Below are 72,089 nucleotides of genomic sequence, written 5' to 3' on the forward strand. Positions count from 1 at the left end.
TCTGTGGGGTGTCTTCTTGAATTTAAACATAATTGAGGCCATGGATGGGCTGGGATTGTGCTTATTTTATTGTTTTTTGTCGTTTTTGGGGGGCTGCTGGTGTGGCCTTTTGCTTGCCCAGGGGTGGTGGTGGTGCATGGACTGAGTGTGCCTGTGGTGTTGTCTCACTCTCTTTGATGTAAACATCATGGATGGCATTGGATTGTGGTGATTTCTGGCTGTTTTTCTGTTTTTTGGGGGTGTACTGTTGATGTGGTCTGGCCATGTGGGTGGTGGTGGTGGCCATCTTGAGTGCTGGCTGGTACAGGCAACATGTGCTTGGGGTGTAAGGGGGCCATTTTGAGGAGAGGCAGTGTCTGAGGCCTGCACTTATTTTGCCTACTTTTCATCCCTTATGCCCAGGGGTAGTGAGTGTTGCATGGGCCTAGTGTTTCTGAGGGGTGTCTTCTTGAATTTAAACACCATTGAGGCCATGGATGGGCTGGGATTGTGCAGATTTTATTGTTTTTTGTCGTTTTTTTGGGCCTGCTGGTGTGGCCCTTTGCCCAGGGGTGGTGAGTGTTGCATGGGCCTAGTCTTTCTGTGGGGTGTCTTCTTGAATTTAAACACCATTGAGGCCATGGATGGGCTGGGATTGTGCAGATTTTATTGTTTTTTGTCGTTTTTTTGGGCCTGCTGGTGTGGCCCTTTGCCCAGGGGTGGTGAGTGTTGCATGGGCCTAGTCTTTCTGTGGGGTGTCTTCTTGAATTTAAACATAATTGAGGCCATGGATGGGCTGGGATTGTGCTTATTTTATTGTTTTTTGTCGTTTTTGGGGGGCTGCTGGTGTGGCCTTTTGCTTGCCCAGGGGTGGTGGTGGTGCATGGACTGAGTGTGCCTGTGGTGTTGTCTCACTCTCTTTGATGTAAACATCATGGATGGCATTGGATTGTGGTGATTTCTGGCTGTTTTTCTGTTTTTTGGGGGTGTACTGTTGATGTGGACTGGCCATGTGGGTGGTGGTGGTGGCCATCTTGAGTGCTGGCTGGTACAGGCAACATGTGCTTGGGGTGTAAGGGGGCCATTTTGAGGAGAGGCAGTGTCTGAGGCCTGCACTTATTTTGCCTACTTTTCATCCCTTATGCCCAGGGGTAGTGAGTGTTGCATGGGCCTAGTGTTTCTGAGGGGTGTCTTCTTGAATTTAAACACCATTGAGGCCATGGATGGGCTGGGATTGTGCAGATTTTATTGTTTTTTGTCGTTTTTTTGGGCCTGCTGGTGTGGCCCTTTGCCCAGGGGTGGTGAGTGTTGCATGGGCCTAGTCTTTCTGTGGGGTGTCTTCTTGAATTTAAACACCATTGAGGCCATGGATGGGCTGGGATTGTGCAGATTTTATTGTTTTTTGTCGTTTTTTTGGGCCTGCTGGTGTGGCCCTTTGCCCAGGGGTGGTGAGTGTTGCATGGGCCTAGTCTTTCTGTGGGGTGTCTTCTTGAATTTAAACATAATTGAGGCCATGGATGGGCTGGGATTGTGCTTATTTTATTGTTTTTTGTCGTTTTTGGGGGGCTGCTGGTGTGGCCTTTTGCTTGCCCAGGGGTGGTGGTGGTGCATGGACTGAGTGTGCCTGTGGTGTTGTCTCACTCTCTTTGATGTAAACATCATGGATGGCATTGGATTGTGGTGATTTCTGGCTGTTTTTCTGTTTTTTGGGGGTGTACTGTTGATGTGGACTGGCCATGTGGGTGGTGGTGGTGGCCATCTTGAGTGCTGGCTGGTACAGGCAGCAACATGTGCTTGGGGTGTAAGGGGGCCATTTTGAGGAGAGGCAGTGTCTGAGGCCTGCACTTATTTTGCCTACTTTTCATCCCTTATGCCCAGGGGTAGTGAGTGTTGCATACTTGCATGTCCCTAGTCTTTCTGTGGGGTGTCTTCAATGTAAACATCATGGATGGCATGGGATTGTGCTCATTTTTCTGTGTTTTGTCGATTTTTTGGGGTGTATAACTGAACTGATGTTCCTCTGTCTTCCATTGCTTTTAGGTGCACAAGAAGACTCAATAGAACCACCAGTGCCAGGAAGAAGTCCTGCAGCGGTGTGTGCAGCATAACGTCACGCGACGTCACGTCTGGACACAGAACCCTCTGCAACTCGTGCAACTGCTGCCTGCTGACCTGCTCTGAAGAAGATGGCCCCAAAAAAAGTAACCCGTAGCTCCTCTAGCAAGAAAGGTGCCAGTAAGGAGCAGAAGAAGCAAGTTACCAAGGACACTGGTGTGCCGCCCGCCCCTTTTTTTGTGAGTAAAAAAAAAAGTATGCCTGCAGCAGCTGCAGCGGGATCTGCTGGGGACCAAGCTGGCAGCAGCACCCCCGCTCCATTGGGCTCAGTGCCACCACCACCACCACGCCAACTTAAGTCCAAGCCCTTGAGTGCTGCAGAGGCAGCCAGTATACTTCTTCAATCACCATCGACCAGTGATGTTGGCTCATCGCAAGAAAGCAGCAGCAATGTCCCTCAATCAACACAGGTTGTTGTAGCTCATCTGACGAGTGTTGAACAACCACAGCGGCAACAACAATCACATGTGCAAGTACAAGCCCAAGTACATGTGGAAGGAGAGGCAGCGCAAGGAGATGCGCATGCAGAGGTGCATGGAGGGTCACAACAAGTGCCCACAATAGTTGTTCCTCCCGAAGTAGGGGCACATCAGGAAATCGACAATCAAGGCGAGGTATCATTTGAGGAAGCCACTCCTCCTGATGATCCTTCATTGTCTTCCACAACCCTAGCAAGGAAGAGATCAAGGGTGGTGTCTACATCCTCTTCAAGCACACCTCCTTCTGATGATACAGATCAAACTTGGGAACCAGCACCACAGCCGTCTGAGAGTGAGGCACACCATGATCCAACAAAGGTACTTAAGCGTAAAAGGAAGCTCGTCCAAAGTCTCAGACTTATGGAGTGTGATGAGGCTCAACAAGAAGTGGCGGATACTGCTGCTGATGAAGACTCTGCCAACGACGACCCAGTCATCATAAAGGTCACTGCAGCCCCAGCGGGCATGCAGCAAACAGACATTTTGACCCTAGCCCGAAGAGCTGCTGCGCGTGATGATGATGATGATGATGTTGTCGATGAGGAGGCAGTGGAAACACCACAATCATTGGAGTTAAGTAGTACACCAACTCGTCCCGCTTCCATATTTCTTTCTGGCAAGAAGAGACCTGCGTCAACCTCGACCTTAATTAGTGGCGGTGAAAGTGGAAAACGTACAAAAGTTGGCCAATCCAGATCCTCCACTTCATCTGGCATTAGCTTCATGACCACCACCACCACCAGTATCGCCGCCTCCTCCAGGTCCCACAGACACTTCAAGTCCCCAGTTTGGGACTTCTTTACTGTTTGTCCCAAAAATCCAAGGTTTGCCATTTGTACCCTTTGTAAGCTTGCAGTTAGTCGTGGTAAGCCAGGTAGCAACTATGGTACCGGCGGCCAGAGTGGTCATCTTGACAGAAAGCACGGTGTCCAATGGTTTGCGCACCTAGCTGCGATCAAGAAAGGCCAAAATCAAGGAAACGTTGATGTTTCATCTGATGTTGACGAGCAGGAAGAAGACGTGTCAAACACTTCCCTTACACCCAGTACCCCTCTCAGCAGCACACCCAATGTGAGGCACACTAAGAGTGTTGGAGCGAGTGAGACACCAACGCACAAAAGTTCACCAGCGAGCAAAATTGGGTCAACGAAGTCATTATCAGCCCGTAAATGCTTGGTCCAGGCCAACATTAGAACAATGCTTACTTCAGACGTGCCATATGAACGCAACCACCCACTGACGCGTCTGTATAACACTAAGCTGGCTAAAATGCTAGCTGTGGACCTTCTACCTTTTTCTTTTGTAGAAGCGGTAGGTTTTCTTGAATTAGTTGCAACGCTCTGCCCTAAATGGAAGGTTCCGAGCCGGTTCTATTTTGCCAGAGTTGCGGTTCCAGCACTACATGAAGATGTGCTGCAGGCGATTGGGGCAGCTTTGCAGAAGAGTGCTGTTCACACAATACATCTGACAACAGACATGTGGACCAGTGGCCCAGGCGATGATTACATGTGCATCACTGCACACTGGGTCTCTTTTTCAGGTGTTATAGCAAAGCTAAACGCAGGTGTTGACCCGGACCAAGTTTTCAAAGCTGCTCGGAAACATGCAACACTAGCCATGTTTGCCTTGGAGAAAAGTCACACAGCAGAAAACCTTTTGGAAGAGTTTGACAAAAAGGTGTTGTCAATGCTATCCCCCCTAAAACGCAAGATTGGTTATGTTTCCACGGATAATGGCGCCAATGTAGTTAAGGCCATGTCACAGGGTCACCATGTTAGAGTGCCGTGTTTGGCGCACTGTATCAACCTGGTAGTTCAAAAATTCTTGAGTGATAAAGAGAGTCCAGCGTTCGAGGTAATGGCCACCTGCCGCAAAATGTGCAACCATTTCAGCCATTCTTTTAAGGCCCGGAAGCATCTGCGGAGACTGCTACTTCAACGTGGAATGCCAGTGAAAGCACTCATCCAGGAGGTGGCAACACGTTGGAACTCAACCTTCTACATGCTTGAGCGTCTGCATGAGCAGTATACGGTACTCGATCACTATTTCTTGACAGAGGCTACATCTCAGAAGGAGGACCTGCGGATGAGTAAGGCGCAATGGGCCATAGTTAAAAGCCTGACAGACATGCTTCGTCCTTTTGAGTTCTTCACGCGTGCAGTCAGCCAGGAGGACTGTAATTTGGGAAAAGCTATCCCATTGTTGTGCATACTGGAGCACCAACTGATGGCGGTTTCTTCTGAGTTTGAAAAAGATGAAAAAAAAAAAAACCATTTCATTTTGTCTGAGAAATTATTACATCGCCTACGTGGTGATGAACGTCTTAAAAACATCAACTCAGATCAGCATTACATTTGTGCTACTATTCTGGATCCACGCTACAAAAAGGCGCTGGCAGACAACGCATTCTTTCCTTTCGCTGATGCAGATGTTCAAAAGTACAAACATTGGTTAGCCTGGTCAGCCAAGAGGTTTGAAAAAGAACGGCAGGTTATTGAAGGAGAAGCCAGTACATCAGCATCAGCATCAGCAGGCCATCCGCAGTCACAAGAATCCACTTCTGCACCTGTGGCTGGGGCACAAGTGACCTCTCAGCCGTTAAAGACACCGGCAACTGGATCATCTGCACCACACACAATGACAACACTAACAGTGGCTGGGGAGGAGGATTGGCTAAGTTTGATGGGGTATGGTTCTCTAAAAAATGTCACAGGCACAGCAAAAAGTAAGCAAAGTGGAGGAACAGTTGATGACCTTGAGTCGATGGTGCAGGACTATCTGAATGACTCAACAGTGGTCTTTCTTAATGAGGAGCCATTGCAGTATTGGCATGGCAAAAAACAATTGTGGCCACAGCTCTACAACCTGGCTATAAACTATTTGTCTTGCCCACTCGCAAGTGTGTCTTCTGAACGTGTTTTCAGTGCTGCTGGTGGCATTGTAACTGCCAAACGGAGCCGCCTATCGCCCAAAAATGTGGAGCGGCTGACAATGATCAAGATGAATCAGCACCTCATACCACCAGATTACAAAGTGCGAGAAAGCACGCCACATGAAGACGATGAGGACAGCAACGTAGATGAGGGGATTTTTTCTCTGTTCGGTGCCACTGACCTCATCCAGCCTGAATTCGCAGAGTATGATGACGAAATCTTGTTCTTATTCCCTGACACCGAGCCCTGAAAATGAGACAATCAATCAAGAACTTTCTTTTTCGTCCTTATTCACTTTTATTCCTGTGTGCTTTGTGTCTCTCTTTCTTTGTTTTGCACAGTTAATTTAATTCAAACTTTAATCACCTAATCCCAAAAAGAAGACCATCATCAGAACTGTCTTCACTTGTTTGCTTATTGATTTGAAGGTGCCGCAGTCTACATTCCTCAGGTTCACAAGTTCTGAAGAACATGCTCCTCTATCCTCCTCCTCCAGACTGCGATTTCCCTCCAAGCAGAGTGCTGGATTACGCACAATGAAGAAAGACTCAGCACTTGTGGGGGTGTTGTACTTCTTTGCGGGTGAGTTGACGGTTTTGGGCCCATTGCTGTGAAGCTCTAATAATGGACAAAAGTGTTTTGGACCAAATATGAGGTGGAAATTTCTTGCCGTTTTTGCTGACTTGCTTGCCTTTGAGGTGCTCTTTGGCGGGGTTCCGGGGGTTTGTGTGTAATTTTTGGTGTCTGTCGAAGCACTGCTGCGACAGTCTAATCTTGATTGCATTTGCTTTTCAGGAAATCCGTGGTGGAAAACAGGAGTTATGATGATTGATGATGACCTAGCTGCACAGCGCGTTACTTTGGACCGAAGGCCGAGAGATATTGTAAGTATGAGATTTAGCTTTTTCGCTGTTTGGGGGTGTTGTCGGGTGTTTTTTTGCGGGTGGGTTGGCGCCGGCGGGTCTTGCCTGGGGCATTCCTGTGAAGGTCTAATACCGGATACAAGTGTTTTGGACAAAATCCATAAGGAACAGCCTTTTTTTGCCATTTCTTCAGACATCTTGCTCAATGTAGCGTTTTGGGGGGCTTCCTGCTGTTCGTGGGTGGGTTGCGGCCGGGGTCTCTGTCGAAGCACTGCTGCGACAGTCTAATCTTGATTGCATTTGCTTTTCAGGAAATCCGTGGTGGAAAACAGGAGTTATGATGATTGATGATGATGATGACGACCTAGCTGCACAGCGCCGCGTTTGGACCGAAGGCCGAGAGACATTGTAAGTATGAGATTTAGCTTTTTCGCTGTTTGGTGGTGTTGTGTCGCGTGTTTTTTTGCGGGTGGGTTGGCGCCGGCGGGTCTTGCCTGGGGCATTCCTGTGAAGGTCTAATACCGGATACAAGTGTTTTGGACAAAATCCATAAGGAACAGCCTTTTTTTTTGCCATTTCTTCAGACATCTTGCTCAATGTAGCGTTTTGGGGGGCTTCCTGCTGTTCGTGGGTGGGTTGCGGCCGGGGTCTCTGTCGAAGCACTGCTGCGACAGTCTAATCTTGATTGCATTTGCTTTTCAGGAAATCCGTGGTGGAAAACAGGAGTTATGATGATTGATGATGATGATGACGACCTAGCTGCACAGCGCCGCGTTTGGACCGAAGGCCGAGAGACATTGTAAGTATGAGATTTAGCTTTTTCGCTGTTTGGTGGTGTTGTGTCGGGTGTTTTTTTGCGGGTGGGTTGGCGGGTCTTGCCTGGGGCATTCCTGGGAAGGTCTAATACCGGCTAGAAGTTAGTTGGACAAAATCCATAAGGAAACACCAGTTTTGGCACTTTGTAAGTTAGGGTTCGTTAGGGTTAGCCCTAGCAGCAGGATTGCATGTGTTTAGGGGGGTTCTATTGCAACGCGGTTCTGTTGTTGTAGAGCACTGTTGGAGCGATGCTGGCTATGGATACTTTTGCTTGCAGGCAAGTGGTTTGAATACAATCCACGGTCTGTATTTGGGTCTACTGTTACTTTCAAAGTACGTTTTGTAACCATTTTTCTGCTAGGCATCATCAAAGTGTGACTTTTTGAACCACACAGCGTACATACCTTTTATTTATTTATCAGTGGTATTGTAATAGCACTTCCTGTTTTCCGTTCAATAATTACAGGCCGGGTTTCAGTCAACATCCGCCAGGCAGGCAGTGGACAGGGTGTCTCTTCTGTCAGTGGTCACCACCACATTGATGGACGAAGCGTCAGCTGGAATGGAGGAGTGCCGCCAATAAGAGGAATTGTTTGCTGCATGCAACTTACTTACCAATTTCAACAGGACAACTCCAACAACATACGCAATACAGATACAGTATCCATTGTTGTCTTTTATTCTATGAGTGTGACTGCATGTGCTTACCTTTACTTTGTAACCAAAGATTGTCTGTAAACTCTGTATCTTCAATTATTGTTTGTCCATGCTCTGCTTTTTTTTTCTTCTCTCAACAAAACCTACCCAAAAAGAAACCCCCATTCCCATCCATTTTACAAACCCTAACCCTCTTCCCCCGGGCTGTGTTGTTTTGCTTGATGTCTGACTAAAATGACATCAATAATTCCACACACTTGCTGGGGAGGATAAGGTGATAGCAGCAACAGGCTGGTGAAGGAATACGAGGATATCTTCTAGACTTACTCAGCTTCAGTACTATATCTTCTAGTAGTAGTAGCCAATGTCAAATAAATTCAACGCAAGTACTAGTTATACTTGCAATACTTTACCATTTGTTAGGCTACATTATGGCACTGTTCTAGTGTACTGTCACCTGCTATTTTCTCGATCGTACCGTAACCGTTGTAATGCTACAGTAAGGAGTACAAACAAGGTTTCGTTTTCTTTTTTTCCATAGGCATGCAACTGCCACTGTGTCACACCACTAGTAACACCGCAATGAGGAAATGTCACCCGCCCAGGAATGACAACGTTAATCCCCATTTCACCTGGAGCCAACCCTGGGCCTAGCCCTAATTTCTAACACAAATTACAGGTAAGATAAGCGTTTGGTGGGAGGTAGTATAATGGAGTATTATTTCGGAGTAGACAAGAGTTTGACGGTTGTACTACTAAAGTCCTACGACTGTTCAGGAAAACAAAGTTACTGTTACACCCCCGCCCCCCACCCACCAGACTGAAAAGCAGTAAAAAACAGGTATGGTCAGATAAAGTAGTTGAAAAATATATTTATTTATCCCTAACAAAATAATCTCCCTCACCCACCCTAACCCCAACGATTGTCTCTGAAACGTCCCAAAACGATCCCAACTCCCAAATCCCACCCCCCAAAAGTCTATAAAAAAAGGGCAAGGGACACTCCACTACTGGAGGGTGCTGGTGCTGGTGCATGATGCGGCATGGGCATCATACTCCTTGCGGAGGGTGGCAAGCTCGGAGCGGAGGCCCTTAACCAAGGTCTTATACCTCAGGACCTCCTGCTCCAGGTTGGACATGCGGACTCGTAGGCGGTGTTGGCGTTCCTTGCAGCTCCTGTGGGGGGCAGCTGGTGTTTCGGGTGCTTGGCGGTGGCGGTCGGCTTTCTTAGCCCGGCTCGGTCCCGCTGGTTTAGTCACGGAGGAGGATGCAGTCGAAGATGTTGCCCCGCTCGACTGCGTGTCCTCCTCCTCCTCCAGGGCCACCAGCCGCCGATACTCGGCGACTGTGGCCTCCAGCCTCCGTTGCCGGGCCAATCTAGCCTGCTCCCTCCTTGTTGTTGATTTGGAAGAAGGAGCAACTATATGAAGAAAGAAAGACATAGTCTGTAACCAATGCTCCTTATTAATAACACAAAGTGATTGAGCCGAAAGTTGGGTCACAGAGTACAAGTAGCAAATTGAAAGCACAGTACATAACTATTGAGGACAGTATCTATGTAACCCTCCCACTTCTGCATCCTTGCTCTAACAGTAGTGGTAGTTTAATGAACTAATTCTACGACCACTATGGACTTCCATTACAGTCGACTATGACAGTACACCAGTCTTATTCTTCTTCTTCTCTCTTGTTTAGGGAAATGGGTACGTTATCTTATGCAAGCCGGCAGAATGACATGGACACAGCACAGTGAAGTTGCACCCGAGAAAAAAAGTTGCACACCATGATGATGGAGACAGACTTGCGTTACTGTACCGGTCCAGTACATGCAGGTGGTGAAGCTATTACTTTTCTATTACGGGTGGCACTGAGAATACTCTGTTACAAGGGCTACTGCTTAATTAATTTACCTTTCACCCTACAGTGCAAATGAGTACTAGAAAAGGAAACTGAAGAAGCTAACTAATTTGATTATCTATCACTTCACATGGGACGTATTTAATGACAGATGAGATGACTTTAGGTGCTTTGCTTAATATTGAGTGAACACAGTGATACACCCACACATGAATGACGTACTACAAGTAAACTAAAGTTATTAAGAGAGGTACGGAGTGTCCACCGTAATAACCAGATATATGCTGTGAATGCAAACGCAATACAAAGTACTGCTACTATTCATGGTAGTATTGGACACATTTACAATTTCTTTTCCTTGCCTTCCCTGCACTGGGACGGACGTGCGGGTGCGGTGGTACATGCTCTTCAAGGTAACACTTACTTCACCTGGCGACCATCTACTCTCTCTAGATACACATTTGCTATGTAAGAGTCAGAGAATACCATGCTCCAGGCATCCATTCATTCAAAGTATACGCACACATACAGTTTCTGTTTCACCCACCCAGGCTGCTGTCCTTCCACCCATCCTTGCTTCATCATTGACCCAGCCATGCACCATACCATATTCTTTCCTTCCCAGCCACCTCTGGGTCCAAGCAAACACATATCGTTCTTCTTTGCCAGCCATCATACAAGTTCGCGTCCCACTTACTTACACCCTTCTTTCGCTTTTCGTTCATCCCATCCATCACGTTCGTCTAAGAACTTATTGGGATTCTTCTCACCAAAAACTTCACAGCTAAGTCGAAGTACATTTCGAGGAGGCTACTACCTGGTTGATTTGTAATTGTAATACACCCGTGCAGAAAGCACACTATGCAGTCTTCAATCTCAATAAGTAAGGAATATATAGCTTACCTGTTTCCGCCACCACCGTTTGATCCCCCACAGGAACGGCCACCAGCTCTTCTACCGCCGCATCCTCCCCAGAGGCCTCCGAGTCCAAGTCCAACACATCAGCCACCTCCGCGCTGGCCCCGTCACCAGATGTTACACCTACAAAGTACATTTAAGAAAGTTAGAATACACCACTCACTACTATATAATATTTGGTCTAGGAGAAATGTTAAAAAAACAGAATACAATGTAATAATTTGTGACTGTCTACTCCATAGTAAAAATGTCCCATTTTCCAGGGAAGGCTGTTGTCTTGCTGCACTTTTATGCACAACTGATGAATGCTTGCTTTTGATTTTTAACACGCACCACTTTTTCTCCTAACAGACAGAAGCTTGACTCCTGAGTCCTAAGAACACGACCAGGATCAAGTTCAAAGTAGGTGAGAGTTCGGCTCGACCACAAGAAATGTGTCCAATTAATCGTCAGCACTAACCACTTTTCCGTTTACAGTTAAATAGTTTTATGACAAAGTAGATTTCAATAAATGTGTTTACTTTTAATAAAGCTTTTACACTTAAATAGACTCTGTGGTTTTTGTTCCTCTAGACTAGAGTGGATGAGCTAAAGGTTTTGGAATTTTTGCAAGCATGAGTGCCTCTGACACTTCTTGACTGTGCTGTGACTCCGTACTACTCTCTTGTCCTGCGTACGATAATCTAGAGATCATTGGGGATCTATAATCGGTGACTTCGGGAGCTGAATGACTCTGCCACACTATCTAGTCAGTAAGGAGACAGTGCATAGAGGTATTGCTGAATATAATGGGAGTCCAATGGAATTGCCAAATGTCCAATCTTAGTTAGCTACACAGACAGACTAATAAGAATAGTCTAGTAATACCACAGGGAGTCATCATATTCGAGGCAGGATAAGAATTTATATCCAGTCTACAAGAAGATCAAAGACGATTTAGAAAAAATCGAATGAGGAACGCTAGGAAAAAATAGGTACTGTTTAGTAAAATGTAAACTTACTGGGGCCAGCAAAGGAGCCCTCGCCTGCCCGATCCTGGCCTGCATCCTCAGCACCCTCCTCCTGTGTCCTCTTGCCCTTGGGGGGAGCTGATGTACAACATGAAAGAAAGAAAAACCATAAAACATGGATGAGATTTTTCAACCAAATCAAACATTTCAAAAGAACAATAACAACATATTTTGGAAAAATAGCAAATAGATAGACAACTATTCCACGGGATCTATCTCATGTGGTATACTACGTTATTCGTATTGCCTGATTTGCGGAACGTTGACTTAGAAAGTTCCTATGTAACTCAATAAACAGACTACTAAAGAGGTTTGCCTAGGCCTGGCACTGCAGGCAGTAGTGCACAACACGTGACAGACAAAGTCCATCCTGCTTGCAGATCAGTGAATACTCAAACTATCAATCCACCCGCCACCACCGCCACTATTTCTTCTGATAGCCATGTGACTGTCTAAAGGAAGGACACTGGACTTCAGTCTGTTGGGGCTGATTTATAAGTCCCTTGCGGAAGTTGCGGCTGATTTTCCTCCATTGTTGCGTGCCTTTTCTGACGCAGCGGCAGAACAAAAGACTCGCCATGGTGTTGGTGCGGCGTATATATAAAAAAGAAAAACACATATGGGCATATGGGCGATGCATCACGTTGTAAAGCCCTGCGCCATCAGGGGGCGTTCCGGCGCAAGGGAGGGCGTACCTGCGCAGGAACGAATCCTAAAAGTGGCTGAGGGAAATCTACAAGATGTCAATCAGTCATTTTTATGACAATGATGCATGACTCAAACCCTGCGCGCTTGAAGCCGACGTACGGCTTGATGCAGCATTGGGGAGATAGGGTACCCCAGAGCATTGCTGGAGCTGCGCCATCGTTGGCACGCAACTCCAGCAATGCGCTGCCTTTACGGCACAGATGCGTAAGGCTTCTGTGACGTTTTGGGCCAATGGGTGGTGGTGGCATGGCACACAATTACTGCCGCATCCCTGCTACTTTGCAGGGATGCGCCGGTAATTGAAAATATGACCCTTACTGTCTAGCATTACGCAGTTCTTTTCTTTACAGTACACTGATACATAATTTCTCAGGCCAATGAAATGCTTCTGAACACAACATACAAAACAAAGAAGCATAGTAGCAAGCAAGGCTACTGAGAAGGAGAGCAGTGCACCTGAAAATGAAATGCATAGAAGATTTTGAAATATAATTTACCTCAATGTAATCGGCAGCATTATTGCTCTTGGTAAAGAACAAAGATTTGCAAATAACAGAGCAGGATAAAACAGAGTAGTAAATGTACTACTACTACTACTCACCAAGCCCGGGGACCTCTACGCCGAGCGCGTCCAGCAAGTCCCGCTCCCGGTCCATGACATCGGTCCAGCGGTGGGTGGCCTGGTTATATGTGCGCCGGACCCCAGAGATCTTGAACATGGCCCGGCACACCTTCTCCCACCGCTGGCGGCGCTCCCGGATGCCATAGCCGGTCGCGATCTTGCCGCCTCCCAGGATCGTCTTGGGGAGGCGGCGCTGGACATGGAAGATCAGTGCCGCCACTTCCTCCGCGCTAAAGATCTCCCTCGGGACCACTTGCTCCCCCCTTAAACGCCCGCACGGGAGCCGGGCACGGGGTGCGGGACCCTTCCCCTTCTCAGGGTGCTTCCCGGCTCCCTTTACCATGGTCTGGGCAGAAATAAACTTAAATGATAAAGAAGAAATAGAATAGTGAAGAAGAAAATAAAAGAGTTTAAAAAAGTAGTTTAAAAGTAACTAAAAGCTGCAGAAAACACAAAAATATAGAGCTAGAAAAATAGAGGGTTAGATAATAAGTAAAATTAGATCAAAAAAACTTCAAACAAGCAAAGGATGGCAGAGATTGAGAGAGGATAGAGAAAGCATGCCCAGAACCATAGCAATGAATGAGAAACAAGATGGCCGCGCCCGTTCACGACCGCGTGGGTAAGTTCGCGCGAGATTTTCCTTGCGAGTACGCGCGAACTTGTACTCGCGAGCAGCACACTTTGCGAGATTACACATAGCGGGCGGAAACGGAATTACGTCACGCCAACAAGATGGCCGCGCCCGTGTACGACCGATAGGGTAACTTGGCAAACGAATAGCTAGAAGCGCCTCGCGAACACGCGCAAGATCACGCGAACATACACGTCGCAACAAAAACAATTTTGTATTCGCACGTATTCGCGGCTTCCGAAATCGATCTCGCACGGATTCGCGCCCCAAATAACGCACGAAATTGCAAAAAAAACGATTTTAGCTAAAATGAAAGCAATGAGCAGGTGCAAAAGTTCAAACTTAACATTAGTAACATTCAAGGTAGTGCTTCCTGATGGGCCCCTCCAGAGTTTGCAACAATTCTATGACCCTGCTATGACCCAAACAGCAGGCTCATAGAATAGCACCATAAAGGTCCTGTAAAAAAAAAATTTCACTGCAACAAAAAGCAAATTACAGATAAGGAAGGAAGCAGGTGCCAGCCAGACTGGAACTTTCAAAATTACTGACACATTAATGAAACACAAATTAATTGATGGCAGTTGAAGAAGGGCAGGTGTGCTAGCTTTTTTCAACCACCATAATCTACAGTAATAAATAAACCTAATAGGTGCCTGTGAGGATGTACTAGAGGGTGGCATGGGTGTCCCAGAGGGTGGCAGTGGTGAAACAGAGGGTGCTGTGAACCTGTGATGATAAACCAGACGTAGAAACAACATAGTCGCGGCCGTTGCAAGCCGAAAAGTAAGTTCGCAATTGCGAACTTGTCCCAAAATCGGCGCGAACACGCGCCAACACAAAAAACGGAAAAATCCGCAAGTCCGCTAGAGTTCGCGGATCTTCGCGGATTGCGAATCCGTAAATACGCAAGTTCGCGGATTGCCAATCCGCAAAATCCGCCCATGCTTACATGGAGCCACAAATCTGCAGCAGGACATCCTCGCGGCCAGGCTAGTCGCTCTATACAAAAAAACAAGGTTGCCCAAGGAGAGGATGTCACGCATGAAGGGGTCGCGCACACAGCCACCGGTAACAGGATTGTCATCCAGCCCTCCAGACCTCACAGTGTGACTGCCAAACGCGTTTCGAGGACGTGCGCCTCTTGATCACTGGCTCATTCCAGTCAGGCAGCAAGAAGCGAAATTACGTGGAAACAACCTTTATTAAGTACACAGACCCGACCATATGGGCGTTGGATAAACAGGGAAGACTGGTCTTTGTAGTATCGCCCATCGTTGCTCAGTCCAAAGTTCCATACGAAACCTGGTTGGGTATCGCTCTCATAATTGAAATGTACACTAAAAATGTCTTACCCCAGTGGGCATGGGGACTGAAATGGCCGCTTTCAACCCTGCCAATAAGAAACCAGCAGCTAGGCCCCCGGCATTCCAGACGGCGCTTGTCATGTCCTAGCGCCATGGAGCCACAAATCTGCAGCAGGACATCCTCACGGCCCGGCTAGCCGCTCTATACAAAAAAACAAGGTTACCCAAGGAGAGGATGTCACGCATGAAGGGGTCGCGCACAGAGCCACCGGTAACAGGATTGTCAGCCAGCCCTCCAGACCTCACCGCGTGACTGCCAAATGCGTTTCGAGGACGTGCTCCTCTTGATCACTGGCTCATTCCAATCAGGCAGCGAGAAGCGAAATTACGTGGAAACAACCTTTATTAAGTACACAGACCCACCCATATGGGCGTTGGCAAAACAGGGCATGCTGGGCTTTGTAGAATCGCCCATCGTTGCTCAGTGCAAAGTTCCATACGAAACCAGGTTGGGTATCACTCTCACAATTGAAATGTTCACTAAAAATGTTTTAACCAAGTGGGCATGGGGACTCAAAGGGCCGCTATGAATCCTGCCAATAAGAAACCGGCAGCTAGGCCCCCTTCATTCCAGACGGCGCTTGTCATGTCCTAGCGGAATGGAGCCACAAATCTGCAGCAGGACATCCTCGCGGCCAGGCTAGTCGCTCTATACAAAAAAACAATGTTGCCCAAGGAGAGGATGTCACGCATGAAGGGGTGGCGCACACAGCCACCGGTAACAGGATTGTCAGCCAGCCCTCCAGACCTCACAGAGTGACTGTCAAACGCGTTTCGAGGACGTGCTCCTCTTGATCACTGGCTCATTCCAATCAGGCAGCGAGAAGCGAAATTATGTGGAAACAACCTTTATTAAGTACACAGACCTGCCCATATGGGCGTTGGCAAAACAGGGTATGCTGGTCTTTGTAGTATCGCCCATCATTGCTCAGTGCAAAGTTCCATACTAAACCCGGTTGGGTATCGCTCTCACAATTGAAATGTTCATAAAAATGTCTTACCCCAGTGGGCGTTTGGACTGAAAGGGCCGCTTTCAACTATGCCAATAAGAAACCAGCAGCTAGGCCCCCTGCATTCCAGACGGCGCTTGTCATGTCCTAGCGCCATGGAGCCACAAATCTGCAGCAGGACATCCTCGCTGCCAGGCTAGCCACTCTATACAAAAAAACAAGGTTGCCCAAGGAGAGGATGTCGCGCATGAAGGGGTCGCGCACATAGCCACCGGTAACAGGATTGTCAGCCAGCCCTCTGACGTACCGGGTTTTTAGGAGCCCGGTGGTGTCAGGGGATAACACCCGAAGACCTCTGAGTTCTCCCTTGTTCCGGACCACAGAAACACTGAGTCTTCTAGTCACAGTCAAAGATCAAGTTTTATTGGAGCTACCAAGTAACACGTGTCCCAGAAGTACACCACACGGATAGTAGGTTCTCGGGAGACTGTTCGTTTTTACAGAACCAGCCTTCTCCTTATATACACGCATAATAGCTCCAAGCAAGAATTCTTAAGTTTTATGATATGGCTATACACATATTTTTACAATAATACAAAGAGCGAAGTCATGTAAGCAAGCCCACATTTTAGATGTCCAGTTCGCTGATAGATTACCCAGTTAGGCCCGGAACTCCCATCAGATATCGATGAAACGTCAATAAAGAAGGGCACCTCCTAGTCATAAAACTGGCCATAAACAAGGAACGTGGACAGGTGCATGTTTGTAGAAAGCATGGTCTGTATGTAGTGAATGGTTTGTGGAATGTTATGCATTGATGTTTATCGTATTCGGCCACTGGGCGAGGAGCCGCCCAAACAGGTCTGGCCGAAGGCAGTGGAGTCAGTTGGGACAGGTCAGGGGGGAGTCAGAGAAGGTAGACGTGTCCCTTTGGATCAAGCTCGACCTTTAATTGACTTATCATGAGGGCAAGACGTAAGATGGATGCCGTTTACAAAATGGAGTTTAAGGGTACGGAACGGAAACTGTGATTTAGGGGTGTTGGCAACCTCCGATCATGACGCAAATGCACATGGAGAATTTCCTAATCATTACCGGTTCGTTGATACTAAATTCGTCATGGTACGTTGAGGTTTTGTGACACGGGTATTGGACCTCGATATCGGGATAACAACAGGGTCCAGATTTTCAGAACCACAGACCCTCCTTTTGCCCTCATATAAGGCAATAACTCATGCTAATCTGAGTCCAAATCGGTATGAAGAAATTTGTGGAGATGTTGCTGTAGCATCATTCTGTTACTCAGCTCGTCCTTTGACACAGGCTTCCGTACACATGAGGTAGCACAGAGGCCACATAGTGCAGGTGCACACTGTATACACAGGCAAAACATGAACAGAAGTGCCAGGATCATCCCAATGAAGATCAGGGTTTTCCATCCCCAGGCAGTGATCAGCTCCCAGAACCACCCCAGCAAGGACCAATCCCCTTTCTCAACGTGAAGGGAACCAGATATTTCGTGTAGTTTGGAGATGGCCTGGTATACTGTCGGTGCGTTATCAGGGATGAATATGCAACAACTGGATTGGATGACTCTACACACACCACCACGATTGGCGAGTATGATATCCAAGGCAATTCGGTTCTGAAGGGTCATAAGTCGATCCGACTGAAGCTCGGTTGTCAAATTGCCAAGGGCTCCGGCCGTAGTAATCACGGCGGATTCAACTATCCTCGATAACTGGCGAATATTTCTGCTGTTCACCATAGGCCCCCAAAATGGCAGAAAACCCTTTGCGAAGTCAGCGAATTCCTGACCCGCGGTGTCGTCTTTACTCACGACACCCCTAGCTGTCCTTGTCCGATGGTAATCTGCTCTGGCCGTGTAGGTGGGAGGCAGCAGAAATGAGATGAAACATGTACCTGAGAAATCAGGGGGCAACCATGTGTAGACTTGGTCGTGGCAAACGAAATACGTGCCTTTGGCTGCTAAGAGTATAGGGGAAGTTCGGGAAGCAAATACATATGTTTCCGTGCAAATGCTCCTTCCTAACTGTGCTGTGGGGTCCCTACCAATACCCTGTAAGCATAAGTGACCTCGGTGGGGCACTATCCAAACTGGGCGGGATTTCTTTGCTGCCTGGCTCTTGACCAGGTAAACCCCATGTTTAGTCACGTTCCAACGGGTGTAGGGACTGAGTTCATCTTTGGGGATTGTCAGATATGTGTCGATATCCCTACTCATATTTCTTATCCCTGCAATTAGTGCCTTGTTACTGGAGTCGCTCTCAGTGGAACGGGTCGGGTATGGTTCTAGGGCGAATAGGAACATGGTCTGGAAAGCCCACAGAGAACCATAATAACTGAATGGCAAAATGAAGTATGGGATCCCCTTATCGGTTGTGTGTGGCATAAGTCCGCATATCCAACAGTTTGATGTGTTCATTATGGACTGGTGTTGGTGTAGAAGCTGAATGAAAGAGTTATTTACAAATTCGAGTCTTCGGGCAAACTCGTGTTCAGGTAGAGGGTGAAAGTAGTGTGGAGAAATAGTGGGAGGAGGTGGTGGCTGGGTGTCATTCGAAAAGGTAACTTTAAATACGAATAGAGTATAACCAGTAAAAAACACAATTATGCTACATAACATTAAAACACATATTATCAGGAATTTTCTTTTGGATAGTATCGTACATAACTGTTTTTCGAAGTTCGTGAGTCTGATAGGTCTCTCTACCCTAGGAAACTCCATCCTCTAGTTGCTGCCCGCGGTGGTTGATTGATTCTCCCAGGGTGCGCGCTCTGCTCAGTCCGGGGTAACTCCTGTGGACCAATCAGAACCGTGGACCTAGAACTTCCCAGTTGCACTCCCCAGACTTCAACCGCGACCCTAGCAGCAGAACCGGATGGCGGTTCGAAAATCAAAAAATGAGCTAGTTCCCTGGGACGAGAGAGCTGAAAAATCCAAAAATAGTTCTTAGGGGAAAAAGGGAAATCACATTAGATCAAGCATTTATTAGTCTCTTTGTCTAGACCGTAGGTTGTACCGTCGTTTCCCAGGTACGGTGTGGTCTTCAAACAATGTCTCAGGTTCGGTAGTGTCCAATTGCATAGACGGTGACACAAGTCCTTGTAAAATATGATCACTCTCCTTTTCGGTACTAGTTTCTTTCAAACGTGCATCGCTGAAAGGGATGAAGCGAGGTACGGATTCGGTCTCGGAGTCGGCAAGTCCTTTGTTGACCCACCGGTCGTATGGAAGGGGTAGAGGGACCCGTTTACAATGGGTCCCATGTACCCAATTCTTTTTGCCTTCCACCCGAACAGCAGATCTCGTGGAAAGTAGCACCTGGTACGGTACGGTCCACCTCGGCTGTCCGTTGTTGGTGCGCTGGAAATTCCGCACCAAAACCCACGAGCCGGGTTCGATGAGGTGACCTGGATCGTCAGAGGCTGGCGGAGAGGAACTGTGAACCTGTTGGTGTAAAACACGCAATTTAGTTGTCAATTCGCACAAATAGTCAAGCAGTACGGGGTGTTCTATCTCGCTGAGTTTCTTTGGTCTTGGCACACCCCAGACGTTGGCTGGGCGGCCACACACTATCTCATGGGGGCTAAGTCCTAATCTGGAATGGACAGTCATTCTGGTTAACAAGAGTGCTAGAGGCAAGGCGTCGGGCCATTTAAGACCTGTACTGGCTTGGATCTTGGCTAGTTTGAGTTTTAGAGTGCCATTGTAGCACTCTACTAATCCAGCTGATTGGGGGTGAAATTTCTGGTGTATGCCTAAACACTCACACACTCTCTTCATCACGCATCCTACGAATTCACTTCCGTTATCACTCCAGACAATTCTAGGCATACCGAACCTCGGAAAGAACTCTTTGACAAGGGCTTTGGCAGTTGATAAAGCGGTATTGTCCTTAAGGGGGTACGCTTCCACCCACCTTGAAAAGGCGCAAACAACAACGAGCACATACTTTAAATTGTTGCACCTTTCCATGTGGATGAAATCGAGCTGCAAAACCTCGAACGGATACGTTGGAGGCGCAAAATGACCAGCTGGAGTTGGGGTTCCCCTACCGGGATTGTACATCAAACACACCATACAGTTTTTGACCACATTCTCTGCATATTTTGGGATATTACTATTCTGCCATACTGGGGCCAATAGTTTACATATTCCTTTCGAACTGATGTGCGCAATTCCGTGAGCCATCGTTACTACTGCAAGTACGTATGCATTAGATAATAGCCATCGCTGGTGTTCTGATAGTTCGACCCAACAACCATTTGCATCTAATCTACCTGTGCTTTCTCTCCATTCATTCACCTCGTTCTCAGTGGCCTCAGCTTGTATCGATTTCACGCTTTCAATGGTGTCCTCACACATTCCCACATCAGCAATCCATCTAGCGGGACCCATAACATACATCCGACTCATTGTGTTCCTTGCAGTTTCTTTCGCAACCTCATCTGCAAATGCATTCCCGCGGCCAACATCATCCTGAATCTTTTTGTGTGCACTGCATTTTATAATGGCGACTTGTAGTGGCAAGGTGAGTGACTCAAGGAGGTCATTAACTAGCTGACCATGTTGTATCTTTGCACCATGGGACGTAAGGAACCCACGTTCACGCCACAATCTCCCAAAACTGTGAGCCACGCCAAAGGCATATTGGCTGTCAGTGTACACATTCACTCGCTTTCCTTTCGCCAACACACATGCTCTGGTAAGCGCTATAAGTTCTGCGGCTTGTGCAGAATCGTGGGAAATACGCGCAGTCTCTATAATGGTGTGTAATGTCGTTACGGCATATGCTGTAGTCGTATCACCATTCGGCAACTTGAAACATGAACCATCAACCCATAAAGTGTCATTGCATTCGGGAAGGGGAGTGTCCTGTAAGTCTACTCTCCCTTTTGTCTCTTCTTCTGTCCTAAAGTAGCAGTCATGGGTATCAATCTTGTCTGTGTCTGTTTCTGTCGGGATGGGAAGTAGCGTAGCGGGGTTGAGTGTATCACACCTCTTTATGTGGATGTGACTTGCTAGTTATGTAAGTTCGTAACTGGATAGTCGAGCGCTAGTAAGATGTTGTGTCTTTGTCCTATTTAGCAAAATGTCTACTGCATGCGGAACCATAACGATCAGAGTATTATTCATGACTAATCCAGCAGACTGTCGAATGCAGACAGCTGCTGCGGCAGTTGCTCTCAGACAACTTGGCAGTGCCTTAGCCACAGGATCCAGAGTTGCCGAAAAATACGCGCATGGGCGCTGTTTGTCCCCAAAGTATTGCGTTAAGACTGATAATGCACAACCTTCTTTTTCGTGGACATATAATGTAAAAGGCTTACAGTAGTTGGGGTTTCCCAACACAGGAGCCGAACATAATGCATCACGCAACTCGTGGAAACTCGTCTGACAATCTTCGGACCAAGGCATAGGATTAGGCGTGTCTTTGCGGAGTAGTGCCAGCAAGGGTTTGGCTAGTAGTGAGAAATTCGGTATCCATTGTCTACAGTACGATGTAATGCCCAAGAAGGCTCGAACCTCTCTCTGTGTCCTTGGGGCACTTAGTTCTGTAATTGCCTGTATTCTTTCTGGTGTCAGTCTCCTTCCCTCCTTCGATAAGATGTGACCTAGGTAGGTCACTTCTTGTCGACAAAATTGCAGTTTTGAAAGGGAGACTTTGTGCTTCATGTCACATAAATGACGCAATAGCGACAACGTAGCTTCCTTGCAAATCTCCTCAGTGTCTGCAGCGATCAGTAGATCGTCTACGTACTGGATCAAAGTTGACCCATCTGGCAGCACAGTTGTGTCTAGTTGTGTTTTCAGAGCCTGACTGAATATTGATGGGCTTTCGCAGTAGCCTTGAGGAGCGCACTTGAAGCGGAAGCTTCGTCCTCCTAAATTGAAGCTGAAAAGGTCTCTACTCTCTTCAGCGATCGGGATGCTGAAGAAAGCGTTCTTCAGGTCAATCACCAAGAACCAGGCTGCTGAAGCTGGAACCATTGTCAATAAAGCAGTAATGTCGGGGACGACTGGAAACTGCGAGATAACTACCTTATTTACTTCTCGGAGGTCAATCACAAACCTATACACAGGGGGCTGTGAAGGATCAGTACGCTTTAAGACCGGTAAAACTGGACTGTTACAAACGTTACCTGTTGTTTCTTCGATAACATCTTTATCGATCAGGTCACAAACGATCGTTAACAACGCCTTTTCGCTTTCGTTAGATATTTTGTATTGGGGAATACGTGGCAATCTAACGTTGGCTTTCAAAGTTATGACATGCGGTGCTATCTCCAAACGACCTACATCATTGGAACAATTAGCCCACAGTATATCAGGAAGTGATGACAATTCAGTTGGAATATCTCCTTTTGACAAATACATTGGAGAAATGACTTTTTTCCCTAAAGTAAGTTGTACTCCCGAGGGAGAACAGTACAAAGTCGCATGCAACCTCTTTAGCAAATCCAATCCTAACAAATTTTCACCGCAACCTGTTGTAAGAATGAGGGGTGCTTCTAATTCACAGGGGCCAACAGAAAGGGATATAGGACTGGAGATCGGGTTTCTAACAGGGGCGCCAGAGAAGCCTACTGAGACATTCATTTCGCCAGACAAAGGTGCGCCAGGAAGTTTCGAGTGCATAATAGAACTTTTTGTAGCACCAGTATCCAGCAGAAATGGCCCTGACACTCCTGAGGTAATTACCTCGATATAGGGTCCATCCTGATCTACTGGAACTGAAACAACTCCCTCTCTTTGTCCATGGCTGTCCTAGCAATCGTTACCCTCATTGTCGTGTTCGGTGTAATAGTCGTCAGCATAGTACTGAGCTGACCTGGAAGATGCGTTATTCTGTTGGTCAAAGCTATTCATGGAATTCTGAGGCGGAAAAGAAACTGTGTTCTGGGAGAAATTTCCACGGCCCCTACCTCTGGGGGCATGTTGAACACCTCTCCCCCTTACACCTGAAACACCGTTTAAGCGTCGCGCAAGAGCCGGACAATTACTTTTGAAATGACCCTCTTCCTTGCAATACGCACATTGATTCAGGCCATACGGAACACGCTGATGGGAAAACTCGTTTCCTTGCGCGTTTCTAGAATACTGCTGCTGTTGCTGATAATTGGGCTGACTAGCCATACGAGGCGGATAGGCCTGCTGGAGAAGAACTTTAGTTTTTAAATCTTTCGTCTTTTTATCTGCCTTATCTAGCTCGTCTTTGCGCCTATTTACATAGTACTGGGCTGTGGCTAAAATCTGCGCTGACGTAGAGACAGCCCAAGCACTTTCTGAATCTTTTAGTTCAGCACACAGTTCGGGAAGCAAATTATGTACAAATTTGTCTACAAACAATCTTTGGCCACCCTCGGTAGCCATGTCCTGACCACTATGGTCGGTGAAAGTCTCCTCAAATCTCGTGAAAAAGTCAGATATATTCTCGTCTTTCTTCTGCTTGCACGCGGATAGCTTGTCCCAGTTTACGCGCACTTCAGGCATAATTGTCTTCATGTACGCAATAATTCTACCGGGAAGTTCAGCTATTAACGGCTCAGGCTTGAAACCACCAACATGTCTAGCATCTGTAGTTGCAATGTTCGCCCACGAGTCACCTAATTCTTGGTCATGATCCGTATGACGTATTTTACTCCATAAAGGATGTGGAACAACATTCCCAAACAACATGTCTATATCCGCTAAATTCATTATACATGAACTTGCAGTTTGGGACAGCTCCTTATAATACCCAGTCGGGTTTTTACGGGGATCGGGTAGTGTCTGCTTGAGCGCTAGAACTTCGGATCTTTTCCAGGGGACATGTACCCATACACGCTGGAAATGAGGCAGAACCGGTGGAACTGCAGTTGCGTCACCTTCCCTCCAAACCGGAGGAACCTCTCTCATGGGGTACTGTCTCGCTCTTTTCCTACTAGATGTACCACATTCAGATGATGACCCAGAATTACCACCCGTACTTCGATGTGATAATAATATCTCTACTGCTTTTTCAACTTCGGGACCAACTATCATACCCTCCCCAAATTTAAATCGTAATCTACACAACTCTTGCGGGTTGCTCTTCTGACCATTATCTTCCAAATCCTCACACAGGAAAACACACATCTGCTCAAAGACGTATCTTTGCGTTGGTTCATCCCATTGACGGAAAACGTTCATGACAGACTCTACATCATATCTCGCTGTGTCCATAGCCCAATTCCGTGCTAACTTATTCAATAATTCCCTTTCCTGATAATCAGGCATTTGGCTTCGTAATTGTCTTCGTTCCGTAATAGGGGTCGTTTTAGGCGACCGAAAAAGTGGTGAAGGAAGGTTAGTAACAATGCTGGCCATTTTATGCCAGACGGAAGGTGAAAGTGGAGGAATAACTGGTGGTAGAACAGAGTCACGCAGAGCAGAAACAGAAACATTCATAGAACGAGTATCAGAGAAAATAGAAGGTGCGCTAGGCGAAGTTGTAGAAGAAACAGTAGGAGAAATAGATGTGATCGGTGAGCCTTGAGGAGGCTGCGCCAGAGGAACAGGAGCCAGCTGAAGAGCAGCTGGTGAGTGCTGTAAAGGAGCCTGTATAACAGCTACCAGAGGTGCAACTAAAGGTTGCGGAGGTGCTGTGGCGTTTTGTGCATAGGGTGGTGGCGAATTTAATAGGTGGGACATTAATGGATCTTTCTCGGATCTTTCCTTTTGACCTTGTCCCTTATTTGGCAGCATCGGGTAACATTTATCTATCGCTAGTTTCTTGCTCCTAAGCATCTGTTCGCTTCCTTGCTCTTCCTCGTTATCTCTGTACGCAACGGCAGCTTGCACCATTGACATACCTCTTTTATTCCTTTTTGCTAATGTTATTTCTTTCTGTTTGGCTTCTTTGCGCCATAAGCGGAAAGAGTCAAACATCGCCGGCCGGGCTTTTTTTCTTGAACAATTTGACCTCTAAGTTATCTAATATTTCTGGGTCAAAACTACCGTATTGGGGCCACTTTAAAACACCATCCTTGCGGGTGTATTTTATCCATACTTCGTTACATGTTATAGGACCTACGCCGTGCTTTACATAGAGCTCATATATTGGAGTTCCAATTGGAGGAACCGGACAAGAATCCTCTAATCGGGAGTCCTTACTACAACCAAGACAAAACAAGTTTCCAAGTCTGCTAAAACCAGGCATCTTCGCTCACTAGTCTAGCTTCAAACTTCAAAGGATTATCTATTACGATATTTTCTCGTGAATACACGAGTCCTTCGGCTTTGGGGCTTGCAAGTACCAAATCAAAGCGTATCTCAAGGATACCAAAAACTAAGGACCAACTAAGGACTGGGAGACGCTCCACTTATACTTAACTGAAGTATTTGAAGATCGATGACGTCGCTAGAAGACTCGTCTATCGTTTCGCTCTACCAAGGATCACTGGGTCCAAAACAAGGCAATAGTCAGGGCAGCAGTCCTTCGTAGCCGTCGGGACGCGGGGAACCTCGCAGCAAAGACCTTCGGAACCACGTCGACATACAGGGGTCGCTGAAGTGGCTGGCCGTCCTCCGGAATTTTCACACGAAGCTCCTCACGAACATCTGGCTTGGACCGTCGCCGCTTGATATCGCCCCGAGTTGGGCGCCAACTGAGGTACCGGGTGTTTAGGAGCCCGGTGGTGTCAGGGGATAACACCCGAAGACCTCTGAGTTCTCCCTTGTTCCGGACCACAGAAACACTGAGTCTTCTAGTCACAGTCAAAGATCAAGTTTTATTGGTAGCTACCAAGTAACACGTGTCCCAGAAGTACACCACACGGATAGTAGGTTCTCGGGAGACTGTTCGTTTTTACAGAACCAGCCTTCTCCTTATATACACGCATAATAGCTCCAAGCAAGAATTCTTAAGTTTTATGATATGGCTATACACATATTTCTACAATAATACAAAGAGCGAAGTCATGTAAGCAAGCCCACATTTTAGATGTCCAGTTCGCTGATAGATTACCCAGTTAGGCCCGGAACTCCCATCAGATATCGATGAAACGTCAATAAAGAAGGGCACCTCCTAGTCATAAAACTGGCCATAAACAAGGAACGTGGACAGGTGCATGTTTGTAGAAAGCATGGTCTGTATGTAGTGAATGGTTTGTGGAATGTTATGCATTGATGTTTATCGTATTCGGCCACTGGGCGAGGAGCCGCCCAAACAGGTCTGGCCGAAGGCAGTGGAGTCAGTTGGGACAGGTCAGGGGGGAGTCAGAGAAGGTAGACGTGTCCCTTTGGATCAAGCTCGACCTTTAATTGACTTATCATGAGGGCAAGACGTAAGATGGATGCCGTTTACAAAATGGAGTTTAAGGGTACGGAACAGAAACTGTGATTTAGGGGTGTTGGCAACCTCCGATCATGACGCAAATGCACAGGGAGGATGTCCTAATCATTACCGGTTCGTTGATACTAAATTCGTCATGGTACGTTGAGGTTTTGTGAAACGGGTATTGGACCTCGATATCGGGATAACAACAGGGTCCAGATTTTCAGAAGCACACCTCCAGACCTCACAGAGTGACTGCCAAACGCGTTTCAAGGACGTGCTCCTCTTGATCACTGGCTCATTCCAATCAGGCAGCGAGAAGCGAAATTACGTGGAAACAACCTTCATTAATTACACAGACCCGCCCATATGGGCGTTGGCAAAACAGGGCATGCTGGTCTTTGTAGTATCGCCCATCGTTGCTCAGTCCAAAGTTCCATACAAAACCCGGTTGGGTATCGCTCTCACAATTGAAATGTTCAACAAAAATGTCTTGCCTCAGTGGGCATGGGGACTGAAAGGGCCGCTTTCAACCCTGCCAATAAGAAACCGGCATTCCATACGGCGCTTGTCATGTCCTAGTGCCATGGAGCCACAAATCTGCAGCAGGACATCCTCACGGCCAGGCTACCCGTTCTAAACAAAAAAACAAGTTTGCCCAAGGAGAGGATGTGACGCATGAAGGGGTCGCGCACACAGCCACCGGTAACAGGATTGTCAGCCAGCCCTCCAGACCTCACAGCGTGACTGCCGAACGCGTTTCGAGGACGTGCTCCTCTTGATCACTGGCTCATTCCAATCAGGCAGCGAGAAGCAAAATTACATGGAAACAAACTTTATTAAGTACACAGACCCGCCTATATGGGCATTGGCAAAACAGGGCATGCTGGTCTTTGTAGTATCGCCCATCGTTGCTCAGTCCAAAGTTCCATACGAAACCCGGTTGGGTATCGCTCTCACAATTGAAATGTTCACTAGAAATGTCTCACCCCAGTGGGCATGGGGACTGAAAGGGCCACTTTCAACCCTGCCAATGAGAAACCGGCAGCTAGGCCCCCTTCATTCCAGACGGCGCTTGTCATATCCTAGCGCCGTGGAGCCACAAATCTGCAGCAGGACATCCTCGCGGCCAGGCTAGCCGCTCTATACAAAAAAACAAGGTTGCCCAAGGAGAGGATGTCACGCATGAAGGGGTCGCGCACACAGCCACCGGTAACAGGATTGTCAGCCAGCCCTCCAGACCTCACAGCGTGACTGCCAAACGCGTTTCGAGGACGTGCTCCTCTTGATCACTGGCTCATTCCAATCAGGCAGCAAGAAGCGAAATTACGTGGAAACAACCTTTATTAAGTACACAGACCCGACCATATGGGCGTTGGCAAAACAGGGCATACTGGTCTTTGTAGTATCGCCCATCGTTGCTCAGTCCACAGTTCCATATGAAACCCGGTTGGGTATCGCTCTCACAATTGAAATGTTCACTAAAAATGTCTTACCCCAGTGGGCATGGGGACTGAAAGGGCCGCTTTCAACCCTGCCAATAATAAACCGGCATCTAGGCCCCCTTCATTCCAGACGGAGCTTGTCATGTCCTAGCGCCATGGAGCCACAAATCTGCAGCAGGATATCCTCGCGGCTAGGCTTGCCGCTCTATACAAAAAATCAAGGTTGCCCAAGGAGAGGATGTCACGCATGAAGGGGTCGTGCCCACAGCCACCGGTAACAGGATTGTCAGCCAGCCCTCCAGACCTCACAGCGTGACTGCCAAACGCGTTTCGAGGACGTGCTCCTCTTCATCACTGGCTCATTCCATTCAGGCAACGAGAAGCAAAATTACATGGAAACAACCTTTATTAAATACACAGACCCGCCCATATGAGCATTGGCAAAACAGGGCATGCTGGTCTTTGTAGTATCGCCCATCGTTGCTCAGTCCAAAGTTCCATACGAAACCCGAATGGGTATCGCTCTCACAATTGAAATGTTCACTAAAAATGTCTTACCCCAATGGGCATTCGGACTGAAAGGGCCGCTTTCAACCCGGCCAATAAGAAACCAGCAGCTAGGCCCGATGCATTCCAGACGGCGCTTGTCATGTCCTAGCGCCATGGAGCCACAAATCTGCACAAGGACATCCTCACGGCCAGACTAGCCGCTCTATACAAAAAAACAAGGTTGCCCAAGGAGAGGATGTCACGCATGAAGGGGTGGCGCACACAGCCACCGGTAACAGTTTTGTCAGCCAGCCCTCCAGACCTCACCGCGTGACTGCCAAATGCGTTTCGAGGACGTGCTCCTCTTGATCACTGGCTCATTCCAATCAGGCAGTGAGAAGCGAAATTACATGGAAACAACCTTTATTAAGTACACAGACCCGCCCATATGGGCGTTGGCAAAACAGGGCATGCTAGTCTTTGTAGAATCGCCCATCGTTGCTCAGTGCAAAGTTCCATACGAAACCCGGTCGGGTATCGCTCTCACAATTGAAATGTTCACTAAAAATGTCTTAACCCAGTGGGCATGGGGACTCAAAGGGCCGTTAGGAATCCTGCCAATAAGAAACCGGCAGCTAGGCCCCCTTCATTCCAGACGGTGCTTGTTATGTCCTAGCGCCATGGAGCCACAAATCTGCAGCAGGACATCCTCGCGGCCAGGCTAGTCGCTATATACAAAAAAACAAGGTTGCCCAAGGAGAGGATGTCACGCATGAAGGGGTCGCGAACACAGCCACCGGTAACAGGATTGTCAGCCAGCCCTCCAGACCTCACAGCGTGACTGTCAAACGCGTTTCGAGGACGTGCTCCTCTTGATCACTGGCTCATTCCAATCAGTCAGCGAGAAGCGAAATTATGTGGAAACAACCTTTATTAAGTACACAGACCCGCCCATATGGGCGTTGGCAAAACAGGGCATGCTGGTCTTTGTAGTATCGCCCATCGATGCTCAGTGCAAAGTTCTGATAGAGCGCGCGAGGTCACCCAACCAATAATTTCGCCGCTTCCGGCTTCGGGCCCATATATTTCAATTCACCATATACATTGATCAGGCGACTTCACGGGCTCTACCAATTTGTGTGTAATTCCCTACTGTTATTCCTTAGCGTACCCGACTTACCATCCACCGACACGGGTACCTAATGACCACAATGGATCAGGGAGCTAGCTGTAAAGGAAAGGCAGCAATATACCAACTCAACAGATATCATTCAATTTCTTTAAATGACCACGGACAACTGGAAGTTTTAAAGTCTTTATCTAAAGTTCGTTTTCTGAGATCATGAGATTTACAAGAATAAGACAATCAATAATCAAGATAATGAAAAGTACATAACTATAGAGAAATAAAGTCAGGGTAACCATTAAAATGCTAATATGAGATGCAACGGGATTATGCTATGCAAGTTTAGAAAAGCTAAGAATGGACATTCATTTTAAGGGGAACAATCTATGCACGTGTGACTATAGGAGGGCCTATGAAGAGAAACACGCTATGCTTTAAGGCAAAAGTTCTTTAGACAGTCTAAGTAAGGAGGTTCTAGACCATATCAGGAAATGACAAACCGCAATGCAAAATATAATTTCTAACAGGTAGGGTAGCATGGGAACACGTTATCAAATGAATGCAAAGGACTTTACGTTTTCAATGGTTGCGGAAAGCATGGAAAATAACATATGCAAAGGTGTGTCTTTATTGAAGCAAAGACAGAAAAATAGAAAGGTGCAATTTCAAGAGATTTTAAGCAATATTTACCTAGACTGGTGTGGAAACCAAACCCTGGCCACGGGTCAGTTAAGGACAGGAACCCCTCAAGGAAGGATACCCCTCAGAGGACAGCAGGTGCAGAATGGACACCCAGGACAGGACAGGAACCCCTCAGATTAGGAATCAGGACAGGACCCTCAGGACAGGAAAACCTCAGGACAGGACCGGAACCCGCAGTTCGGAAGCAACGCCTGCGCTCCACCCTCTCTGCAGCTATCGATCAAGACCCCAATAGGGTCAGCGAACTCCCAGCAAAGTGCTCCGCCAGCACTTTAAGGTTCAGTAAAACCTTCGTCTATGGTCAAATTCGGACAGAGTGCTCCGCAGCTCTCTGTATCTTCAGTCACCTATTGAGTGCGTTGGGTCAGTGACAGGTCAGCTAAACCAGACAAGTCGGACGATTTCCCTAGGTGAACCCAGGGTAGATATACTCTTTTGGGACGTTGTACCACCCCCCAATGTTGCAGAGTGTCAGAATCCCTCAATTTGGATTGGTCCTAAGGTAGGATTTGGGTAACACACCAATCATAACACACTATTTGGATGCTTAATTTACATATCTGGGTACCGCCTAGCGAGATTGGGGTTCCCATGAGAAAATTGCGCAGAGTACAGGAAAGAATACATATTAGCAACATAATAGAACAATGTCGAGATGTGGCCAGGCGAAGGTATTGCTTCCCAGGGTGGCTCTGGTATCAACCTTCTTTGGCCTCAGTTCAATGCCAGTATGGCTCCTGATGCGTCTGCGCACAAGTACCCTCCAAGATGGATTCCCCATCCCAGCACCCCTCCGAGTCGAGGATACATGAAAAGTAAGCGATAACAAATTAATACACAGAAATATCGGTATGACAACACATTATTCGGTTTTGTACTTTCAACTTATCACTATAAAAATATACTTATGCAGTCTAAATGTTAGCTACATATACACATTCACAAGAGCAACTGCACGAGCAGTATAAGCTATGCATTACGCATGCGCATCAATTTCCCTCCAAACCTGCAGACACGTCAGGACACGTGAGTGTAGCTGACGCATGCGCAGTAACTAAATACAAGCAGCAGCCATTTTACATACTTGAATTAATCGTATTAGAAATACACATAGGCAAGCTTCATAGACCTGGTTTAAACATGAAATAAACGTTAGTAAGACGTACAGATTATTACTTGGTTACACATGAACGAGGTTCATGACTGAAGCACGTCGCGATGCGAAGCTTTGCTTCATCAATCCTCTCTTTGATGATATTTACTATCATCACAAAATCAATGGAACCAGATGCCAACTTATCACACTTTATACAACTCTATTTCTTCCAGCAAGCGATTCAGCTTCTCTCTTTCAGTTTTGGTAGGGTGAGAATTCTTCACCCTTTTGTATATTTGATTATTCATTTCCTCCAATTCGAGCTCATCCACACTTCGTTTCACTCCTCTAGCATTCACTTGATGCTTTCTGGTGTGCTTACGACATTTGCAACAGACAAATATGAAAAATAGGATAAGACCTATAATTCCAATTGGCATCAGTACCTTGAACAATAAGCTTTTACCTAAGCTAGCAAGCCAATGACCTACATTTGAGAGACCATCTACCAGTCTCTTCCAGGCACTATCAACCTCGAGTGGTTTGAGTTCCTTTTCCAAATTAGTAATGTTTTTCACATATCTTTTGAGCTGTACACTTTTGTCCGGAATATAAGTGCAACAATGTTGCGCCTTCAACATCCGGCAGACTCCGCCCTCTTTCGCTAATAAGGTGTCAAGAGCAAGTCTGTTCTGCAAAACCATTGATCTGATCGCAACCATTTCGGTATTGACCAGCAGAAATCCATGAGCTGTGTCAGTAGACAACACATCCACTATGGTGGACAATTTGCAAATTCTGTGAGTGTTCAGAACCACTCCCACTCCAGGTATCAATGCACTGAAAATACTACCCATTATTTCACCTACGCTTTCTCTTTTACTACGCACTAAGCCATTAGTATTTTCACTGCTTCCAGCAACTCCACTCACATGGTATATTTTCGGGAAGACAATGCCAAAATAGCAGCTTCCATACCAGTGATCCGGCAATTTGAAATAAGCCTTGTCCCCACAAATATAATAAATTCCAGGAAACACAGGCACTGACCCATTTTTGAAACCCCAACCTCCAATTACCTTGTAATTATGTTCGCATTCACTGGAACCAATGAAAATGTTATTATAGTAGCTAGTCTTCTCGCGGTGAAGACATAGCTTTCCTTTCTTTTCAAAATCCAGCAACAGAGCAGGTCCCGCCCCACCATTTGAGGTGCCTTCCATGTTTTCCGCCCACTTTGGCCTTTTCTGTCCTTCGTCATCTGCCTTTCTTTGTATTTTTATTCTTCTCTTCTCTGCCATGTTCAGGAACATCTTTTCCTGCTCACGCAAAGAACAGGTCAAGTAACTCTGTGTGCGTCACCTATGTCTATATTACCTATAGTCAGAAAGTATTCGCCCATATAGCGAGTAACGGCACTTTTGGTATGTACAGGATTCAAGTTCCCTCGTATAGGAAGTTCAGAAAAGATCACGTCATTGTTAGAGTAATAGTACTGTAACGGTCCTCTTTTGTAAAGCAAGCTTGCTAAAATGCTACAGGAGATTCCATATGTCAGGGGCAGGTTATGGTATGTCACGCCTTCAGCTACAGAGGTAGGTAGCTTCATGCAGACATAGCAATCTTCAATTTCCATAGTCTCTACATAGTGTATTAACAAGTTTGCGAAAACATTTAAATGTGTCCTGTTTATAACTTCATGATAATGTAGTCCTCCCTCATCTGATGCTTCTAAGTCTCGTTTTGTTTGTTTCAGTGCTCTCTCATGTCTCGCTACAGTCTGTGTTGTCAGCTCCTCACTGTCAGTATTTACAATTTCAGTAGGGTAAATATTAGTATTTTTGCTCACTGCAAAGGGAATGAACATGTTAGTCCTATCCAAACTACTATCAGCATCACTATACTACATACACATACCTTGCAGCATGTTTTGCAACAGCTGCGACCAGGTCTACCATTCACGCTTGAATCAGACATTTCGGCTCAGAAGAAGTTTCTCGACCCCTCTTTGTGTATTCACACAAGTACCTTACTTTGTGCAAATTCACGGTGGCTCGTCTTCTTCCTCGGCAGAGTACTCAGGGACGGGCTCTCCGTCGCTTACGTCAGTTATATCAAGATCTTCAAGTTCTTCCAAAACGAGTGTCCATTCAGGAGACTTGTACTTTTTGTTTTGTCTCTTTATTCGATCACTCCTTCTTTTGGAGGTGTTTTCTTCTTGCTCAGCTATGCGAGCACTTCTCCTTGCTTCAGCACGTTTTTCTTCCACTGTTTTTATCCGCAGTCTCAATTTCTTTACGAAGCCAGGCTCAATGTGCTTCCTTTTCTTAAGTCTTTTTGTTGGCACTTGGACTTCGTTTTCTTCTCTTGCCCTCTTGTTCTCCTTAGTTTGTGGCAATTCCGCTTCAGTTTCTCCCTCTTCTATCTGTATAGATCCAGGGCTCGCATCTATTTCTTCTGCCTGGTTACTAATCTGGCCTTGTTCAGGTGAATTTTGTGTTTGCTCTGTTTCTGTTTCCTGAACACGTTCTTCTAATCCTGTCTGAACCTGTTCGAGCACTTCGGTCTCTTGATTTTCTTCCGCTCGAACTATTACGCTATGTCTAGTCTGTCCCTTCTCGACATCAGGAGTCAGTGGAGGAGTATCAATCACTTGTTCTGTCCCTGTCTGACCTTCTCCTTCCTCAGTTTTGATGTGAATCTCAAGATCCTGAGGTTCTTCGCCTGTGCCTTGCTTTTCCTCACTAGTCCACTCTCTACCTTCACAAAGTCGCTCTCTTGTTCTGATGGGATCTTCGGTGAGATCAATCAATGGTATCCACTCCTCTGGCCATATGCTCGGCAGCTCGTCATCAGCTACTTCTGGCTCAACTTCTGGGACCCCTTCAGCAGGCTGGACTCTTGGTAGTTCGTCATCAACTACTCCTGGACCGACATCTGCAGATCCTGCAGCTTGACTGGTACTGGGCTGTACGTTGTCAGCTACTTCTGGTCTGGCTCCTGCAGGGTCCTCTGCTGGACGCCCTCCTTCCTCTTCAGGCTCCTCGTCTGGTAATACCTTCTGGGTGTGGCTGGCGTGTATCCAATGTGGCACCCCTGCACACTTTACTGCGGTGGTGGTTACCAGGATCACCTGATGCTTCTCTCCCCACCTTGGCTCCAGGCAGCTCTTCCGAGTATGTTTCTTTATTTTGACCCAGTCCCCAGGGACCAGCTTGTGGAGAGGGGTCGTTGGATTGAGGATGGCGTCTTCTCCGATCTGGCGAGAGATAGAACGCACTTGGTCACCTAATCTCTTGCAGTATTCAAGCACCAAATCATCAGTAATACTCAACAATTTGCTTCCTGGTACCCATGCTTGTCTCATCACTCTTCCCATCAGGATTTCATGGGGGCTCAGGCCTGTCTTTCGGTCTGGAACACTTCGGAGTCCCATCAGGACCAGGGGCAGGGCCTTCACCCAGGTCATACCAGATGCATCACACAGTTTTGCTAATCTGTTTTTGATAGTTCCGTTTACTTGTTCCACTACTCCAGAAGCCTCTGGACGGTATGCACAGTGGAGTTTTTGTGAGATTCCAAAGGCCTTACAGAGTTCGTCGATCACCTCATTCTGAAAATGTCGGCCTTTATCTGATTCAATAGTGACTGGAACCCCGAACCTAGGGATCAGTTCTTTCAGTAAACACTTAGCTACTGTTATTGCGTCATTTTGGGGAGTCGGGAAGGCTTCCACCCACTTCGAGAATAGGCAGACCATGACAAGGACATATCGCTTCCCTTCACAACGTGGCATGGTAATGAAATCAATCTGTATTCTCACAAAGGGACCCGCTGACCTCCCAATTTTTCCCAGTTCTACCGCTGTTCTTTTTCCTGCGTTCATCCTTTGACATGGCAGGCACCTCTGGCAGAGGGACTCTGCTACTTTCCTGAACTTTTTACTATACCAAGTCTGTTGGAACACTAGAATCATGGCGTCCCTACCAATGTGTGATCCTTCATGTATCAATCTCGCCATTGTGCCAAGTAAGTGTCTAGGTAACACAGGCATACCAGTCGGGCCCAAGATGACACCATACACACGTCTTGGTCTACACCCATCTTCCTTCCATTTCTCTCTCTCTTGCCAAGGTGCCGCCTGCTGCCACTCTTTCACTTCATCCCATGTAGGCACTTCTTCAAACACTTGAAGTTGGCAGCTGGTTCCGGGCCCCCCTTGTTTTGGATTTATGATATATCGATCTCTGGCGCACCATTGGGCCACTCGATCAGCAAAATCATTTCCCAGTGATACAGTGTCAATGCCCTTCTTATGAGCAACACATTTTACCACTGCCAGTTCCTTTGGTAACTGGATTGCCTCTAAAAGGTCTTGGACAACTTTTCCATTTCGAATAGGGGTACCTGATGAAGTCAGGAACTCCCTCTGTAGCCACAACTGGCCAAAGTCATGCACAACCCCATAACAGTACTGACTGTCAGTGTACACTGTTATGCGTATGTTTTTCCCAATTTGGCAAGCTTTTATCATAGCAATCAATTCGGCTACTTGTGCAGACTTTATGTTATATAGATAACCGGCTTCTTCAATTTTGTTTAAGGAGACTACCGCATAGGCAGCACTCAGGCCTCCTTGTTCATGCCTTAGACATGAATAAGCATGGGCGGATCTAGCGGATCTCGCGTACGCGAAATTGCGGATTTACGGATTCGCAATCCGCGAAGATCCGCGAACTCTAGCGGATTTGCGGATTTTTCCGTTTTTTGTGTTGGCGCGTGTTCGCGCCGATTTTGGGACAAGTTCGCAATTGCGAACTTACTTTTCGGCTTGCAACGGCCGCGACTATGTTGTTTCTACGTCTGGTTTATCATCACAGGTTCACAGCACCCTCTGTTTCACCACTGCCACCCTCTGGGACACCCATGCCACCCTCTAGTACATCCTCAATGGCACCTATTAGGTTTATTTATCACTGTAGATTATGGTGGTTGAAAAAAGCAAGCACACCTGCCCTTCTTCAACTGCCATCAATTAATTTGTGTTTCATTAATGTGTCAGTAATTTTGAAAGTTCCAGTCTGGCTGGCACCTGCTTCCTTCCTTATCTGTAATTTGCTTTTTGTTGCAGTGAAATTTTTTTTTTACAGGACCTTTATGGTGCTATTCTATGAGCCTGCTGTTTGGGTCATAGCAGGGTCATAGAATTGTTGCAAACTCTGGAGGGGCCCATCAGGAAGCACTACCTTGAATGTTACTAATGTTAAGTTTGAACTTTTGCACCTGCTCATTGCTTTCATTTTAGCTAAAATCGTTTTTTTTGCAATTTCGCGCGTTATTTGGGGCGCGAATCCGTGCGAGATCGATTTCGGAAGCCGCGAATACGTGCGAATACAAAATTGTTTTTGTTGCGACGTGTATGTTCGCGTGATCTTGCGTGTGTTCGCGAGGCGCTTCTAGCTATTCGTTTGCCAAGTTACCCTATCGGTCGTACACGGGCGCGGCCATCTTGTTGGCGTGACGTAATTCCGTTTCCGCCCGCTATTTGTAATCTCGCAAAGTGTGCTGCTCGCTAGTACAATTTCGCGCGTACTCGCAAGGAAAATCTCGCGCGAACTTACCCACGCGGTCGTGAACGGGCGCGGCCATCTTGTTTCTCATTCATTGCTATGGTTCTGGGCATGCTTTCTGTATCCTCTCTCAATCTCTGCCATCCTTTGCTTGTTTGAAGTTTTTTTGATCTAATTTTACTTATTATCTAACCCTCTATTTTTCTATCTCTATATTTTTGTGTTTTCTGCAGCTTTTATTTACTTTTAAACTACTTTTTTAAACTCTTTTCTTTTCTTCTTCACTATTCTATTTCTTCTTTATCATTTAAGTTTATTTCTGCCCAGACCATGGTAAAGGGAGCCGGGAAGCACCCTGAGAAGGGGAAGGGTCCCGCACCCCGTGCCCGGCTCCCGTGCGGGCGTTTAAGGGGGGAGCAAGTGGTCCCGAGGGAGATCTTCAGCGCGGAGGAAGTGGCGGCACTGATCTTCCACGTCCAGCGCCGCCTCCCCAAGACGATCCTGGGAGGCGGCAAGATCGCGACCGGCTATGGCATCCGGGAGCGCCGCCAGCGGTGGGAGAAGGTGTGCCGGGCCATGTACAAGATCTCTGGGGTCCGGCGCACATATAACCAGGCCACCCACCGCTGGACCGATGTCATGGACCGGGAGCGGGACTTGCTGGACGCGCTCGGCGTAGAGGTCCCCGGGCTTGGTGAGTAGTAGTAGTAGTACATTTACTACTCTGTTTTATCCTGCTCTGTTATTTGCAAATCTTTGTTCTTTACCAAGAGCAATAATGCTGCCGATTACATTGAGGTAAATTATATTTCAAAATCTTCTATGCATTTCATTTTCAGGTGCACTGCTCTCCTTCTCAGTAGCCTTGCTTGCTACTATGCTTCTTTGTTTTGTATGTTGTGTTCAGAAGCATTTCATTGGCCTGAGAAATTATGTATGAGTGTACTGTAAAGAAAAGAACTGCGTAATGCTAGACAGTAAGGGTCATATTTTCAATTACCGGCGCATCCCTGCAAAGTAGCAGGGATGCGGCAGTAATTGTGTGCCATGCCACCACCACCCATTGGCCCAAAACGTCACAGAAGCCTTACGCATCTGTGCCGTAAAGGCAGCGCATTGCTGGAGTTGCGTGCCAACGATGGCGCAGCTCCAGCAATGCTCTGGGGTACCCTATCTCCCCAATGCTGCATCAAGCCGTACGTCGGCTTCAAGCGCGCAGGGTTTGAGTCATGCATCATTGTCCTAAAAATGACTGATTGACATCTTGTAGATTTCCCTCAGCCACTTTTAGGATTCGTTCCTGCGCAGGTACGCCCTCCCTTGCGCCGGAACGCCCCCTGATGGCGCAGGGCTTTACAACGTGATGCATCGCCCATATGCCCATATGTGTTTTTTTTTTAAATATATACGCCGCACCAACACCATGGCGAGTCTTTTGTTCTGCCGCTGCGTCAGAAAAGGCACGCAACAATGGAGGAAAATCAGCCGCAACTTCCGCAAGGGACTTATAAATCAGCCCCAACAGACTGAAGTCCAGTCCTTCCTTTAGACAGTCACATGGCTATCAGAAGAAATAGTGGCGGTGGTGGCGGGTGGATTGATAGTTTGAGTATTCACTGATCTGCAAGCAGGATGGACTTTGTCTGTCACGTGTTGCGCACTGCTGCCTGCAGTGCCAGGCCTAGGCAAACCTCTTTAGTAGTCTGTTTATTGAGTTACATAGGAACTTTCTAAGTCAACGTTCCGCAAATCAGGCAATACGAATAACGTAGTATACCACATGAGATAGATCCCGTGGAATAGTTGTCTATCTATTTGCTATTTTTCCAAAATATGTTGTTATTGTTCTTTTGAAATGTTTGATTTGGTTGAAAAATCTCATCCATGTTTTCTGGTTTTTCTTTCTTTCATGTTGTACATCAGCTCCCCCCAAGGGCAAGAGGACACAGGAGGAGGGTGCTGAGGATGCAGGCCAGGATCGGGCAGGCGAGGGCTCCTTTGCTGGCCCCAGTAAGTTTACATTTTAATAAACAGTACCTATTTTTTCCTAGCGTTCCTCATTCGATTTTTTCTAAATCGTCTTTGATCTTCTTGTAGACTGGATATAAATTCTTATCCTGCCTCGAATATGACTCCCTGTGGTATTACTAGACTATTCTTATTAGTCTGTCTGTGTAGCTAACTAAGATTGGACATTTGGCAATTCCATTGGACTCCCATTATATTCAGCAATACCTCTATGCACTGTCTCCTTACTGACTAGATAGTGTGGCAGAGTCATTCAGCTCCCGAAGTCACCGATTATAGATCCCCAATGATCTCTAGATAATCGTACGCAGGACAAGAGAGTAGTACGGAGTCACAGCACAGTCAAGAAGTGTCAGAGGCACTCATGCTTGCAAAAATTCCAAAACCTTTAGCTCATCCACTCTAGTCTAGAGGAACAAAAACCACAGAGTCTATTTAAGTGTAAAAGCTTTATTAAAAGTAAACACATTTATTAAAATCTACTTTGTCATAAAACTATTTAACTGTAAACGGAAAAGTGGTTAGTGCTGACGATTAATTGGACACATTTCTTGTGGTCGAGCCGAACTCTCACCTAGTTTGAACTTGATCCTGGTCGTGTTCTTAGGACTCAGGAGTCAAGCTTCTGTCTGTTAGGAGAAAAAGTGGTGCGTGTTAAAAATCAAAAGCAAGCATTCATCAGTTGTGCATAAAAGTGCAGCAAGACAACAGCCTTCCCTGGAAAATGGGACATTTTTACTATGGAGTAGACAGTCACAAATTATTACATTGTATTCTGTTTTTTTAACATTTCTCCTAGACCAAATATTATATAGTAGTGAGTGGTGTATTCTAACATTCTTAAATGTACTTTGTAGGTGTAACATCTGGTGACGGGGCCAGCGCGGAGGTGGCTGTGTTGGACTTGGACTCGGAGGCCTCTGGGGAGGAGGCGGCGTTAGAAGAGCTGGTGGCCGTTCCTGTGGGGGATCAAACGGTGGTGGCGGAAACAGGTAAGCTATATATTCCTTACTTATTGAGATTGAAGACTGCATAGTGTGCTTTCTGCACGGGTGTATTACAATTACAAATCAACCAGGTAGTAGCCTCCTCGAAATGTACTTCGACTTAGCTGTGAAGTTTTTGGTGAGAAGAATCCCAATAAGTTCTTAGACGAACGTGATGGATGGGATGAACGAAAAGCGAAAGAAGGGTGTAAGTAAGTGGGATGCGAACTTGTATGATGGCTGGCAAAGAAGAACGATATGTGTTTGCTTGGACCCAGAGGTGGCTGGGAAGGAAAGAATATGGTATGGTGCATGGCTGGGTCAATGATGAAGCAAGGATGGGTGGAAGGACAGCAGCCTGGGTGGGTGAAACAGAAACTGTATGTGTGCGTATACTTTGACTGAATGGATGCCTGGAGCATGGTATTCTCTGACTCTTACATAGCACATGTGTATCTAGAGAGAGTAGATGGTCGCCAGGTGAAGTAAGTGTTACCTTGAAGAGCATGTACCACCGCACCCGCACGTCCGTCCCAGTGCAGGGAAGGCAAGGAAAAGAAATTGTAAATGTGTCCAATACTACCATGAATAGTAGCAGTACTTTGTATTGCGTTTGCATTCACAGCATATATCTGGTTATTACGGTGGACACTCCGTACCTCTCTTAATAACTTTAGTTTACTTGTAGTACGTCATTCATGTGTGGGTGTATCACTGTTCACTCAATATTAAGCAAAGCACCTAAAGTCATCTCATCTGTCATTAAATACGTCCCATGTGAAGTGATAGATAATCAAATTAGTTAGCTTCTTCAGTTTCCTTTTCTAGTACTCATTTGCACTGTAGGGTGAAAGGTAAATTAATTAAGCAGTAGCCCTTGTAACAGAGTATTCTCAGTGCCACCCGTAATAGAAAAGTAATAGCTTCACCACCTGCATGTACTGGACCGGTACAGTAACGCAAGTCTGTCTCCATCATCATGGTGTGCAACTTTTTTTCTCGGGTGCAACTTCACTGTGCTGTGTCCATGTCATTCTGCCGGCTTGCATAAGATAACGTACCCATTTCCCTAAACAAGAGAGAAGAAGAAGAATAAGACTGGTGTACTGTCATAGTCGACTGTAATGGAAGTCCATAGTGGTCGTAGAATTAGTTCATTAAACTACCACTACTGTTAGAGCAAGGATGCAGAAGTGGGAGGTTACATAGATACTGTCCTCAATAGTTATGTACTGTGCTTTCAATTTGCTACTTGTACTCTGTGACCCAACTTTCGGCTCAATCACTTTGTGTTATTAATAAGGAGCATTGGTTACAGACTATGTCTTTCTTTCTTCATATAGTTGCTCCTTCCAAATCAACAACAAGGAGGGAGCAGGCTAGATTGGCCCGGCAACGGAGGCTGGAGGCCACAGTCGCCGAGTATCGGCGGCTGGTGGCCCTGGAGGAGGAGGAGGACACGCAGTCGAGCGGGGCAACATCTTCGACTGTGACCACTGCATCCTCCTCCGTGACTAAGCCAGCGGGACCGAGCCGGGCTAAGAAAGCCGACCGCCACCGCCAAGCAACCGAAATACCAGCTGCCCCCCACAGGAGCTGCAAGGAACGCCAACGCCGCCTACGAGTCCGCATGTCCAACCTGGAGCAGGAGGTCCTGAGGTATAAGACCTTGGTTAAGGGCCTCCGCTCCGAGCTTGCCACCCTCCGCAAGGAGTATGATGCCCATGCCGCATCATGCACCAGCACCAGCACCCTCCAGTAGTGGAGTGTCCCTTGCCCTTTTTTTATAGACTTTTGGGGGGTGGGATTTGGGAGTTGGGATCGTTTTGGGACGTTTCAGAGACAATCGTTGGGGTTAGGGTGGGTGAGGGAGATTATTTTGTTAGGGATAAATAAATATATTTTTCAACTTTATCTGACCATACCTGTTTTTTACTGCTTTTCAGTCTGGTGGGTGGGGGGCGGGGGTGTAACAGTAACTTTGTTTTCCTGAACAGTCGTAGGACTTTAGTAATACAACCGTCAATCTCTTGTCTACTCCGAAATAATACTCCATTATACTACCTCCCACCAAACGCTTATCTTACCTGTAATTTGTGTTAGAAATTAGGGCTAGGCCCAGGGCTGGCTCCAGGTGAAATGGAGATTAACGTTGTCATTCCTGGGCGGGTGACATTTCCTCATTGCGGTGGTACTAGTGGTGTGACACAGTGGCAGTTGCATGCCTATGGAAAAAAAGAAAACGAAACCTTGTTTGTACTCCTTACTGTAGCATTACAACGGTTACGGTACGATCGAGAAAATAGCAGGTGACAGTACACTAGAACAGTGCCATAATGTAGCCTAACAAATGGTAAAGTATTGCAAGTATAACTAGTACTTGCGTTGAATTTATTTGACATTGGCTACTACTACTAGAAGATATAGTACTGAAGCTGAGTAAGTCTAGAAGATATCCTCGTATTCCTTCACCAGCCTGTTGCTGCTATCACCTTATCCTCCCCAGCAAGTGTGTGGAATTATTGATGTCATTTTAGTCAGACATCAAGCAAAACAACACAGCCCGGGGGAAGAGGGTTAGGGTTTGTAAAATGGATGGGAATGGGGGTTTCTTTTTGGGTAGGTTTTGTTGAGAGAAGAAAAAAAAAGCAGAGCATGGACAAACAATAATTGAAGATACAGAGTTTACAGACAATCTTTGGTTACAAACTAAAGGTAAGCACATGCAGTCACACTCATAGAATAAAAGACAACAATGGATACTGTATCTGTATTGCGTATGTTGTTGGAGTTGTCCTGTTGAAATTGGTAAGTAAGTTGCATGCAGCAAACAATTCCTCTTATTGGCGGCACTCCTCCATTCCAGCTGACGCTTCGTCCATCAATGTGGTGGTGACCACTGACAGAAGAGACACCCTGTCCACTGCCTGCCTGGCGGATGTTGACTGAAACCCGGCCTGTAAATATTGAACGGAAAACAGGAAGTGCTATTACAATACCACTGATAAATAAATAAAAGGTATGTACGCTGTGTGGTTCAAAAAGTGACACTTTGATTTCCCTAATAGACAGTACAATATTTTTGAAATTGCGTGCTCTGTCTGAGTCACCTTTTTAAGGATCAATAAGTATGGCCAAAATATTATAGCGGATCTTTCCCCTCAAGGTGGGTGTACTACTGTGTTTTAGAACAAAATTTGACCTTCCCAGCAATGCTCCCACCAAGACCCTTACTAAAGCCAGTCGCAAAAATGTAGAAGAACCCAATCATATCTCCAAAAACGATGCCTAGCAGAAAAATGGTTACAAAACGTACTTTGAAAGTAACAGTAGACCCAAATACAGACCGTGGATTGTATTCAAACCACTTGCCTGCAAGCAAAAGTATCCATAGCCAGCATCGCTCCAACAGTGCTCTACAACAACAGAACCGCGTTGCAATAGAACCCCCCTAAACACATGCAATCCTGCTGCTAGGGCTAACCCTAACGAACCCTAACTTACAAAAAGTGCCAAAACTGGTGTTTCCTTATGGATTTTGTCCAACAAACTTCTAGCCGGTATTAGACCTTCCCAGGAATGCCCCAGGCAAGACCCGCCAACCCACCCGCAAAAAAACACGCGACAACACCCCCAAACAGCGAAAAAGCTAAATCTCATACTTACAATATCTCTCGGCCTTCGGTCCAAAGTAACGCGCTGTGCAGCTAGGTCATCATCAATCATCATAACTCCTGTTTTCCACCACGGATTTCCTGAAAAGCAAATGCAATCAAGATTAGACTGTCGCAGCAGTGCTTCGACAGAGACCCCGGCCGCAACCCACCCACGAACAGCAGGAAGCCCCCCAAAACGCTACATTGAGCAAGATGTCTGAAGAAATGGCAAAAAAAAGGCTTTTCCTTAAGGATTTTGTCCAAAACACTTCTATCCGGCATTAGACCTTCCCAGGAATGCCCCAGCCAAGACCCGCCAACCCACCCGCAAAAAAACACGCGACAACACCCCCAAACAGCGAAAAAGCTAAATCTCATACTTACAATATCTCTCGGCCTTCGGTCCAAAGTAACGCGCTGTGCAGCTAGGTCATCATCAATCATCATAACTCCTGTTTTCCACCACGGATTTCCTGAAAAGCAAATGCAATCAAGATTAGACTGTCGCAGCAGTGCTTCGACAGAGACCCCGGCCGCAACCCACCCACGAACAGCAGGAAGCCCCCCAAAACGCTACATTGAGCAAGATGTCTGAAGAAATGGCAAAAAAAAGGCTGTTCCTTATGGATTTTGTCCAAAACACTTGTATCCGGTATTAGACCTTCCCAGGAATGCCCCAGGCAAGACCCGCCAACCCACCCGCAAAAAAACACCCGACACAACACCACCAAACAGCGAAAAAGCTAAATCTCATACTTACAATGTCTCTCGGCCTTCGGTCCAAACGCGGCGCTGTGCAGCTAGGTCGTCATCATCATCAATCATCATAACTCCTGTTTTCCACCACGGATTTCCTGAAAAGCAAATGCAATCAAGATTAGACTGTCGCAGCAGTGCTTCGACAGAGACCCCGGCCGCAACCCACCCACGAACAGCAGGAAGCCCCCCAAAACGCTACATTGAGCAAGATGTCTGAAGAAATGGCAAAAAAAATGCTTTTCCTTAAGGATTTTGTCCAAAACACTTCTATCCGGCATTAGACCTTCCCAGGAATGCCCCAGCCAAGACCCGCCAACCCACCCGCAAAAAAACACGCGACAACACCCCCAAACAGCGAAAAAGCTAAATCTCATACTTACAATATCTCTCGGCCTTCGGTCCAAAGTAACGCGCTGTGCAGCTAGGTCATCATCAATCATCATAACTCCTGTTTTCCACCACGGATTTCCTGAAAAGCAAATGCAATCAAGATTAGACTGTCGCAGCAGTGCTTCGACAGAGACCCCGGCCGCAACCCACCCACGAACAGCAGGAAGCCCCCCAAAACGCTACATTGAGCAAGATGTCTGAAGAAATGGCAAAAAAAAGGCTGTTCCTTATGGATTTTGTCCAAAACACTTGTATCCGGTATTAGACCTTCCCAGGAATGCCCCAGGCAAGACCCGCCAACCCACCCGCAAAAAAACACCCGACACAACACCCCCAAACAGCGGAAAAGCTAAATCTCATACTTACAATGTCTCTCGGCCTTCGGTCCAAACGCGGCGCTGTGCAGCTAGGTCGTCATCATCATCAATCATCATAACTCCTGTTTTCCACCACGGATTTCCTGAAAAGCAAATGCAATCAAGATTAGACTGTCGCAGCAGTGCTTCGACAGACACCAAAAATTACACACAAACCCCCGGAACCCCGCCAAAGAGCACCTCAAAGGCAAGCAAGTCAGCAAAAACGGCAAGAAATTTCCACCTCATATTTGGTCCAAAACACTTTTGTCCATTATTAGAGCTTCACAGCAATGGGCCCAAAACCGTCAACTCACCCGCAAAGAAGTACAACACCCCCACAAGTGCTGAGTCTTTCTTCATTGTGCATAATCCAGCACTCTGCTTGGAGGGAAATCGCAGTCTGGAGGAGGAGGATAGAGGAGCATGTTCTTCAGAACTTGTGAACCTGAGGAATGTAGACTGCGGCACCTTCAAATCAATAAGCAAACAAGTGAAGACAGTTCTGATGATGGTCTTGTTTTTGGGATTAGGTGATTAAAGTTTGAATTAAATTAACTGTGCAAAACAAAGAAAGAGAGACACAAAGCACACAGGAATAAAAGTGAATAAGGACGAAAAAGAAAGTTCTTGATTGATTGTCTCATTTTCAGGGCTCGGTGTCAGGGAATAAGAACAAGATTTCGTCATCATACTCTGCGAATTCAGGCTGGATGAGGTCAGTGGCACCGAACAGAGAAAAAATCCCCTCATCTACGTTGCTGTCCTCCTCGTCTTCATGCGGCGTGCTTTCTCGTACTTTGTAATCTGGTGGTATGAGGTGCTGATTCATCTTGATCATTGTCAGCCGCTCCACATTTTTGGGCGAGAGGCGGCTCCGTTTGGGAGTTACAATGCCACCAGCAGCACTGAAAACACGTTCAGAAGACACACTTGCGAGTGGGCAAGACAAATAGTTTATAGCCAGGTTGTAGAGCTGTGGCCACAATTGTTTTTTGCCATGCCAATACTGCAATGGCTCCTCATTAAGAAAGACCACTGTTGAGTCATTCAGATAGTCCTGCACCATCGACTCAAGGTCATCAACTGTTCCTCCACTTTGCTTACTTTTTGCTGTGCTGGCTGTGACATTTTTTCGAGAACCATACCCCATCAAACTTAGCCAATCCTCCTCCCCAGCCACTGTTAGTGTTGTCATTGTGTGTGGTGCAGATGATCCAGTTGCCGGTGTCTTTAACGGCTGAGAGGTCACTTGTGCCCCAGCCACAGGTGCAGAAGTGGATTCTTGTGACTGCGGATGGCCTGCTGATGCTGATGCTGATGTACTGGCTTCTCCTTCAATAACCTGCCGTTCTTTTTCAAACCTCTTGGCTGACCAGGCTAACCAATGTTTGTACTTTTGAACATCTGCATCAGCGAAAGGAAAGAATGCGTTGTCTGCCAGCGCCTTTTTGTAGCGTGGATCCAGAATAGTAGCACAAATGTAATGCTGATCTGAGTTGATGTTTTTAAGACGTTCATCACCACGTAGGCGATGTAATAATTTCTCAGACAAAATGAAATGGGTTTTTTTTTTTTCATCTTTTTGAAACTCAGAAGAAACCGCCATCAGTTGGTGCTCCAGTATGCACAACAATGGGATAGCTTTTCCCAAATTACAGTCCTCCTGGCTGACTGCACGCGTGAAGAACTCAAAAGGACGAAGCATGTCTGTCAGGCTTTTAACTATGGCCCATTGCGCCTTACTCATCCGCAGGTCCTCCTTCTGAGATGTAGCCTCTGTCAAGAAATAGTGATCGAGTACCGTATACTGCTCATACAGACGCTCAAGCATGTAGAAGGTTGAGTTCCAACGTGTTGCCACCTCCTGGATGAGTGCTTTCACTGGCATTCCACGTTCAAGTAGCAGTCTCCGCAGATGCTTCCGGGCCTTAAAAGAATGGCTGAAATGGTTGCACATTTTGCGGCAGGTGGCCATTACCTCGAACGCTGGACTCTCTTTATCACTCAAGAATTTTTGAACTACCAGGTTGATACAGTGCGCCAAACACGGCACTCTAACATGGTCACCCTTCAACATGGCCTTAACTACATTGGCGCCATTATCCGTGGAAACATAACCAATCTTGCGTTTTAGGGGGGATAGCATTGTCAAGACCTTTTTGTCAAACTCTTCCAAAAGGTTTTCTGCTGTGTGACTTTTCTCCAAGCCAAACATGGCTAGTGTTGCATGTTTCCGAGCAGCTTTGAAAACTTGGTCCGGGTCAACACCTGCGTTTAGCTTTGCTATAACACCTGAAAAAGAGACCCAGTGTGCAGTGATGCACATGTAATCATCGCCTGGGCCACTGGTCCACATGTCTGTTGTCAGATGTATTGTGTGAACAGCACTCTTCTGCAAAGCTGCCCCAATCGCCTGCAGCACATCTTCATGTAGTGCTGGAACCGCAACTCTGGCAAAATAGAACCGGCTCGGAACCTTCCATTTAGGGCAGAGCGTTGCCACTAATTCAAGAAAACCTACCGCTTCTACAAAAGAAAAAGGTAGAAGGTCCACAGCTAGCATTTTAGCCAGCTTAGTGTTATACAGACGCGTCAGTGGGTGGTTGCGTTCATATGGCACGTCTGAAGTAAGCATTGTTCTAATGTTGCCCTGGACCAAGCATTTACGGGCTGATAATGACTTCGTTGACCCAATTTTGCTCGCTGGTGAACTTTTGTGCGTTGGTGTCTCACTCGCTCCAACACTCTTAGTGTGCCTCACATTGGGTGTGCTGCTGACAGGGGTACTGGGTGTAAGGGAAGTGTTTGACACGTCTTCTTCCTGCTCGTCATCATCAGATGAAACATCAACGTTTCCTTGAATTTGGCCTTTCTTGATCGCATCTAGGTGCGCAAACCATTTGACAGTGTGCTGTCTCCTAAGATGACCTCTCTGGCCTCCGGTACCATAGTTGGTACCTGGCTTACCACGACTAACTGCTTGCTTACAAATGGTACAAATGGCAAACTTTGGATTTTTTGGACAAACAGTAAAGAAGTCCCAAACTGGGGACTTGAAGTGTCTGTGGGACATGGAGGAGGCGGCGATACTGGTGGTGGTGGTCATGAAGCTAATGCCAGATGAAGTGGAGGATGTGGATTGCCCAACTTTTGTACGTTTTGCACTTTCACCGCCACTAATTAAGGTCGAGATTGACGGAGGTCTCTTCTTGCCAGAAAGAAATATGGAAGCGGGACGAGTTGGTGTACTACTTAACTCCAATGATTGTGGTGTTTCCACTGCCTCCTCATCGACAACATCATCATCACGCTCAGCAGCTCTTCGGGCTAGGGTCAAAATGTCTGTTTGCTGCATGCCCGCTGGGGCTGCAGTGACCTTTATGATGACTGGGTCGTCGTTGGCAGAGTCTTCATCAGCAGCAGTATCCGCCACTTCTTGTTGAGACTCATCACACTCCATAACTCTGAGACTTTGGACGAGCTTCCTTTTACGCTTAACTACCTTTGTTTGTTCCCAAGTTTGATCCGTATCATCAGAAGGAGGTGTGCTTGAAGAGGATGTAGACACCACCCTTGATCTCTTCCTTGCTAGGGGTGTGGAAGACAATGAAGGATCATCAGGAGGAGTGGCTTCCTCAAATGATACCTCGCCTTGATTGTCGATTTCCTGATGTGCCCCTACTTCGGGAGGAACAACTATTGTGGGCACTTGTTGTGACCCTCCATGCACCTCTGCTTGCGCATCTCCTTGCGCTGCCTCTCCTTCCACATGTACTTGGGCTTGTACTTGCACATGTGATTGTTGTTGCCGCTGTGGTTGTTCAACACTCGTCAGATGAGCTACAACAACCTGTGTTGATTGAGGGACATTGCTGCTGCTTTCTTGCGATGAGCCAACATCACTGGTCGATGGTGATTGAAGAAGTATTCTGGCTGCCTCTGCAGCACTCAAGGGCTTGGACTTAAGTTGGCGTGGTGGTGGTGGTGGCACTGAGCCCAATGGAGCGGGGGTGCTGCTGCCAGCTTGGTCCCCAGCAGATCCCGCTGCAGCTGCTGCAGGCATACTTTTTTTTTTACTCACAAAAAAAGGGGCGGGCGGCACACCAGTGTCCTTGGTAACTTGCTTCTTCTGCTCCTTACTGGCACCTTTCTTGCTAGAGGAGCTACGGGTTACTTTTTTTGGGGCCATCTTCTTCAGAGCAGGTCAGCAGGCAGCAGTTGCACGAGTTGCAGAGGGTTCTGTGTCCAGACGTGACGTTGCGTGACGTTATGCTGCACACACCGCTGCAGGACTTCTTCCTGGCACTGGTGGTTCTATTGAGTCTTCTTGTGCACCTAAAAGCAATGGAAGACAGAGGAACATCAGTTCAGTTATACACCCCAAAAAATCGACAAAACACAGAAAAATGAGCACAATCCCATGCCATCCATGATGTTTACATTGAAGACACCCCACAGAAAGACTAGGGACATGCAAGTATGCAACACTCACTACCCCTGGGCATAAGGGATGAAAAGTAGGCAAAATAAGTGCAGGCCTCAGACACTGCCTCTCCTCAAAATGGCCCCCTTACACCCCAAGCACATGTTGCCTGTACCAGCCAGCACTCAAGATGGCCACCACCACCACCCACATGGCCAGTCCACATCAACAGTACACCCCCAAAAAACAGAAAAACAGCCAGAAATCACCACAATCCAATGCCATCCATGATGTTTACATCAAAGAGAGTGAGACAACACCACAGGCACACTCAGTCCATGCACCACCACCACCCCTGGGCAAGCAAAAGGCCACACCAGCAGCCCCCCAAAAACGACAAAAAACAATAAAATAAGCACAATCCCAGCCCATCCATGGCCTCAATTATGTTTAAATTCAAGAAGACACCCCACAGAAAGACTAGGCCCATGCAACACTCACCACCCCTGGGCAAAGGGCCACACCAGCAGGCCCAAAAAAACGACAAAAACCAATAAAATCTGCACAATCCCAGCCCATCCATGGCCTCAATGGTGTTTAAATTCAAGAAGACACCCCACAGAAAGACTAGGCCCATGCAACACTCACCACCCCTGGGCAAAGGGCCACACCAGCAGGCCCAAAAAAACGACAAAAAACAATAAAATCTGCACAATCCCAGCCCATCCATGGCCTCAATGGTGTTTAAATTCAAGAAGACACCCCTCAGAAACACTAGGCCCATGCAACACTCACTACCCCTGGCATAAGGGATGAAAAGTAGGCAAAATAAGTGCAGGCCTCAGACACTGCCTCTCCTCAAAATGGCCCCCTTACACCCCAAGCACATGTTGCCTGTACCAGCCAGCACTCAAGATGGCCACCACCACCACCCACATGGCCAGTCCACATCAACAGTACACCCCCAAAAAACAGAAAAACAGCCAGAAATCACCACAATCCAATGCCATCCATGATGTTTACATCAAAGAGAGTGAGACCACACCACAGGCACACTCAGTCCATGCACCCCACCCCTGGGCAAGCAAAAGGCCACACCAGCAGCCCCCCAAAAACGACAAAAAACAATAAAATAAGCACAATCCCAACCCATCCATGGCCTCAATTATGTTTAAATTCAAGAAGACACCCCACAGAAAGACTAGGCCCATGCAACACTCACCACCCCTGGGCAAAGGGCCACACCAGCAGGCCCAGAAAAACGACTAAAAACAATAAAATCTGCACAATCCCAGCCCATCCATGGCCTCAATGGTGTTTAAATTCAAGAAGACACCCCTCAGAAACACTAGGCCCATGCAACACTCACTACCCCTGGGCATAAGGGATGAAAAGTAGGCAAAATAAGTGCAGGCCTCAGACACTGCCTCTCCTCAAAATGGCCCCCTTACACCCCAAGCACATGTTGCCTGTACCAGCCAGCACTCAAGATGGCCACCACCACCACCCACATGGCCAGTCCACATCAACAGTACACCCCCAAAAAACAGAAAAACAGCCAGAAATCACCACAATCCAATGCCATCCATGATGTTTACATCAAAGAGAGTGAGACCACACCACAGGCACACTCAGTCCATGCACCACCACCACCCCTGGGCAAGCAAAAGGCCACACCAGCAGCCCCCCAAAAACGACAAAAAACAATAAAATAAGCACAATCCCAGCCCATCCATGGCCTCAATTATGTTTAAATTCAAGAAGACACCCCACAGAAAGACTAGGCCCATGCAACACTCACCACCCCTGGGCAAAGGGCCACACCAGCAGGCCCAAAAAAACGACAAAAACCAATAAAATCTGCACAATCCCAGCCCATCCATGGCCTCAATGGTGTTTAAATTCAAGAAGACACCCCACAGAAAGACTAGGCCCATGCAACACTCACCACCCCTGGGCAAAGGGCCACACCAGCAGGCCCAAAAAAACGACAAAAAACAATAAAATCTGCACAATCCCAGCCCATCCATGGCCTCAATGGTGTTTAAATTCAAGAAGACACCCCTCAGAAACACTAGGCCCATGCAACACTCACTACCCCTGGCATAAGGGATGAAAAGTAGGCAAAATAAGTGCAGGCCTCAGACACTGCCTCTCCTCAAAATGGCCCCCTTACACCCCAAGCACATGTTGCCTGTACCAGCCAGCACTCAAGATGGCCACCACCACCACCCACATGGCCAGTCCACATCAACAGTACACCCCCAAAAAACAGAAAAACAGCCAGAAATCACCACAATCCAATGCCATCCATGATGTTTACATCAAAGAGAGTGAGACCACACCACAGGCACACTCAGTCCATGCACCCCACCCCTGGGCAAGCAAAAGGCCACACCAGCAGCCCCCCAAAAACGACAAAAAACAATAAAATAAGCACAATCCCAACCCATCCATGGCCTCAATTATGTTTAAATTCAAGAAGACACCCCACAGAAAGACTAGGCCCATGCAACACTCACCACCCCTGGGCAAAGGGCCACACCAGCAGGCCCAGAAAAACGACTAAAAACAATAAAATCTGCACAATCCCAGCCCATCCATGGCCTCAATGGTGTTTAAATTCAAGAAGACACCCCTCAGAAACACTAGGCCCATGCAACACTCACTACCCCTGGGCATAAGGGATGAAAAGTAGGCAAAATAAGTGCAGGCCTCAGACACTGCCTCTCCTCAAAATGGCCCCCTTACACCCCAAGCACATGTTGCCTGTACCAGCCAGCACTCAAGATGGCCACCACCACCACCCACATGGCCAGTCCACATCAACAGTACACCCCCAAAAAACAGAAAAACAGCCAGAAATCACCACAATCCAATGCCATCCATGATGTTTACATCAAAGAGAGTGAGACCACACCACAGGCACACTCAGTCCATGCACCACCACCACCCCTGGGCAAGCAAAAGGCCACACCAGCAGCCCCCCAAACACGACAAAAAACAATAAAATAAGCACAATCCCAGCCCATCCATGGCCTCAATTATGTTTAAATTCAAGAAGACACCCCACAGAAAGACTAGGCCCATGCAACACTCACCACCCCTGGGCAAAGGGCCACACCAGCAGGCCCAAAAAAACGACAAAAACCAATAAAATCTGCACAATCCCAGCCCATCCATGGCCTCAATGGTGTTTAAATTCAAGAAGACACCCCACAGAAAGACTAGGCCCATGCAACACTCACCACCCCTGGGCAAAGGGCCACACCAGCAGGCCCAAAAAAACGACAAAAAACAATAAAATCTGCACAATCCCAGCCCATCCATGGCCTCAATGGTGTTTAAATTCAAGAAGACACCCCTCCGAAACACTAGGCCCATGCAACACTCACTACCCCTGGCATAAGGGATGAAAAGTAGGCAAAATAAGTGCAGGCCTCAGACACTGCCTCTCCTCAAAATGGCCCCCTTACACCCCAAGCACATGTTGCCTGTACCAGCCAGCACTCAAGATGGCCACCACCACCACCCACATGGCCAGTCCACATCAACAGTACACCCCCAAAAAACAGAAAAACAGCCAGAAATCACCACAATCCAATGCCATCCATGATGTTTACATCAAAGAGAGTGAGACCACACCACAGGCACACTCAGTCCATGCACCCCACCCCTGGGCAAGCAAAAGGCCACACCAGCAGCCCCCCAAAAACGACAAAAAACAATAAAATAAGCACAATCCCAACCCATCCATGGCCTCAATTATGTTTAAATTCAAGAAGACACCCCACAGAAAGACTAGGCCCATGCAACACTCACCACCCCTGGGCAAAGGGCCACACCAGCAGGCCCAGAAAAACGACTAAAAACAATAAAATCTGCACAATCCCAGCCCATCCATGGCCTCAATGGTGTTTAAATTCAAGAAGACACCCCTCAGAAACACTAGGCCCATGCAACACTCACTACCCCTGGGCATAAGGGATGAAAAGTAGGCAAAATAAGTGCAGGCCTCAGACACTGCCTCTCCTCAAAATGGCCCCCTTACACCCCAAGCACATGTTGCCTGTACCAGCCAGCACTCAAGATTGCCACCACCACCACCCACATGGCCAGTCCACATCAACAGTACACCCCCAAAAAACAGAAAAACAGCCAGAAATCACCACAATCCAATGCCATCCATGATGTTTACATCAAAGAGAGTGAGACCACACCACAGGCACACTCAGTCCATGCACCACCACCACCCCTGGGCAAGCAAAAGGCCACACCAGCAGCCCCCCAAAAACGACAAAAAACAATAAAATAAGCACAATCCCAGCCCATCCATGGCCTCAATTATGTTTAAATTCAAGAAGACACCCCACAGAAAGACTAGGCCCATGCAACACTCACCACCCCTGGGCAAAGGGCCACACCAGCAGGCCCAAAAAAACGACAAAAACCAATAAAATCTGCACAATCCCAGCCCATCCATGGCCTCAATGGTGTTTAAATTCAAGAAGACACCCCACAGAAAGACTAGGCCCATGCAACACTCACCACCCCTGGGCAAAGGGCCACACCAGCAGGCCCAAAAAAACGACAAAAAACAATAAAATCTGCACAATCCCAGCCCATCCATGGCCTCAATGGTGTTTAAATTCAAGAAGACACCCCTCAGAAACACTAGGCCCATGCAACACTCACTACCCCTGGGCATAAGGGATGAAAAGTAGGCAAAATAAGTGCAGGCCTCAGACACTGCCTCTCCTCAAAATGGCCCCCTTACACCCCAAGCACATGTTGCCTGTACCAGCCAGCACTCAAGATGGCCACCACCACCACCCACATGGCCAGACCACATCAACAGTACACCCCCAAAAAACAGAAAAACAGCCAGAAATCACCACAATCCAATGCCATCCATGATGTTTACATCAAAGAGAGTGAGACAACACCACAGGCACACTCAGTCCATGCACCACCACCACCCCTGGGCAAGCAAAAGGCCACACCAGCAGCCCCCCAAAAACGACAAAAAACAATAAAATAAGCACAATCCCAGCCCATCCATGGCCTCAATTATGTTTAAATTCAAGAAGACACCCCACAGAAAGACTAGGCCCATGCAACACTCACCACCCCTGGGCAAAGGGCCACACCAGCAGGCCCAAAAAAACGACAAAAAACAATAAAATCTGCACAATCCCAGCCCATCCATGGCCTCAATGGTGTTTAAATTCAACAAAACAGTTGTATCATGCACCCATAACCAACCCTGGTCCTACTGGATACTGTGGCTACCCACAATATAATTTATTTAATTTTCTGAAAAAGTTCCAAAATTGTACTTGCAGCAACTGTAATGCCCCAAACAAACTTACTTGTGAAAGTTGATTTCTAATCCAAAAGTGATCCAAAGACAGTCAAAAAGGCCTCAAATCCAAATATCCAGCAGCACCCACAAAAAGTAATCCTTCCAGCTCCAGATCCAAATGAAAGTGACCAGGAGATGGACAAAGCACTGGGAGGAGCCTGCTGGACAGGAACAGGAAGTTGGAGACTGTGGGGCACTTCCTTCCTCCCCCCCCCCCAAAATGGACTCCTTGCAAAAAAAAAGGCCATGCAAATGTCAACCTGAGGAGTGATTCTGATAAAAATCATAATTTTCTGAAGGTTTATCCTGTTTGCTGGTGATTTTCTTGTGCGAAATTGCAAAATCTCTATTTCGCAAGTGCGAGATTGTTCCTTTCCGCCGCAACTACGTGTTCGCAATTGCGAACTCTCGCGAGGTGTGCTGTGCAAGGTGGCAAGCCGCGAGTACGTATTCGCGGGCGACAAACTCCCGCGGGAACACGCAGCAAGATCTAAAATGGCGCGTCACTCGCAAAGAAAAACAACTCGGCAAACGCTAAAATGACGGAAAGTGAACGCCGTGCACCACGCCGCGCGCCGCAACCAAGCAAAAAATCCGCCGCGAGCGGATTCACGGATTTTCGACAAATTCGCGAGAGTTCGCGGATTGCGAATTTGCCGAAAATCCGAAAAATCCGCGATCGGAGCGGATTTTACGCCCATGCTTAGACATGAACCATCCACAAATAATTCCTTGTCATGCACAGGCAAAGGAGTTTCTTTAATATCTGGGTGTGGCTTGGTGTTGAATTCTGTTAAATCAATGCAATCATGCTCATCGTCCACTCCACCTTCCATATCCATGGGGTCGGGGAGTAAAGTGGCAGGGTTTAGAATACTGCACCTAACAATGTTTACATTTGCAGCACCCACAAGAATCCTCTCGTATTTAGTCAGCCGACTAGGGGTGAGATACTGAGTTTTCGTCCTGGTCAGTAAAATTACCACTCCATGTGGAACATACACAGTTACAGGATGTCCCATGACAATGGACTCACTCTGCTCTAAACTTGCGCAGGTAGCAGCTACTGCTTTCAGACAACCTGGTAATCCAGCAGCCACTGGATCCAGGGTGGCAGAGAAATATGCCACAGGCCTTCTGGTGGTGCCATGTTCCTGTGTTAGGACTGACAATGCACAATTATCTCGTGTGTCACAGAACAGGGCAAATTCCTTGGTATAGTCTGGCATTCCCAACGCAGGGGCTGTACACAGACAATCTCGTAGTTTTGTGAAGGCTGTTAAGCTTTCATCATCCCATTCCACGACATCTGGTGTTCCTCTCTTGGTCATTTTTATCAAGGGCCTAGCTAGGACTGCAAATCCCAGAATCCATTGTCTGCAGTATCCTATCACTCCCAGGAACATTCTGATTTCCTTCTGAGTACGGGGTAACTGCATCTTTTGAATTATTCTCACTCTTTCTGATGTTACTTTCCTGACGCCCTTTTCTATCTGGTGCCCCAGATATTTCACTGATTTTGCACAGAACTGTAATTTCTGAGGGGCCACTTTATGTCCCCTCTCACTCAGGTGATTCAGTAGGGCAATGGTGTCAATCACACAATCCCTATGACTTTTAGACGCCACCAAGAGGTCGTCAATGTATTGCACTAGGACAGAGTTTCCAGGTAAGACCAAAGTTTCCAAACATTTTTTCAAGATCTGATTACAGATAGAGGGACTCTCTGTATACCCTTGAGGGACCCGATTCCAGACATACACGTGACTGTCGAAGGCAAATGAGAAGAGAAATTTGCTGTCTGGGTGCAAGGGTATCGAAAAGAATGCATGACATAAATCTATCACAGTGAACCACTCAGCATCCCAGGGAATCTGGTACAGAATCACTGCTGGGTTCGGGACAATAGGGCAGCAAGGAACTACAATTTTGTTTACCTTTCTCAGGTCTTGCACTACTCTGTACTTGCCACTAGGCTTCTTGATGCCCATAATCGGTGAGTTGCATGGGCTACTCATTACTTCCTGTATGATGTTTCCTTCTAGCAATTTCTGTATTTCCAGTGTAACACCTGCTCTCACTTCTGCATTCATTCTGTAGGGTTTAGTATTGGGGTATACTGCATTGTCCTTTATTGCTATCTGTATGGGGTCCACGTTTTTCATTAACCCTACATCTTTCCCAGTAAAGTCCCATACCTCTGGCTTCACTGCTTCTTGGAGTTCTTGGGGCAAATCCTGCATAGTCATTCGTTTAATTTCTGAGTCAGGTCTGATTAACATTAATTTATAAATGCCATCTTCATCTGGGGTCTGAATTTCAACACCCTTTGGTGTAAAAAAGATGGTACAGTTCATTTTGCACAGCAAATCACGTCCCAGTAAGTTCACTGGACTGGTGTCACAAACGACAAATCTATGCATTTCCTTAAAGTTTCCAATTGAGATCTCCATGGGCTCGGTAACAGGAGTACTAATCAATTGATTAGATACACCCACTACTTGGATAGCTTCTCCCGAGAGGGGTAGGTTTGGAACGTCCACTGTTCTCACAGTAGAACGGGTAGCGCCAGTGTCCAACAGAAAAGTGACATCATTTCCGTCAACCTTTCCTTCAATATATGGTCCGGACTGGTCTACCGGCAAGGAGGCGCCAAGTACGCACTCCTCGTCCTCCCCTCTCAGGCCCCGTCAGTACAGGTCATCACAAAGGAAGGTATCATTTAACAAATACTGCGAAGTTGCTGCATTTCTGTTCTCATGACTTTCCCAGACTTCTACCTCATCACCCTCTGCTTGTTTTCCCTTGTATACTTGCTTTGGTGCTCGGGGCACCTGAATCATTTTTACCTGTGGTTGTGTCTTTCTTGGTCTTTCTTTCTGCGTCTGTGGAGTTAAATCAGGTGTTTTGGGGTTATCGTCTGGCAAGTAAGGACACTCGTTGCGCCAGTGTCCAATTTTGCCTCACTGATGGCAGGGAAATTTCTTCATAGCCTCTTCCCTGCTCATTTTGGGCCGGGGCTTACCTCCTCCCCCACCCCTAGTACCTTGGTTCTGAGTGTTTTTGACCATATTACTCAACTGTTTTTCCTGTTGTTCTGCTAGCTTCACTTGAGCCCACATAACCTTTTCCTTGAGAGCCTTTTTCTTTTCTGCCATCTCGTCCTCGCAGTATTTTGCATACCTGAGGACCTCGTCTATCTTTTTGGTGTGCCAACAGATTTTATTATCTTTTATCCACTGACAAATTTCGGGTCTTAAACCATTTACAAACCTGTAAATAAAATGCGTCATATCCTTCATCTCGACGTTATCTATACCACTGTAAGTTTTAAACACCTGCAGCAGCCTTTCATAATAGGAGTGCACTGTCTCGTCTCTTTCCTGCGTGGTTCTATCTATCTTGGTCCAATCAGTTTCCTTTGCTGGCACCTTTAATTTCAGATGCTGAATTACCTGCTCATATTTTCTCATCACTTCCTTTGATGGTTCCCCTGTTTTGTCATCTCTCGGGTATTCTTCACTAGGCCAAGCTATGGCTATTTTACATTCGGTCCACAGATCTACCGGGACCACAATGTCGAAAAACCCATCCAGGTCTTTCCACAGACATTTTTGCACCTTTACGAACCTTTCCACCTGCTTGTACCAGTCAACTGGTTTTTCGCGCAACTTCGGAAAATCGTTCGTAAAGGACACAATATCCTGTCTGGACCAGGGAACATGCACATACTTTCCACCTGGTACTTCTCGCATGGGGCACAATTGTTCAGGTTTGTCTACTTCTCTCAAAGGAAACTCAGGGGTCGCTTGTCTAGATCGAGCCTCATCTCTCTTTCGTGCCCACCTGTTTTTCCATCTCTCCACATCTCCCCATTTTTGCAGAATTGCTAACAACTCTTTAATCTGCAACTTTTTCCCTGACACATTCAGATTCTCTATATCTTTGTCTGAGAACTCAGCTCGGTATGGTTTTTGCAAGGGCTTGGACCTTGAAATATCTACCCCCATACTAGCTGCTGTGTCTGTCAGCTTTTCGTGGAGCACTCTGGTACTTCTGGTCAGGCTTTTACACATAAACAGCAACTCTTCTTCAGAGTAGGTATTCAATCTGTCTAATCCCACATTTCCTGCCATTAATTCCTCTATTTCTACCCTCAGTTTGTAGAGGTCTAAAGGTTTCGTTTGCGGAGTCTGTTTTTCTAATTCACGACTCCAATTTTCAATTTCTTCCGGAGTTACCAGAGAGACACTCCTAGTACCTGACGCTGACTCCATTTTAATTTTTTTCGGGTTAAAAGGATTTGGCCTCATCTGCATTCCCTTTCCGGTCTGTTTGTTTGGCAGGTCCAGGAACACTACTTCAGACTCGCACTCACTGGACTGATCATCTACGATTATCGGTTCCTGTTTCGGTGGTGCCATGATTGGGGTATTAACTAGAAGGTTTGGACTTCCCTGATTATTCCCATATAACGGAACCACTGGTCCAATAGTTACCGGGATAGTCAAAGCCTCAGGACTGGTATTTAACTGGGAGATTTTCTGAATTATCTCTGTTCTCTGTTTAGCTAGAGCCTCTTGCTCCCTTTCCTCTAGTACTCTTCCTAATGTCCTGTCAGGTATCATCTGTGGGGTCAGGTGAGGAGTAAAGCTCGGGGCAGTAGGATGCGTTTCACTTGGTCCCCCGCCATAATTGGGTTTTGGGAACAAAGTTCCGGTGCTAAAGGACCTGCGCTCTTCCTCATATGGAGGCTGTAAAAAAAGCAGTCCTGAACTTGATGGTTTCTCTTCGTTTTCGTAAAGAGGTCTGGGAAAAAAGATTTTCGTACGGGAATATTTTTCTTCCTGGCTCGCGGGCACTCTGGGATATATATCCCTTACCTCCGCGGGTCCGGGATTCTCAAAATAGGGCGGTGTCTGACAACTTCCTCCCATACCTAGGGATCTGCCCTCCTCCTTAATGGAGGGACGTCGGGGATTATCTCCTGCACTGGAAGGTCGGGCTCCCTCATTATAAGGGGGCGGACTTCTCGTGAATATGTCATCTAACAATTCATCGTCTGACTCCCCAGGGGCCCCCCAATGCTTACACTTTTCTGTCCTTTTCTCTCCCGCTGAAGGGTTACATGCTGGCATCATGGGAAACAGACCCTCAACAATCATGCTCTGCCTCCACTGTTTCATCTTTTTATCCCTGGTCTCCTGTTTCAGCCTTGGGTACCACTTGGTCAGACCTTTGTCCATTCGGGGTTTTTCTCTTTCAAAAGCCTCAATCTCCCATTCCTCTAATGCCTCATACTGCGTTAGTCTCGGTCTGGGATGCAATTCATTCATTCGGGTTCTCAAATTAAATAAAATCCTACCATTGAAAGTACCGTCTAACGGAAAAGCCAATATTCCGTCATCTTTTGTGTACTTTACCCAATTTTCCAACCACACACATGTATTGTACCCTCTGTCAAACATCATGAAAGAGGCGGGAGTATGGGGTGGTGGAACAATAACACCTTCTCTGGATTTAATCGGTTTGTCCTTTTTGAAGTAATTCTTCACCTTATTTACAAGGGACATTTGTCTCTTAGTTCCGTACATAATATCGTATCTATTCTCTTTCCACTGATCCCTTTCAAACCCTTGGTTTCTTGGATCTGGTCTAGTCTCTGGACAATACGAGTGCCACATACGATTTCTACGCTTAACCTTGTTTACAAAATTACCTCCAATCAGAATGCGTCTTACAATTCCGTGCGACCTATAGGATGCACGTGTTCAAATAGTTTCGACCAATGGGTGCGCGGCCCCTTCGTGAGACAGTTCTCACGCTCCGGCGCTCACCCCTCCTTCACAATTCCAGCTCCGCTACCCGCCCGCTGCTTCTACCAATCCCAGCGCGGCACCGAGTGACGTCAGAGACGCTTCGCGACTGACTCCCTCCCTTCACAAGGTAACGGAAACTTTCTTTCTTTTAAAGTGCTCAGTGCTTGGTTATTTAACAACGAATACACATTCGCCACAGTGCTCAAGTGTCTAGACAGGAACGCTTTGTTTTACTGCAAGTAAACTACTTCCATTTACTTTTCACACGCTGCTGGTAGATCTCTTCCGCCTACCCTTCACTCTAGCATCAGTGAACCTGTGTTATTCCCCTAAACTCATCCACCTCTTTCCGCGATATATCCGAGTCTACGGTTTCCCAGCGGACCCCTTTGCTTTCACTCAAGCTCCGATGAACCTGCTACTCTTCCGATGTGACCCTTACTAGGTTACGCCACTATGGGAATTTTGCCAATGAACCTCGTTGCTAACATTTATTCACACATGTATTCAGAAAAACCCTAGTTAGTGCTTCCCGGTTTACTTAACCTGCACCTAACCTTCCTCGAGCCTGCGACCTCAAGGCAAATGGATTCTATTCACCACTTTGCCATTCAATTCCCCGGGGATTTCGGACAACACTGAACGAGACGGTTTACAAATGCATGGATTAATACATATAACAATATAAGAACAAGAATAACAATGATAAAACAATTCATAAATTCAAAGGCAACACATTTCAAGAGATTGATCAGATCCCTCGGAATGGCCGCTCTTATAGCAGCATCAATATACTAGCAGCTACCGACTTGACTAGCCTAACTAGTCCTGCCTATCTTTCAACTAGTCCCTAACCATCCTCTGGCTACCAGAAAAACTGATAGAGCGCGCGAGGTCACCCAACCAATAATTTCGCCGCTTCCGGCTTCGGGCCCATATATTTCAATTCACCATATACATTGATCAGGCGACTTCACGGGCTCTACCAATTTGTGTGTAATTCCCTACTGTTATTCCTCAGCGTACCCGACTTACCATCCACCGACACGGGTACGTAATGACCACAATGGATCAGGGAGCTAGCTGTAAAGGAAAGGCAGCAATATACCAACTCAACAGATATCATTCAATTTCTTTAAATGACCACGGACAACTGGAAGTTTTAAAGTCTTTATCTAAAGTTCGTTTTCTGAGATCATGAGATTTACAAGAATAAGACAATCAATAATCAAGATAATGAAAAGTACATAACTATAGAGAAATAAAGTCAGGGTAACCATTAAAATGCTGATATGAGATGCAACGGGATTATGCTATGCAAGTTTAGAAAAGCTAAGAATGGACATTCATTTTAAGGGGAACAATCTATGCACGTGTGACTATAGGAGGGCCTATGAAGAGAAACACGCTATGCTTTAAGGCAAAAGTTCTTTAGACAGTCTAAGTAAGGAGGTTCTAGACCATATCAGGAAATGACAAACCGCAATGCAAAATATAATTTCTAACAGGTAGGGTAACATGGGAACACGTTATGAAATGAATGCAAAGGACTTTACGTTTTCAATGGTTGCGGAAAGCATGGAAAATAACATATGCAAAGGTGTGTCTTTAGTGAAGCAAAGACAGAAAAATAGAAAGGTGCAATTTCAAGAGAGCAATATTTACCTAGACTGGTGTGGAAACCAAACCCTGGCCACGGGTCAGTTAAGGACAGGAAACCCTCAAGGAAGGATACCCCTCAGAGGACAGCAGGTGCAGAATGGACACCCAGGACAGGACAGGAACCCCTCAGATTAGGAATCAGGACAGGACCCTCAGGACAGGAATCAGGACAGGAAAACCTCAGGACAGGACCGGAACCCGCAGTTCGGAAGCAACGCCTGCGCTCCACCCTCTCTGCAGCTATCGATCAAGACCCCGATTGGGTCAGCGAACTCCCAGCAAAGTGCTCCGCCAGCACTTTAAGGTTCAGTAAAACCTTAGTCTGTGGTCAAATTCGGACAGAGTGCTCCGCAGCTCTCTGTATCTTCAGTCACCTATTGAGTGCGTTGGGTCAGTGACAGGTCAGCTAAACCAGACAAGTCGGACGATTTCCCTAGGTGAACCCAGGGTAGATATACTCTTTTGGGACGTTGTACCACCCCCCAATGTTGCAAAGTGTCAGAATCCCTCAATTTGGATTGGTCCTAAGGTAGGATTTGGGTAACACACCAATCATAACACACTATTTGGATGCTTAATTTACATATCTGGGTACCGCCTAGCGAGATTGGGGTTCCCATGAGAAAATTGCGCAGAGTACAGGAAAGAATACATTTTAGCAACATAATAGAACAATGTCGAGATGTGGCCAGGCGAAGGTATTGCTTCCCAGGGTGGCTCTGGTATCAACCTTCTTTGGCCTCAGTTCAATGCCAGTATGGCTCCTGATGCGTCTGCGCACAAGTACCCTCCAAGATGGATTCCCCAGCCCAGCACCCCTCCGAGTTGAGGATACATGAAAAGTAAGCGAGAACAAATTAATACACAGAAATATAGGTATGACAACACATTATTTGGTTTTGTACTTTCAACTTATCACTATCAAAATATACTTATGCAGTCTAAATGTTAGCTACATATACACATTCACAAGAGCAACTGCACGAGCAGTATAAGCTATGCATTACGCATGCGCATCAATTTCCCTCCAAACCTGCAGACACGTCAGGACACGTGAGTGTAGCTGACGCATGCGCAGTAACTAAATACAAGCAGCAGCCATCTTACATACTTGAATTAATCGTATTAGAAATACACATAGGCAAGCTTCATAGACCTGGTTTAAACATGAAATAAACGTTAGTAAGACGTACAGATTATTACTTGGTTACACATGAACGAGGTTCATGACTGAAGCACGTCGCGATGCGAAGCTTTGCTTCATCAGTTCCATACGAAACCCGGTTGGGTATCGCTCTCACAATTGAAATGTTCACTAAAAATGTCTTAACCCAGTGGGCATGGGGACTGAAAGGGCCGCTTTGAATCCTGCCAATAAGAAGCCGGCAGCTAGGCCCCCTTCATTCCAGACGGCGCTTGTCTTGTCCTAGCAAATGGAGCCACAAATCTGCAGCAGGACATCCTTGCTGCCAGGCTAGCCACTCTATACAAAAAAACAAGGTTGCCCAAGGAGAGGATGTCACGCATGAAGGGGTCGCGCACACAGCCACCGGTAACAGGATTGTCAGCCAGCCCTCCAGACCTCACAGAGTGACTGCCAAACGCGTTTCGAGGACGTGCTCCTCTTGATCACTGGCTCATTCCAATCAGGCAGCGAGAAGCGAAATTACGTGGAAACAACCTTTATTAAGTACACAGACCCGCCCATATGGGTGTTGGCAAAACAGGGCATGCTGCTCTTTGTAGTATCGCCCATCGTTGCTCAGTCCAAAGTTCCATACGAAACCCGGTTGGGTATCGCTCTCACAATTGAAATGTTTACTAAAAATATCTTACCCCAGTGGGCATGGGGACTGAAAGGGCCGCCTCCAACCCTGCCAATAAGAAACCGGTAGCTAGGCCCCCTTCATTCCAGACGGCGCTTGTCATGTCCTAGCGCCATGGAGCCACAAATCTGCAGCAGGACATCCTCTCGGCCAGGCTAGCCGTTCTAAACAAAAAAACAAGGTTGCCCAAGGAGAGGATGTCACGCATGAAGGGGTCGCGCACACAGCCACCGGTAACAGGATTGTCAGCCAGCCCTCCAGACCTCACAGCGTGACTGCCAAACGCGTTTCGAGGACGTGCTCCTCTTGATCACTGGCTCATTCCAATCAGGCAGCGAGAAGCGAAATTACGTGGAAACAACCTTTATTAAGTACACAGACCCGCCCATATGGGCGTTGGCAAAACAGGGCATGCTGGTCTTTGTAGTATCGCCCATCGTTGCTCAGTCCAAAGTTCCATACAAAACCCGGTTGGGTATCCCTCTCACAATTGAAATGTTCAACAAAAATGTCTTGCCTCAGTGGGCATGGGGACTGAAAGGGCCGCTTTCAACCCTGCCCATAAGAAACCGGCAGCTAGGCCCCCTTCATTCCATACGGCGCTTGTCATGTCCTAGCCCCATGGAGCCACAAATCTGCAGCAGGACATCCTCGCGGCCAGGCTACCCGTTCTAAACAAAAAAACAAGTTTGCCCAAGGAGAGGATGTCAGGCATGAAGGGGTCGCGCACACAGCCACCGGTAAAAGGATTGTCAGCCAGCCCTCCAGACCTCACAGTGTGACTGCCAAACGCGTTTCAAGGACGTGCTCCTCTTGATCACTGGCTCATTCCAATCAGGCAGCGAGAAGCAAAATTACATGGAAACAAACTTTATTAAGTACACAGACCCGCCTATATGGGCATTGGCAAAACAGGGCATGCTGGTCTTTGTAGTATCGCCCATCGTTGCTCAGTCCAAAGTTCCATACGAAACCCGGTTGGGTATCGCTCTCACAATTGAAATGTTCACTAGAAATGTCTCACCCCAGTGGGCATGGGGACTGAAAGGGCCACTTTCAACCCTGCCAATGATAAACCGGCTGCTAGGACCCCTTCATTCCAGACGGCGCTTGTCATATCCTAGCGCCGTGGAGCCACAAATCTGAAGCAGGACATCCTCGCGGCCAGGCTAGCCGCTCTATACAAAAAAACAAGGTTGCCCAAGGAGAGGATGTCACGCATGAAGGGGTCGCGCACACAGCCACCGGTAACAGGTTTGTCAGCCAGCCCTCCAGACCTCACAGCGTGACTGCCAAACGCGTTTCGAGGACGTGCTCCTCTTGATCACTGGCTCATTCCAATCAGGCAGCAAGAAGCGAAATTACGTGGAAACAACCTTTATTAAGTACACAGACCCGACCATATGGGCGTTGGCAAAACAGGGCATACTGGTCTTCGTAGTATCGACCATCGTTGCTCAGTCCAAAGTTCCATACGAAACCCGGTTGGGTATCGCTCTCACAATTGAAATGTTCACTAAAAATGTCTTACCCCAGTGGGCATGGGGACTGAAAGGGCCGCTTTCAACCCTGCCAATAATAAACCGGCATCTAGGCCCCCTTCATTCCAGACGGAGCTTGTCTTGTCCTAGCAAATGGAGCCACAAATCTGCAGCAGGACATCCTCGCGGCCAGGCTACCCGTTCTAAACAAAAAAACAAGTTTGCGCAAGGAGAGGATGTGACGCATGAAGGGGTCGCGCACACAGCCACCGGTAACAGGATTGTCAGCCAGCCCTCTAGACCTCACAGCGTGACTGCCAAACGCGTTTCGAGGACGTGCTCCTCTTGATCACTGGCTCATTCCAATCAGGCAGCGAGAAGCAAAATTACATGGAAACAAACTTTATTAAGTACACAGACCCGCCTATATGGGCATTGGCAAAACAGGGCATGCTGGTCTTTGTAGTATCGCCCATCGTTGCTCAGTCCAAAGTTCCATACGAAACCCGGTTGGGTATCGCTCTCACAATTGAAATGTTCACTAGAAATGTCTCACCCCAGTGGGCATGGGGACTGAAAGGGCCACTTTCAACCCTGCCAATGAGAAACCGGCAGCTAGGCCCCCTTCATTCCAGACGGCGCTTGTCATATCCTAGCGCCGTGGAGCCACAAATCTGCAGCAGGACATCCTCGCGGCCAGGCTAGCCGCTCTATACATAAAAACAAGGTTGCCCAAGGAGAGGATGTCACGCATGAAGGGGTCGCGCACACAGCCACCGGTAACAGGATTGTCAGCCAGCCCTCCAGACCTCACAGCGTGACTGCCAAACGCGTTTCGAGGACGTGCTCCTCTTGATCACTGGCTCATTCCAATCAGGCAGCAATGACCGAAATTACGTGGAAACAACCTTTATTAAATACACAGACCCGCCCATATGGGCGTTGGCAAAACAGGGCATGCTGGTCTTTGTAGTATCTCCCATCGTTGCTCAGTCCAAAGTTCCATACGAAACCCGAATGGGTATCGCTCTCACAATTGAAATGTTCACTAAAAATGTCTTACCCCAATGGGCATTCGGACTGAAAGGGCCGCTTTCAACCCTGCCAATAAGAAACCAGCAGCTAGGCCCCCTGCATTCCAGACGGCGCTTGTCATGTCCTAGCGCCATGGAGCCACAAATTTGCACAAGGACATCCTCACGGCCAGACTAGCCGCTCTATACAAAAAAACAAGGTTGCCCAAGGAGAGGATGTCACGCATGAAGGGGTGGCGCACACAGCCACCGGTAACAGTTTTGTCAGCCAGCCCTCCAGACCTCACCGCGTGACTGCCAAATGCGTTTCGAGGACGTGCTCCTCTTGATCACTGGCTCATTCCAATCAGGCAGTGAGGAGCGAAATTACATGGAAACAACCTTTATTAAGTACACAGACCCGCCCATATGGGCGTTGGCAAAACAGGGCATGCTAGTCTTTGTAGAATCGCCCATCGTTGCTCAGTGCAAAGTTCCATACGAAACCCGGTCGGGTATCGCTCTCACAATTGAAATGTTCACTAAAAATGTCTTAACCCAGTGGGCATGGGGACTCAAAGGGCCGTTATGAATCCTGCCAATAAGAAACCGGCAGCTAGGCCCCCTTCATTCCAGACGATGCTTGTTATTTCCTAGCGCCATGGAGCCACAAATCTGCAGCAGGACATCCTCGCGGCCAGGCTAGTCGCTATATACAAAAAAACAAGGTTGCCCAAGGAGAGGATGTCACGCATGAAGGGGTCGCGAACACAGCCACCGGTAACAGGATTGTCAGCCAGCCCTCCAGACCTCACAGCGTGACTGTCAAACGCGTTTCTAGGACGTGCTCCTCTTGATCACTGGCTCATTCCAATCAGTCAGCGAGAAGCGAAATTATGTGGAAACAACCTTTATTAAGTACACAGACCCGCCCATATGGGCGTTGGCAAAACAAGGCATGCTGGTCTTTGTAGTATCGCCCATCGATGCTCAGTGCAAAGTTCTGATAGAGCGCGCGAGGTCACCCAACCAATAATTTCGCCGCTTCCGGCTTCGGGCCCATATATTTCAATTCACCATATACATTGATCAGGCGACTTCACGGGCTCTACCAATTTGTGTGTAATTCCCTACTGTTATTCCTTAGCGTACCCGACTTACCATCCACCGACACGGGTACCTAATGACCACAATGGATCAGGGAGCTAGCTGTAAAGGAAAGGCAGCAATATACCAACTCAACAGATATCATTCAATTTCTTTAAATGACCACGGACAACTGGAAGTTTTAAAGTCTTTATCTAAAGTTCGTTTTCTGAGATCATGAGATTTACAAGAATAAGACAATCAATAATCAAGATAATGAAAAGTACATAACTATAGAGAAATAAAGTCAGGGTAACCATTAAAATGCTGATATGAGATGCAACGGGATTATGCTATGCAAGTTTAGAAAAGCTAAGAATGGACATTCATTTTAAGGGGAACAATCTATGCACGTGTAACTATAGGAGGGCCTATGAAGAGAAACACGCTATGCTTTAAGGCAAAAGTTCTTTAGACAGTCTAAGTAAGGAGGTTCTAGACCATATCAGGAAATGACAAACCGCAATGCAAAATATAATTTCTAACAGGTAGGGTAACATGGGAACACGTTATGAAATGAATGCAAAGGACTTTACGTTTTCAATGGTTGCGGAAAGCATGGAAAATAACATATGCAAAGGTGTGTCTTTATTGAAGCAAAGACAGAAAAATAGAAAGGTGCAATTTCAAGAGATTTTAAGCAATATTTACCTAGACTGGTGTGGAAACCAAACCCTGGCCACGGGTCAGTTAAGGACAGGAAACCCTCAAGGAAGGATACCCCTCAGAGGACAGCAGGTGCAGAATGGACACCCAGGACAGGACAGGAACCCCTCAGATTAGGAATCAGGACAGGACACTCAGGACAGGAATCAGGACAGGAAAACCTCAGGACAGGACCGGAACCCGCAGTTCGGAAGCAACGCCTGCGCTCCACCCTCTCTGCAGCTATCGATCAAGACCCCGATTGGGTCAGCGAACTCCCAGCAAAGTGCTCCGCCAGCACTTTAGGGTTCAGTAAAACCTTAGTCTATGGTCAAATTCGGACAGAGTGCTCCGCAGCTCTCTGTATCTTCAGTCACCTATTGAGTGCGTTGGGTCAGTGACAGGTCAGCTAAACCAGACAAGTCGGACGATTTCCCTAGGTGAACCCAGGGTAGATATACTCTTTTGGGACGTTGTACCACCCCCCAATGTTGCAAAGTGTCAGAATCCCTCAATTTGGATTGGTCCTAAGGTAGGATTTGGGTAACACACCAATCATAACACACTATTTGGATGCTTAATTTACATATCTGGGTACCGCCTAGCGAGATTGGGGTTCCCATGAGAAAATTGCGCAGAGTACAGGAAAGAATACATTTTAGCAACATAATAGAACAATGTCGAGATGTGGCCAGGCGAAGGTATTGCTTCCCAGGGTGGCTCTGGTATCAACCTTCTTTGGCCTCAGTTCAATGCCAGTATGGCTCCTGATGCGTCTGCGCACAAGTACCCTCCAAGATGGATTCCCCAGCCCAGCACCCCTCCGAGTCGAGGATACATGAAAAGTAAGCGAGAACAAATTAATACACAGAAATATCGGTATGACAACACATTATTTGGTTTTGTACTTTCAACTTATCACTATAAAAATATACTTATGCAGTCTAAATGTTAGCTACATATACACATTCACAAGAGCAACTGCACGAGCAGTATAAGCTATGCATTACGCATGCGCATCAATTTCCCTCCAAACCTGCAGACACGTCAGGACACGTGAGTGTAGCTGACGCATGCGCAGTAACTAAATACAAGCAGCAGCCATTTTACATACTTGAATTAATCGTATTAGAAATACACATAGGCAAGCTTCATAGACCTGGTTTAAACATGAAATAAACGTTAGTAAGACGTACAGATTATTACTTGGTTACACATGAACGAGGTTCATGACTGAAGCACGTCGCGATGCGAAGCTTTGCTTCATCAATCCCCTCTTTGATGATATTTACTATCATCACAAAATCAATGGAACCAGATGCCAACTTATCACACTTTATACAACTCTATTTCTTCCAGCACGCGATTCAGCTTCTCTCTTTCAGTTTTGGTAGGGTGAGAATTCTTCACCCTTTTGTATATTTGATTATTCATTTCCTCCAATTCGAGCTCATCCACACTTCGTTTCACTCCTCTAGCATTCACTTGATGCTTTCTGGTGTGCTTACGACATTTGCAACAGACAAATATGAAAAATAGGATAAGACCTATAACTCCAATTGGCATCAGTACCTTGAACAATAAGCTTTTACCTAAGCTAGCAAGCCAATGACCTACATTTGAGAGACCATCTACCAGTCTCTTCTAGGCACTATCAACCTCGAGTGGTTTGAGTTCCTTTTCCAAATTAGTAATGTTTTTCACATATCTTTTGAGCTGTACACTTTTGTCCGTAATATAAGTGCAACAATGTTGCGCCTTCAACATCCGGCAGACTCCGCCCTCTTTCGCTAATAAGGTGTCAAGAGCAAGTCTGTTCTGCAAAACCATTGATCTGATCTCAACCATTTCGGTATTGACCAGCAGAAATCCATGAGCTGTGTCAGTAGAAAACACATCCACTATGGTGGACAATTTGCAAATTCTGTGAGTGTTCAGAACCACTCCCACTCCAGGTATCAATGCACTGAAAATACTACCCATTATTTCACCTACGCTTTCTCTTTTACTACGCACTAAGCCATTAGTATTTTCACTGCTTCCAGCAACTCCACTCACATGGTATATTTTCGGGAAGACAATGCCAAAATAGCAGCTTCCATACCAGTGATCCGGCAATTTGAAATAAGCCTTGTCCCCACAAATATAATAAATTCCAGGAAACACAGGCTCTGACCCATTTTTGAAACCCCAACCTCCAATTACCTTGTAATTATGTTCGCATTCACTGGAACCAATGAAAATGTTATTATAGTAGCTAGTCTTCTCGCGGTGAAGACATATCTTTCCTTTCTTTTCAAAATCCACTAACAGAGCAGGTCCCGCCCCACCATTTGAGGTGCCTTCCATGTTTTCCGCCCACTTTGGCCTTTTCTGTCCTTCGTCATCTGCCTTTCTTTGTATTTTTATTCTTCTCTTCTCTGCCATGTTCAGGAACATCTTTTCCTGCTCACGCAGAGAACAGGTCAAGTTATCTCTGTGTGCGTCACCTATGTCTATATTACCTATAGTCAGAAAGTATTCGCCCATATAGCGAGTAACAGCACTTTTGGTATGTACAGGATTCAAGTTCCCTCGTATAGGAAGTTCAGAAAAGATCACGTCATTGTTAGAGTAATAGTACTGTAACGGTCCTCTTTTGTAAAACAAGCTTGCTAAAATGCTACAGGAGATTCCATATGTCAGGGGCAGGTGATGGTATGTCACGCCTTCAGCTACAGAGGTAGGTAGCTTCATGCAGACATAGCAATCTTCAATTTCCATAGTCTCTACATAGTGTATTAACAAGTTTGCGAAAACATTTAAATGTGTCCTGTTTTTAACTTCATGATAATGTAGTCCTCCCTCATCTGATGCTTCTAAGTCTCGTTTTGTTTGTTTCAGTGCTCTCTCATGTCTCGCTACAGTCTGTGTTGTCAGCTCCTCACTGTCAGTATTTACAATTTCAGTAGGGTAAATATTAGTATTTTTGCTCACTGCAAAGGGAATGAACACTGTTAGTCCTATCCAAACTACTATCAGTATCACTATACTACATACACATACCTTGCAGCATGTTTTGCAACAGCTGCGACTAGGTCTACCATTCACGCTTGAATCAGACATTTCGGCTCAGAAGAAGTTTCTCGACCCCTCTTTGTGTATTCACACAAGTACCTTACTTTGTGCAAATTCACGGTGGCTCGTCTTCTTCCTCGGCAGAGTACTCAGGGACGGGCTCTCCGTCGCTTACGTCAGTTATATCAAGATCTTCAAGTTCTTCCAAAACGAGTGTCCATTCAGGAGACTTGTACTTTTTGTTTTGTCTCTTTATTCGATCACTCCTTCTTTTGGAGGTGTTTTCTTCTTGCTCAGCTATGCGAGCACTTCTCCTTGCTTCAGCACATTTTTCTTCCACTGTTTTTATCCGCAGTCTCAATTTCTTTACGAAGCCAGGCTCAATGTGCTTCCTTTTCTTAAGTCTTTTTGTTGGCACTTGGACTTCGTTTTCTTCTCTTGCCCTCTTGTTCTCCTTAGTTTGTGGCAATTCCGCTTCAGTTTCTCCCTCTTCTATCTGTCTAGATCCAGGGCTCGAATCTATTTCTTCTGCCTGGTTACTAATCTGGCCTTGTTCAGGTGAATTTTGTGTTTGCTCTGTTTCTGTTTCCTGAACACGTTCTTCTAATCCTGTCTGAACCTGTTCGAGCACTTCGGTCTCTTGATTTTCTTCCGCTCGAACTATTACGCTATGTCTAGTCTGTCCCTTCTCGACATCAGGAGTCAGTGGAGGAGTATCAATCACTTGTTCTGTCCCTGTCTGACCTTCTCCTTCCTCAGTTTTGATGTGAATCTCAAGATCCTGAGGTTCTTCGCCTGTGCCTTGCTTTTCCTCAC

This window comes from Lissotriton helveticus, chromosome 12, assembly GCF_964261635.1.
Source record: "Lissotriton helveticus chromosome 12, aLisHel1.1, whole genome shotgun sequence".
Classification (NCBI taxonomy): Eukaryota; Metazoa; Chordata; class Amphibia; order Caudata; family Salamandridae; genus Lissotriton; species Lissotriton helveticus.